At 36.5% G+C, this 72089-nt stretch overlaps 5 protein-coding genes across 10 annotated transcripts in view; 1 reads left to right on the top strand and 4 right to left on the bottom strand.

Annotated features, from left to right (window-relative positions):
* Nucleotides 1–9810, bottom strand: part of LOC110455730 (echinoderm microtubule-associated protein-like 6) — a 32169-nt gene extending 22359 nt beyond the window's left edge. Inside the window, exons 1-10 of the mRNA XM_021506057.1 lie at nucleotides 9535–9810; nucleotides 7448–7607; nucleotides 6951–7049; nucleotides 5987–6244; nucleotides 4660–4795; nucleotides 3541–3742; nucleotides 2787–2924; nucleotides 2172–2428; nucleotides 1428–1640; nucleotides 525–695 (exon numbers count right to left, since the gene is read on the bottom strand). Coding sequence (XP_021361732.1) covers nucleotides 525–695; nucleotides 1428–1640; nucleotides 2172–2428; nucleotides 2787–2924; nucleotides 3541–3742; nucleotides 4660–4795; nucleotides 5987–6244; nucleotides 6951–7049; nucleotides 7448–7607; nucleotides 9535–9731 — 1831 coding nt within the window. The 5' untranslated portion in view covers nucleotides 9732–9810. The remainder of the gene's footprint in view (nucleotides 1–524; nucleotides 696–1427; nucleotides 1641–2171; nucleotides 2429–2786; nucleotides 2925–3540; nucleotides 3743–4659; nucleotides 4796–5986; nucleotides 6245–6950; nucleotides 7050–7447; nucleotides 7608–9534) is intronic.
* A 5291-nt stretch (nucleotides 9811–15101) lies between these two features.
* LOC110455750 (speedy protein 1-A-like) lies at nucleotides 15102–19465 on the bottom strand. 2 transcript variants are annotated; one of them, XM_021506094.1, is made up of 6 exons: nucleotides 18953–19465; nucleotides 18782–18840; nucleotides 17864–17949; nucleotides 17434–17605; nucleotides 15919–16177; nucleotides 15102–15314 (listed from the first exon to the last, which is right to left on the bottom strand). In XM_021506094.1, exons 1-6 carry the CDS (start codon nucleotides 19389–19391, stop codon nucleotides 15262–15264), a joined length of 1068 nt encoding a protein of 355 aa, XP_021361769.1. In that variant the 5' UTR covers nucleotides 19392–19465; the 3' UTR covers nucleotides 15102–15261. The 2 variants fall into 2 exon arrangements, with proteins under 2 accessions (XP_021361769.1, XP_021361770.1); XM_021506095.1 differs by having other exon boundaries at nucleotides 16021–16177.
* A 1418-nt stretch (nucleotides 19466–20883) lies between these two features.
* Nucleotides 20884–46845, bottom strand: LOC110455735 (zinc finger protein 106-like). 2 transcript variants are annotated; one of them, XM_021506069.1, is made up of 19 exons: nucleotides 46766–46845; nucleotides 43953–44081; nucleotides 43284–43342; nucleotides 41688–41858; nucleotides 35688–38797; nucleotides 35268–35533; nucleotides 34963–35014; nucleotides 31269–32929; nucleotides 29963–30123; nucleotides 29548–29746; nucleotides 28663–28794; nucleotides 28081–28197; nucleotides 27258–27446; nucleotides 26423–26485; nucleotides 25685–25807; nucleotides 24525–24599; nucleotides 23874–23942; nucleotides 22792–22935; nucleotides 20884–22540 (listed from the first exon to the last, which is right to left on the bottom strand). In XM_021506069.1, exons 2-19 carry the CDS (start codon nucleotides 44052–44054, stop codon nucleotides 22505–22507), a joined length of 6729 nt encoding a protein of 2242 aa, XP_021361744.1. In that variant the 5' UTR covers nucleotides 44055–44081; nucleotides 46766–46845; the 3' UTR covers nucleotides 20884–22504. The 2 variants fall into 2 exon arrangements, with proteins under 2 accessions (XP_021361744.1, XP_021361745.1); XM_021506070.1 differs by lacking the exon at nucleotides 46766–46845 and adding an exon at nucleotides 46571–46732.
* Nucleotides 46846–47096: 251 nt separating this feature from the next.
* On the top strand, nucleotides 47097–56286 carry LOC110455739 (ataxin-3-like). 2 transcript variants are annotated; one of them, XM_021506074.1, is made up of 7 exons: nucleotides 47097–47356; nucleotides 48522–48686; nucleotides 49362–49498; nucleotides 50398–50552; nucleotides 52314–52559; nucleotides 53516–53842; nucleotides 55779–56286. In XM_021506074.1, exons 1-7 carry the CDS (start codon nucleotides 47333–47335, stop codon nucleotides 55844–55846), a joined length of 1122 nt encoding a protein of 373 aa, XP_021361749.1. In that variant the 5' UTR covers nucleotides 47097–47332; the 3' UTR covers nucleotides 55847–56286. The 2 variants fall into 2 exon arrangements, with proteins under 2 accessions (XP_021361749.1, XP_021361750.1); XM_021506075.1 differs by lacking the exon at nucleotides 55779–56286 and adding an exon at nucleotides 55159–55258.
* Nucleotides 56287–67416: 11130 nt separating this feature from the next.
* LOC110455747 overlaps nucleotides 67417–72089 on the bottom strand; it is a 5462-nt gene continuing 789 nt past the window's right edge. Inside the window, exons 1-2 of one of the 3 annotated variants that reach the window (XM_021506086.1) lie at nucleotides 68686–68914; nucleotides 67417–68427 (exon numbers count right to left, since the gene is read on the bottom strand). In XM_021506086.1, the coding sequence (XP_021361761.1) occupies nucleotides 67677–68427; nucleotides 68686–68744 (810 nt within the window). In that variant the 5' untranslated portion in view covers nucleotides 68745–68914 and the 3' untranslated portion in view covers nucleotides 67417–67676. Of the gene's footprint in view, nucleotides 68428–68513; nucleotides 68621–68685; nucleotides 68915–72089 lie in introns of those variants that run through there. The other 2 variants (XM_021506087.1, XM_021506088.1) reach the window with 2 other exon arrangements.

The following is a 72089-nucleotide window of genomic DNA, read 5'->3' as shown; positions in this document are numbered from 1 at the left end:
AAGCTACTAGGTTAACATCATGACAGTAAGACATTTTCTTTTTCATTTAACCTTGAATAAAGGTTAAAGTTATTTTTGTTTGCAAAATTATTTGTATTCCATACCGGCAAGTTCCTGCCCAAATATAACAACTCTAGGCCTTTTGATTCTAGAAAAGAAGATATTCGAGAATTTTAATATTGTTGACCCTTATGACTTTAAATATAAATCAATTTCTGGACCATCTCAACCTCACCTGGACCTCAATTAGAATTTTATTTTAGGTTCTGTGACTTGTTGAAGAAAACCTTCACTAGTATTAAGATGATTATGGGTTGGTTGTGGGATTGTGCAGCATAATGCAATCGACTTTTGAAGCAACAGTGTTAAAAAGTTTAAAAATGTCCTTCTAATTAGAAAATTGTACCGACAATATATAATTTCTGACAATAAGATTGCAACAACGGATATTTGTCATAATGTTTTAGTATCAGAAAGTTGATATCTTGTTGGTTGTTAGAAGAGTGTTTAGGACTTCCACTCACCACTCTGTGGATCCACCAGATCTCCAGTATCGGCTCCGTCGGCTCCGATGAATCGCCACTGAAACACGCTGTGGTCAGCCCCTCCCGTGGATATCACTCTGCTCTTGTCCTGTGAGAACCGCACGTTGGTAACATGAGCTGAGTGACCAATGTATTTCCTGAATTTGGCACCTGGAATAAGAATTATTCTTATACATCATTTTTATAACATCTTGTCTGATTGGCTGATACTGGTTAACACGACGGGGCAATAAAACATTATGTCTCCCTCAAGCGCCCAAGTTACCCCAATCAAACTCCCTTATTCGTGACTTCTCTAGACATAGCTCCCTGATCATCTCTTCAATCATGTTAATGTTTTTGATGGATTGATGGATTTTTCGGCATATACAAATATTTATTGCCCTTACTGAAGGGGAATCATCCCTCATGAAACATGATTAACCTCGTAGATACAAAGAATAGTGTTTCCCTTTAGTAAGGGCAATAAATGTATATTGTCACCAAAATACTGATATTCTACCTCTGTAGCTCACAAATTTGGAAATATGGAAGACATACTCATCTGTATTTTAACCATTGACTTTGGATTAAGCTTATAAATATAAATATAAACATTATTCATTTTACAACAATTATGAAACAAGTTATTTCAACTTATATAAATCACTCCTGTTGGCCCGGATGTTAGCGCGTGTGGGAGGAAACCGGAGTACCCGGAGAAAACCAACGTAGTCGGGCAGGTGACCCCAACCTTTTCACGTCCGATCGGGGAATCAAACCGCGACGGCCTTGGTGAAAGGCAAGTGCGCTATCCACTGCACCACCCGACCACCCTTGGATTAAGCTTCCGTTCTGTGTTTTAAGATCACACAAATGTTTAGAAATATATAAAATACAAACCTTTCCGAAGGCAAGGAAATTTGAACAGTTTGACGAGACCAAAGTCATCGCCAGTGACAATAGTCTCCGCAGGAAAGTTGGCGTCCACAGCGTTGACATCGTTGGTGTCCGTGTACTTCTCCCAGATGCCATTGACCTCTGACCCCAAAACACCAGTGAATGTATGCCACCTGATGTTGACAATTTCCTCTCTGTTGGTGACCTGTTTTCCAACTATACGAAAAAATATAAGGGTCAATTTGCAGAACACGTTTACAAGAATTCTATGAAAAGTGAAATAGAAAATCTGCCCATGCCAAGCTTTTGTTCAAACTCTGTTTTGGTTCACAATTCTATTAATATACTAATAAGAGATCATTAGCCTGGATATCTTCGGCTATTTCTGAAATATATTTCAAATCAACACTAACTGATCAGAAACTAAAAACATGACAAACACTAAAAAAAAAAGTAAAAAACATGCATATTCCATATAAACACAAAAAGGCCATATAACTTGAACTGACTTGACTATGTGACAATTCATTTGAACAAACTTGATAGCACTTCATCCCATCATGCTATAAGCATCACTCTAGGCATTATGGTTCTTGTTTGTAGTTGTTTTTTAACACATCTGATCTTACATTTACGCATTTATAGACTTCAACATAAAAAATAGTCCCTATTTTTGTCTTGTACCTTAGCCCTAAGGAAAGCTACACTTTTCCTTCGTAAAATTGATTCCAAGGTCATAAGGCTTACCTGGCATTTTATAGAAGAGTCTTTCAGCAGCACCGCTGTTTGTCTGGAGAAACTTGCTGTCCTCTGACCAGTCGATGTGGGTGATGAAGCTGGAACTCCCTTTACATAGCCCCACCTGTTTGTATCGCTGCTCCACCGAGTACACATCCACAAAGTTATCATTGGAAGCAACAGCCAGGAATTTACCGCAAGGTGAAAACTTCATCTCGTGAATCACCTCCTTTCTATCTTTGATGTGAACAACCTCAGCAAAATCTCTGTAAAAGTCAAGAAATTTTCCTCTTCTGAATTAAAACTTTTTTTCATAAATATGATCAATGGATTTTACGCATTAGATAATCATACTTTAAAACATAATAATGATACTACTTCATCTACAGAAGGTAACCCCCAAGTTTTAACCCTTTCACAATTGTAGACCAAAATGGACTCACCAAGATAATTGTATGGTAGAGTCTACTAAAGTTACTTAGGGGTGAAAGGGTTAAAGAAACGAAGTTTCACTTTCATTCAATATATGATAGTATTTCAGAAATATAAATTTTATGATTGGGGAAATGCTAAACCCCTTATTCATCTCGAGATGTTAACAGGCTTATTATCAAACACACTCACCCAGCCTTCAATACCAAAAAGGAGCCATCCATGAGCCCAACAGCAATGTGATTCCCCTCATTATCAAAAGCACATGATCTAATCTTCTGATCAAGGGAGGTCCTTGAAAGTATTTCAAAGTTGTTCATATTCCACAATCTGCAAAGAAAAATGTATAGGTCTATTTAACATAATCATAATTTATTCTTTATTTCTGTACAGAAATTAAAACAGTATCAAACCATCATTATTATGTTTAACATGGTACCTGATCTTTTCCTCCATCATCCTTGTTTTGTAATTCCCCATATACAATGTACTTGTTTTATAATTCCCCATATACAATGTACTTGTTTTATAATTCCCCATATACAATGTACTTGTTTTATCATTCCCCATATACAATGTACTTGTTTTATAATTTCCCATATACAATGTCCTTGTTTTATAATTCCCCATATACAATGTACTTGTTTTGTAATTCCCCATATACAATGTACTTGTTTTTAGTGTTGCAACCCACTTTTACCACTAAAGATGGTTCCAACATCCGAGGTCATAATCAATCACAGTTGTTTTATCCCAGGACATGAAGCCTCCCTTTTTGGACAGGGAAGCTTCCTCTTAATTCAATTAAATTTAGTGGCTTTTTGGAGAGAGAAAAAAATCGAAAAATGAGATTTGTGTACCGATGGATGTCGCACGAAAAAAATAAACCGAAATGAAAGTAATGTTGCATTGTGTTGTAAATGGGAACAAAAATATTTAAAAGTACCTGAGTGTCTGATCATCACTTCCTGTGGCAAATATGGGTTTGCGTGGATGTATTGCAAGAGCCCAGAGTTCCCCTTCCGCATGGCCCTGTACAAGACATTTGGGCTTGTCGCGCTCCCGTACCGACAGTTCAAATATTTCACTGTCCTGTGTCCCACACAGAACACTTTCTCCTCTCCAACACACACTTCGCACACATAAACCTGCACATCAAAACAAAATTCATCATCAAAAATATTATATTTAAACTATCTCAAATAAACCAAATATGTATTTGGAAGATTTTCTTTGCATCCCATTTGTAAACATGAAGCCCATGGGCCTTATTAGTCACCTGTGATGCACAAATTATTCATTGTTTATGAGACTTTAAGTGGAAGCAATCATGTACGACAACCAAGTTTAAGTTGTATTCCCTTTATCAGGACCATAACTAAATCATCCACACCGAGGTTAAGTTTTATCAGCCCATAAGAATTTAAATTTATGCTTTATAAAGATTTTAAAAATGGAACCACCATGGCGACCCTTGTGTTTGTATAGATACATAACACTCACCATGGCGACCCTTGTGTTTGTATAGATACATAGCACTCACCATGGCGACCCTTGTGTTTGTATAGATACATAACACTCACCATGGCGACCCTTGTGTTTGTATAGATACATAACACTCACCATGGCGACCCTTGTGTTTGTATAGATACATAGCACTCACCATGGCGACCCTTGTGTTTGTATAGATACATAACACTCACCATGGCGACCCTTGTGTTTGTATAGATACATAACACTCACCATGGCGACCCTTGTGTTTGTATAGATACATAGCACTCACCATGGCGACCCTTGTGTTTGTATAGATACATAACACTCACCATGGCGACCCTTGTGTTTGTATAGATACATAACACTCACCATGGCGACCCTTGTGTTTGTATAGATACATAACACTCACCATGGCGACCCTTGTGTTTGTATAGATACATAGCACTCACCATGGCGACCCTTGTGTTTGTATAGATACATAACACTTAAAATGGTGACCATTGTGTTTGTATAGACACATGACACTCACAATGGCAACCTTGTGTTTTATTGGTATGTATATGCTACATACCTTTATATCCTAGGTGCGTATTGACCAGACTTATCGTAGTTATAGGCTTAAAGTCTGAGTCCCACAGCCGTACACAGCCATCCTTACCACCTGTGGCAAAGCCCTCATCTGCATGGTCAATAGCATAGATAGCAGCCTGTAATATTAATATCAGGGCTTGTTTAGTCAATTGCATTAATATCAGGGTTTATTTAGTCAATTACATTAATATCAGGGTTTGTTCAGTCCATTACATTAATATCAGGGTTTGTTCAGTCAATTGCATTGATATCAGGGCTTGTTCAGTCAATTGCATTAATATCAGGGTTTGTTTAGTCAATTGCATTGATATCAGGGTTTGTTCAGTCAATTGCATTAATATCAGGGTTTGTTTAGTCAATTACATTAATATCAGGGTTTGTTTAGTCAATTGCATTAATATCAGGGTTTGTTCAGTCAATTGCATTAATATCAGGGCTTGTTCAGTCAATTGCATTAATATCAGGGTTTGTTAAGTCAATTGCATTGATATCAGGGCTTGTTCAGTCAATTGCATTAATATCAGGGTTTGTTCAGTCAATTGCATTAATATCAGGGTTTGTTCAGCCAATTGCATTAATATCAAGGTTTGTTCAGTCAACTGCATTAATGTCAGGGTTTGTTCAGCCAATTAGGTTCATATCAGGGTTTGTTCAGTCAGTTACATTCATATCAGGGTTTGTTCAATCAATTGAATTATTATCAGGGTTTGTTCAGCCAATTGTATCAATAACAGGGTTTGTTCAGTCAATTACATTATTATCAGGGTTTATTCAGTCAGTAACATTAATATCAGGGTTTGTTCAATCAATTGCATTATTATCAGGGTTTGTTTAGTCAATTGTATCAATATCAGGGTTTGTTCAGCCAATTGCATTAATATCAGGGGTTGTTTCCATTCAGCCATTCAGTTTTACTGTAACGTTCAAGATGGATCAAACTAGTCTTCTTCATCTCATCCACAAGGTAGTGCACACTGAGCCTTTGTCATGACATATTTGAGGGGTGGACAGGAGTAAATGAGTGTAACCCCTGGAGTATCGAGAATGGGAAAAGGTATGATCTTATGCAGAATTAAGAAAAAACCTCTTCAGGGAAAAGGTATGATCTTATGCAGAATTAAGAAAAAAACTCTTCAGCCTCTTCAGCCATTCTGAACTTTATCTAGTAGTCTTTTAAAGGAAAAGTTGACAATAGGATGAAAGATACCATACCTTGGGGCCAGGGGACCTAATTATTCTCTTAGAATTACTGCCCCCTTGTCTATCACTACCAAATCATGTATTGTACCAGTACACATTGGCTTTACCTTGTGTGCCTCTTGTACGACACTATCAAGGTTGTTTCCTTTCCAGATATAGATGTCTCCGCTCATTGTGCCGGAGTAGGTTACGTTGTCGCTGGTGCTGAATGCCATACACATTATGGTCTGTATCTCACCAGTCTTGCCGAACACGCCCTTTTTGGAGGTCAGAGAATTTCCACATAGCGTCCAGAACTTGATGTGTTTCACACCGCAGCTTACAATGGTGTTGTTATTGAAGGGTTGGAACTGTACATCAAATACCTGGAAAAAAAACAGATATCAAGGCACTGAAAGTACAGAGCGAGAAAAGTTTATGCTATTTAAATATAATTGTAGGTCAGCCGTTGAATAAAGACGTGTAGCACATGTTATACTGAACAAGAAGCAAAATTGGCCTGTAATACTCGTAAGTTTTTTAGCGTTGTACATTTCTTACATATCTGTGACCTTATAATAAGTTTGATTCAATTTCAACAAACTTATTTCACTTTCAATATATCAAAGGGAATCAAACTTAGCCTATTTAGTTCTTTAGGAAACAAGAGACCCAGAGGAGCTCAACTGTTTCCATGTAAAGACCCAGGTATTAAGTCACCACAGACTGGGCTGAACACTAAAGCTAATCCTGGTAGTATGATTTTAGCAAGGGAATCTGAACTGTTTCCATGTTATCACCTTGGGGCTACATCAACAGGGGCATGCCTGACCCAGGGACCAGTTCTGGTAGTATGATAATGTTTGTTGCTTTATGCTTAGCAAATATAAAACCTCCAGAACTTATTGTCACAAAATCCAAGTTTTTTATGCAGGGTTGATCGACCATGTATTAATGAGCACTCTATTACGAGTTTTCAGTTATCAAGTTTTTTTTATCACTAATTGGATTCACAAGAGGCCCAATGGAAGATAATATACTATTCAAGTAAGTAACACTACACCTGTTAGTTAAATGCATACATATACATACCCTGTCAGAGTGGCCACGGACAGTAGCCAGTATTTTTCCTCTTTTCCAGTCCCATACATTAATGGTTGACTGCTGGTCAAGCCCGACAGATACCAGACGCTGTTAAAGAAAAATCAATATTGCATATATCAAAATAATATAATAACAAACATCCTATATTTAAAATAAAAATATTGAAAAAAAAAAGAAAAAGAAAAAAAGAATGAAAAAAAGGGAAAAGAATAATTCTAAAACATTAAAAGAAAATGTGATCAAAAGATAGACCTTCATCCCAGTTTGATATTGGTAAATGGCAAATATGATCATGCCTAGGCAACTTGGTTATTCAGAAGAAATTGTTTATAAAGAATGTAACCGATAGGACCCCTAGCTGTGACTTTTACTTACATACATACGTACAGTTATAATTACCGAGTTCTGTCTAATTAGACATCAACATATACATACAGTTATAATTACTAAGTTCTGTCTAATTAGTGTTCTTTGTAAGCACTTACCGTTCCCTCTCTGTCAAATGCCACTGCAGCAACCCCGTTTTGGTGTCCATCCTTCAGTATGGAGACAGTTTCCATGGTGTTCGAGTCCCATACACAGATGAATGGACTCTTTCCTGTCTGACCGGTTGCCACCATTGATCTATCAGGGTGCAGATTGAGGCTGCAAAGAAAAACAACACCAATTAAGTAGCTTTTGCAATAGGGTTAGGGTAACTCAGCCAAACAATTACCAAATGACAGGATTCCAAGTACCCTATAAATTATCAATATTCAAAAATAAATATGTTGCAATGTGTTACTTAAATGACACTTTTCTGAATCAATAACAGCATGATAAATTTTCTGCTGGACTAATTCTTTGGAAAGCGTATTTTTATGATGTTGAAATTGTCAAAAATTGGGTTTGCTTCCTACCACATAGCACTATCAGGCCAAGTGAAATTTAATGTTGGTTTCCCCTAACCCAACAGACCCTCTAAAAACACCCAAGTGACTGTTTTCAGTGGTTCATTTTCATAGTATCACGCATAATCAATTAACCTTTTGTTGTGTTTAGAGGTATATATCAAGCATGTAAGTGATCAGACAACTATAAAATGGTGGCTCTTTCTTCAAGAGAGACATTCTACGTATACATGTACAACAAGTCTAGTAAGGGTGCTCATATGATAATCAACAAGTGACCTTGCACAGAGCATACTTGAAGCACGGTTAATATTTAAAAATAATAATTCTTGTTTGAAATCTTCATACTTTAAAAACAGTTTGATTCCAAATTTTAACATAATGCTACATAAGTCTGTGGTTTGACTACACATGTAGGGCATCATTTTTTCTTCCAAATCAAAATGAAGCTGGTTAATTATTACCTGTGCTGTACCATCGGAAGTCATACTATAGCTGTTTGATGCCCCCACTCCCTGACCTATATGTGGTTGACATTGTGGCCTCCCCTTTGCCCGAAACATGTCAGCACTTAAGATGTAAATCAAACATTACATTTTGTACCGGATTCAGTGGTGTTGTTGCTCATCATTTTTATTTTTCATTTTCATTGCCGGAATATGTAAGATTTGACCCTTTATATGTTACTTTAAGAGAAAAAAATGTTGTCATTGAAAATGAAGTGGATACACCACAGCAATGGAGTTCTCCCCCTTGTATGAAATGACCTGTCAAGGAATAATGGAATGTGCTTGGGGAATCATTTCAGTGGCTTTTTCTTCTTTTTTTCATGGATGATTTTTTTTTTACCTAACCTTATTATAACAACCCCAAAAATATTGAGCATGTTATATTCTGGGGAAACCAACAATCGACTTTGTTTGGCATGATGATAACTATTTTAACTGACTTAATTGTTAGATACATGATACTGGTGTACAGGTCACATCACCTTAAGGTACACTTTGTTCGGTGTACATGTCACATCACCTTTATAAGGTACACTTTGTTTGGTGTACATAGCAATGATGTAAAATAGCATGCACAGTACGGGAACTAAATATAGACCAAAGTGATCAGGGTATCAGACCGTCATGCTTTGATGCACAAACATATATAAGAGGTGGACAATATACATAAGTGAAATCACACCAGTGTTCTAGCTATAAATTAAACCCCATGGTGAAACTAAAATATAAATAATGTTACATGACTGACTACGTATATGCTGTCATGAATTTTGTCAATGAATGTTATTGAGAGCTATCACCTCCATCCATCAGATTCTCACTATCAAAAGATTTTAAGATGCTTAATATACTTTGCTAACTACCTAAGTATAGTTAGCATAGTGTTATAATAAAATGAATATCAACTCGTTCCCGTTCCATCTACTGATGTTTTTCATAAAAAACATCTCCCTTTATTATATTTTTTTAAAACAAACAGTAATTGGAATTCGTTGCTTTCAGTCGATGCATGTCATAACATGACTTTGCTACTGAATGTTATATATAGAACACAGTACAGAATGTATACAACAAGTGGTCATGTTGACAAACTAAACCAACTGACAAACACCAAATGATAGGTGTTGATGCACTGGAAACAACAAAAATGATGCTTGATATATATATAATTACCACAAGATGTCATCGTCATGGCCGAGATAGAAGCGCTGTTTATGGTTTCTGTCGTTATAAACAATCCCAATACCGGCAGCGAAATAGATGATATTCTTACTGGCATTGTAAAACAAGTTGTTTCTGCATTGATGTCCTCTGTATCCATATACCCACTCCAACCGGAGTTGACTCGTTGGTGCTGTTTTAGTCGCCATTTCTCAAAGTAAAGTACTTGCACTGGGGTTTAATATTGACGACATGCACAAACCAGTCTTCATGCGGCCATATTTATTATTGCCGCTATGTTACTGGGGAGAGGGTAGTGTCAGGAATGTTATCCTGGCCGTTTTCGTTTAAGCGGTTGAACCGGTCGGACCACAGTTGTTCGTTTATTAAATCAGGTCGGACCTAGTAATCTAAAGCTACTTTCAGGCGAGCCTTGACAAAGCCTTGTAAGGTCTGGATAAACATTTGCAGGTCCTCCAGGATTGATACCCGAAATTGTTCCATTTAAAAATGGAAAAACCGGTTGTTCCGCATAAACGAACAGACCCCCATGGGAAAGGATGGTGTGACTTAAGATTTAAGTTGAAGACTAATATTCCCCTTAATTCTGAGTCAATATTTGTGCAGAAACAATCATATTAAAGATTATTTTCTTGTTTATCACATAGTATCATTTAATTAAATACATACAAAAAAATACATTACAAAAGCATGACAGGAATAACCGCTAACGGAATAGAAATGTCGACTGTGGCGGAACTGGACTGGGTCGATCATCGGCGACCAGGGGCTTGTTAGTTAATTAAATGTAACATTTTCGGGTCCGCCAGGGTTTAAGCAGACCTTGCAGGCGTTGTCAAGGCTCGTCTGAAAGCAGCATAAGATACTTAGGACAAGTTAGGTCCGACCTTACTTGACGTTACGCGCGATGTTGGTGACACCTTGTGTAACGTAAAATGACGCCGTTTTTATCATATGTGACGTCACTTTCAGATGTTTTATCATATTATGCATTATTTTGTATGACCCCTTGTACGCTACCATGCGGACGAAGAAAAATGATCAACATGACATGATAAACTTTTTCCCGTTATTGTTGTGAAATAAATACAGTTTTAAAATTGGCCGGAATTAGGAGGGGAAGATATAGATGTGGTTGTGGGGACAGGGCTACATTCTCAAACTCGTTACCATTGTTTCAGAACGAGCCGGTTGCCCCAGTTTTAGATTTTATTTTTGCTGTAAAAACCAACAGAGAATAAGTATCTGTTATTTTTACTATATTTCTACAATTCTATTTACATGTAAGTATTGACTTTATCCACGTATAGTCTTTCAAAAATGGTAATGATGTATTAAATTCAATGCGAAATAATAAAATGGCCTCATGATTTCTACTTATGTTTGGCACTCTAAATGTTGCGCAACGTTATTCCCGGGCCGTTACGTCGCCTAAGTGGGACATTTTACGGAAACTGAAAAGTGTAATGCGATTTTTTTCATTCACAAAAACGAAGTGTTTTATTCTATTAAGTGAATAAAATATATAATTTAAGGACAAAATTATTTCATTTCATGTTTAGTAATTAATTTGATATTATACGTCATCATAGTTTTAATTTAGGCAAAATATACGTCAAAACTTTTTATTTGTTCTGTTTTACAAGAAAACGTTCTTTCAGATCGATAGTTTTCTTTGTATGATAATTTCGACAAAGACACATTACAAATATAACTTTATCTCAAATATCTGACAATATCCTCCCGTCAACACGATAGATTCATGCCGACCTTCCTGCTGAGTAAGCGTTACAATATGTTAGTAGCGGTTTGGAGAAGATTTTGGTAAATATGCCGATCACTGACCCCAATGAAACTTTTGACGTCATTTGTGATGTCATTTCTGCTTCCGTAAATCTAGTTCTGAAATCTCTGCATACTTTTGGCGCGAATTTATGGAAATTCTTTAAAAACGTCTGACCCCGTAGAAGAAGCGCGTTACACGAGTTATTGTGACGTTTTCGAGGTTGTTATTGTGAAACAGAATTCTTCATGTTGTGTTATACTATCCATAATTAGCATCAGATGAATGAGGTTGAAAAATCGTTTTCTGTGATATATATAATATGACATCAAGTTCTGAAAACTTAATAATACAGAGATACTTTTAGCAGGCCCCATGCATGTTTTGAAGCGGTGTCACCAACATTTACTTCATAAACGAACAGCTCTGGTCAAACCGCTCAACAGTTTGGATGGCGATAAACGAAAATGGCCAAGGTATAGAGCGTCCGTCTAGAATTTAGAGGGTCCTTGGTTCGAACACCGATGTGACCGTGCATTTTGCCATCTCCTGTTACTTGACAATATATATATATATATCAATTCAACAAACTTAAGATAATTTGTTCTGAACCCTTCTAGATAAGAAAACTTTACGATATAATCTTTAGTACAATATCAATGATATTAATTAGCATCATAATTTTACTATAGTGCTTCCTTAAGGCGAAAGCTTGAGGAGATTATACTCTAATTAGATTTAACATCGACCACTAGGCCTAGATCTGGATTATTTTTAAATTTTGAAACAGGTAATGCCTGGAAAGAGCTTGCATTCATGTAACTTTTAAATTAAAATATTACCAATATCGATATTGCTAATTTGTCCCTGTGCATCAGATGGAGCAGTGACGTCATCTACAGTGTGAATCCATATCAACTTCATTCATTTTACAACAATTTCACCAACTTGTTCAATATTAAGCATTATAATATGACGTTTGCTACAGTGAAACTAAATTTTGTAAAGCAATAATGGCCAAACTAACATTCACCATGCTTAACCCTTTGACTTCAGTTAGTGTCGCGATCAAATCGATAGTGTCGATATCTGTTTGAGCTACGAATGTTTTAGCATAACTTTATTTGCCTACGTTTGTCGATAAACAACCAGGAGATCGACGAATTACATTTTTCAAAATAATAGTAGTTCTTTTCATTATATTATATTGCCGGTTATTGAGATTTCATTTGTGGGTATGTAAATGTTAACAATCAAATCCAAACCAGAGGATATCGACAGTTAATGACACGGAGAAAGTTATTATTACTACCGCGTTAGTTTGAACATATTCCACACGTCATAACACTTTCTACCCAGAAAAGTACATGACTATCCGTGAAGAAACAGAAATAATGATATTCACTTAGATAATTTACTTTCATTTGCACCTTATTGCATAAGTTTATCAAATTGGATTTTTTTTTATCCCTTCCATATCAGAATTCAAATATGTTATTTTAAAGATGGACGTATGTAAGAAATTTGTTTATGAATACAATATGCCAAAAATGAATTACATTGCATCATACAGCTGTTTCGTCCTTCTTGGACTCCTCATCGGTGATGGTAGGGGCCAAAAGGTAGCAATCCTAATAGGTCTAAACTACTGTTGAAACAGAAAATAATCTATGAGATTTGTATATTGTACATTTGATCTTATTCATGTTTCCTTTGAATCATCTAAATTAACAGTCATCAATATTTTCTACTTTGCCGCCATATGTATATTTTATCATTATTGTTTGTATAACTTTTGTATTTTTGCAAATAAAATATGTTTAAATCAAAACCCCCAAGTTAAGAAATTATTTTACAGATGTAGCTCATTGACAGCTGGGCTTGTATTACATGTACATGGGATCTATCTACGTTTGAATATTAATTATTGATTCAGTCTACAAAATGAGCTACTAGGCCATCTGACCAAATGGTTTAATTACTCATAAAGTAAAAGACTAACGCTTACGAAAAGTCCTATACCGTCCCGCAGCGCAAGGTTTCCAGAGATGCAGGCTCACGTGTGCCATAAATGCTTTGAGGTCTTGGCGTTTCTTTGATTTTACCTAAATTTATATGGCGGGTGTTGATGATGAAGCAGAAAGAAAAATACATTTTCGAAACACTTTGTCTTATTTCTTCGAAATCCAAATACTATAGAAGAATTAAAAAGATCGTTTAATTGATCTTTAACATCCTCTTCTCAAAAATGTTTCTCCTATCAAAACTTTTGCCTTTTTGACACTCTCATTCCTAATACCTAACTGATTATATTTGTAAATTATTTTGGAGCTTATTTCGTTAGAAGTACAACGAAGGCCAAAATAAAATACACTGAGGATGGTATTGTGAGAATGATTGATTTCCTGGTTAATTTAATCTATGTTGAGATCGGCGGCAAGATTTTCCAGCAGGCTGTAGGCATTCTCGTGGGAACAAACTGTACCCCTCTTCTGGCCGATTTGTTTCTGCTTTCAAACAAAGCTGAATTCAATGACGACTTTATTAGGACCGGTAACAAAATCCTAACCAAGTTCTTCAATTTCACATTCAGATATATCGACTATGTGCTATCGTTGAACAACAAGAGATTCATTGACCACATCGATCGTATATACCCTCCAGAACTTGAAATCAAGGACACCATTTAACTTCATCCGCTTTAGTCGATCTTTACGTACAACACGACTAATGGGGACGGCTTACTTCTAAGATGTATGACAAGCGGGACGATTTCGACTTTCCTATCGTGGACTTTTCCTTTCTTGATAGCAACATCCAGGCTCCCCCTCGTGTTTTTGGTCGTCATCAGGATCCTCCTGGGAAGCATGCAACTTTTTTGTTGACATTATGGTTCTGGCTTTGAGGATGTGACATTTCTTAGAATTGACTTGGATTTATATGGCGGGTGTCATCAATCTTTTTCAAATGTAAAGCTTTCCTCGTTCATATTTTGTCAGTTTTCATCAATTTTGCGTTCAAATTATAGTTTCGATGACATCCCTCTTCAATTATTACACTGTTTAATATTATAAAATCACACAAATTTGCTCCCCCTTTTTTTATGTTATGATAATGAAAACAAAATTGTTTAAATAATCATCTCTAAAAACTCATGTTCCTGTGTAAAATTATTTCAATTCAGGGGCGTAGCTGGCCCTTGTTCGGAGTGGATTAATTTTGGAGGCGGGTCCAGTACAGGGCCTTGGTAGGGGGACATGGGGTGTAACAAGCAATGTTTTGGTTCTGCCTTTTTACTGTTTGAAAATTTGGTGGATTCACCTGCTGGGTACCAGCGTATAGGCAGTTAGGCGCCAGGTCATGCACAGATGCTTGACACACTAATATGAAATGTATATACTATAATATTATTATTATAGTATATATACAATTCATGTTAGTGTTTCCAGCACCTGTGACTTCATGCAAACATTTCTTTTCATAAAACTGTTGGAACTTCAAAAGCATGTACTAATTAGATATACAGTTATTATCAAAAAATATTATCTGCAAATGAACCCTACTGATCAGAGAAGTTTACGCAATCAGTCTATTACGTAATAATACGTAATAAATATAACTTGTCTTCCATTTTAAATCAAGTTCATTAAAACTTTTAAAAGTAGATGGAACTGATGTCAAAAATTTGCAACTACCAAACACCCATTACATATCATCAGGTATACATTTATGTAAGACACTAACAAACAAATATGTATGAAAAACAACATCTGTTGCATTGCAATTAATTTTAATATGTAAGCAGATGACAAAACAATGATAAATTATTAAGCTGCCAGCAGTTAAATTGATTCCGAAGAAACAAAATTTTATCACAAAATTTGATAGCTGAAGATTTCCAGATGATTGTTTTCTTTCCTCTTCACCAACAATCATCATTCCTCTAAACTTGGCCAAGCATCATCTTGTGGCAGAGTTTTCTTTAGGGCTAAAAATGTAACAAAGAATAAAAAGTACTGAAAATATTAAGATGGAGGAAAAACTGGATGTAACTAAAGGTTTGCCAGCAATTGCACAAAGAAGTATGTACATTAAACTTCACAAGAGAGGTTTTTTACCATTCACTCGCTATAGGCTGCCTAATCCCTCCCATGGTATTGGAATTTAGGGGAAAACTATTGGCTAGCTGATTCTTTCTTCACTTGGTATTGGATTTTAGGGGTAGGGTGGGGTAAATATGGAAACTTTTGGCTGTTACAGCGGATTCTTTCCCACCTTGATATTGATTATTGATATTGCTCGAGGGCGTTACCTAAAAATGAATTATTAAGAAGGGAAAGAGTACATATGTAAGGCTTTTGATTTAGAATTGAAAATGCAGATGCGATAAAATTATATTGATTACATTATTTTTATTGAACTGATGATTGCAATTGACTAATATCATGCACGGACACTGTAGATCATCTGAATACTTCAATGATTGCAGTAAGAAAGATTTAGGAAATTAATAAAAATTTCAGCCTAATTATATTTAATTAAACCAGAACATATCCCATTTTACTACATAAGAAGCTGTTAATTTAACTTACGTTTCATATCAAAAGATGATTTTTTCCCATCAAAAATTATAGGGGAGTGTTCCTCAGAAGATAGATTACATGATGGAGGACTAGCAGTAGAATGGTACTGACTGTCATTGTTGCAGTCTTGGCAGAACCTTGGAGATGCCTCTGGTCCCCTTGGGTAGCCATCATCATCGGGATCTTTATTGCAGCTCCTCACAGCCCCAGCATGGTGAAGTGGGCGATTTCTCCTCCACAATGGAGATCCTCTTTCTATGTCCATGATCTGCAATACAAATATTCTTCTTAAGGTCACCCCCTTCATCTTCACTTATAACATATATACCTCCCTTTCCATTTCAGTTGTACCATATGACGATAAACCCCTTCTATCCCCACTGTATCAATCCACTTCCATTCTCTCCGACACCATTTGAATATAATGTTGCTCCTCCTATCCCAAAAAGCCATATCTAATCAATGATATAAGGTGTCATCCAAAACAAAATGTTCAGTTGATTGTCGATAGATCGTTAAATGAGTACCAGTTGAGTTGACGGATATGACATCACTTGTGGACACTTGTGTTTAAGTTTGGGCGCTAAGATGAACCAACATGGATTTTAACAGTTGGAAGATGACAGGCTGAAGAGGCAAAATAAAGAGATGTATTATGGGGAAGCCAGAAGTTTGAGTTGACTGGCATGCAATTTGTATTTTTGTGAATGTAACCAAATCTTACGAGTCATAAAAGACATCCAGAGTAAACAGGCAGGTAATGCACACTCTTGACATTCAGTAGTTCATATAACAGTGCGATTAAGTGCTATTCAGTCCAGCAATAGTCCAATTACTTCTATGGTAGCAGTATACAGTAGAAATGGCCCGACTCTGATAAACAAGCCACATGTCGAGGAAATGTAAACACAGCGGATTTACCCTACACAACACATGTATACATGTATATATATTTGTAAACTGCATTATATTTACAATACATATAAAGTACTGTGAAGTGTATAAACCTCTTTTTTCTATGTATGTCACTCGTGTGAAAACCATGGTTACCACATCAAAAATTACCAAAAAATGCAAAAAATTGCTATTTTTAACCCAAAACTTGACCCCCGCAACTAGTATTTTTTTCCCTAAGCTCTGTCTGAAATTAAAGATTACCTACCTGGTTGCAGAATTATCCAAGTCCCAGTAAAGTTGTAAAACTTGATTTTTTGCAATTTTGCGTTGTGTGCTGTTGTCAAAATTTTACCTCCTGTAAAGCTAGCTTTTCATGTGTACGCACCCTTTCGGATTATGGCCAAAATTTTATTCTAGCACCAAAAAAATCTTCTTTCTTTTTTACAAATGTGAAGCTCACATAGGCCACTTCATCATGCTTATACCAATTTTAGTAGAGTTTTATTTTTATGTTTCTTTTACATATCATTATACAGGGGTTAGCCATTTAACAAAAATATCACCCATGGCAACAACCCTCTACTGTATACTGCTACCTATGCACTTCAAATTTCAAATATTACCTACCTCTTCACAACAGCGCTTGCTTACAACAGCTTTATATCCAATCTTAGCCCAGAACAAGTCTCTTCTTCTGAGGAATCTAGGAAATCTGTCTCTCCACTTGTGACCAAGAGCCCAAGGAAAAATTTCATATTTAGCCTCTTCTTCATCTTCTTCCATATCATTTGCCAAGTACCTAAAAGGAATTTTAATACATATGGATGAATTAGGTCAATATCGCTATTTCATTTTGAGCTGTTATAAGGGAACGGTAAGAAGTCCATGAGTCACCCAAGTTTTAGCTATTCTTTTGGGTTAATTCCTGAAGTGGAAATAATACTCTCAGAAACAAAACATGTGAAAACCATTCAAATTAATTACATTACTAATAAGAAATAACAGTTTTTCTTTTTTTCCCTTCAAAATGCCTAGAGCTCTATTTTTGATCACTTACAATCCAATGAAGAAGTTCATCCGGGTAAACTCTCTGGTCTTCAACTGTGCTCTTTTAAAAAAGGCAAACACCATGGCAAGCAAATACTGAAATCAAAAGAACACTAATCTATTATGAAAAAACCCATCACTTATCTATTATGATCAAGACAGAATGATCGCCCATATTGATCATGCATTAAGAGACAAGCATTGGGAAGTCCAAAAATTGGTCTCTTAACACTGGTGGTCTCTTAACTCAGTATCAGTTTACAATGAAATCACTACCAAGGGAGATATCAAAAGTGGTCTCCTAACACAGGTAGCCACATGAGCAGGTTTCACAACTTTTATTGGCAAATATATATCCAAAGCTGAACTGCTCATCAGCCAATAATTATCAATAGGTGAAACTATTTAGTCATAATTGGATTTTCTAGGCCTTGTAGTTTTTACCATGTGACCTTGAATATGGTTCAATATTATTTAATTTGAATGACTACAGTACCTTTGCAAATGTAATAGTGTATTATCATGTTTTATTAAATTACCAACCATTGTTTGACCATTGTCAACATACTTGACAATGTATCTGCCTTTCGGGCAGGTGAGATAAAAAAAAAAAGGCTTGACATGATTGATTTTTAATCAATTTATGTATGACTCATCATTTACTAACCGAAATCACATGACTGTTGCATAGTAGCACCAACAAATGAAAATGTTTAAAAAATATATTTGTGAATTTTCAGCATTAAACTTATTAAATGTACTGTTAATATCCTATGCAATAAATATTTTTTGTCATCGATAAAACGTCAGAATAATTCGGCTAGTTTGCCCTGTCATCATCATTAAACATGACGTGCCTAGTTTCCCCAGGTAGAAACTATACCAGAACCAGAAGCAGAATTACTGGCAAAAAATGCGTTTGTGTTACCTTGTCAGAAATTCTCATGCACTTGTCCATATAAAGGAAGTCTTGCACATGCTCATCATCTGGAACATTTGGAAAAGAATGAAAATCATTTTGTTAGAAAATGGAAACTCAAAACTGAGGGAAACTATCTAAAATATATCACATAAATTGAAACTGAATTACGATGCTTACTCAAAAGTTTGAAAAATGCAGTCATTTCCTTTTCTTTCACAACGAAACATTGCTGATTTTTTTCAAAGATTGGTGTAGGTCTGCTAGCAGATTTCTTTCCTATCCCCGCGAAAATCCTATACGACGATCGTGGTTCTTGCAATTCCATTGCATGGTCCACAACATAAAATCGTCGAGGTCTTTTTGCTTGAGCATTCTCCTCTAATTTTTGTTGTTCATCAATTTTCACCTGACTTGAGAAATGGTAATCATTATGTATGTCATTGTTCGGCATTTCTAGCACTTTCACTTTCTCCCAGACTTTCGAAAATGGTCTTTTGATGGCCAATTTCCTAGTCTTGTACAAATCGTCGTAATTATCGTTGGTTCGTTCATTCAATGGGCACTTAATGATATCGATTGACGGCTTCAGAAAAGCGTCATAAAAGTTTGGAAGCATCTCTCCTTGTACTCTTCAGTACCGTAGGTCTAGCCTACCAGCTGTTGTTGTCGTCTGCACTTCGTCACGCGCACTTATTGCACTTTCTCTACCTCCAATAAAAAGAGTTCCCACTAATTAGGGTCTGATCGATTTGCACCAAGTGGGCACGTCGCTCGATTTGTTATGTTTCTCATTATTACCTATACATTTTTTCAGTAAATATACACCTTTATTAACATTTTTGAAATTATCAAGTGGTTACAGATGGATTTATACAGTATTAAAACAGAAAATAGAAATATGACTTATCATAATTGGATATAAAAATCTCCTGTTTTGCTCTAAAAAGGTCTAAACGTTTCTAAGATAAAACCAAAGGACTAAGGTCGCAGGAGTATTTATAACCCGGGATGAAGTTGCCAGGGGTGGGGTTGGACCTTGGAGCTAATCCTGGTAGCAAATGTGTATTTTTCTCTTCATACTCAGCAATTGTATGTATAGGATCGAAATTAAAACCATTTCAATTTTATGATATAGTGCTACATTCGCCTATCCTGGTTGAAACGGTATGTGTGGTGCAGAAATTTTCCACGATAAACGAACGCACTTGGACCGTTCTATAAGCAGAGCTAAAAATGCACAGTTTCGGAGAATAAAAAACAATGTTTCAGGAATATTATGTCCTTCTTTCATGCGTCAACTGAATTACATAACGTATCTTAAAAACTGCATGTGGCTTGAATTAAGAAAGAAATAACGCAAACTGGCAATAGTCAGCATTTTAGTTTTGTTTCGGCCATGTACGTCTGGACCCCTCAATTTAAACGTGGCGAATTTTCCTGAAGTCAGCCTCGGTCCAGATCTGTGCCTGTCGTTTTCTTTACAGGTTCAACCTGTTCAACCGTTTCAACCGGTAATGCGAATGTACCCCAGGAATAAGTTTCCAAGGCGATACACACCAAGAAGTTTTCTCCAGTTAAATGTAAGGCCAATTTCTATGTATATCCCGGGATGAAGTCACCAGGGTGGGGTTGGACCTTGGAGGTTATCCTGGTAGCAAACGTGTATTTTTCTGATGTGTATTATCACTTCCTGCCCAATAGCCATTCATGAACTGCTGTGGTATTTGTGTTTTTAAATAAAATAAAAAATGTCAAAATACTTTCATTTTTTTTTTTTAGAAATATTTGTTATCGAAACAATAAAAAAATATCAAGCATTTATATGAGTTCATATACACCTGCCTGGCTACTGTATGTGACTTTGAGTTGGGCCGCGGTGGCCAAGTGGTTAAGGCGTCTGACATTCTGCTACCACTAGCCCTCTACCACTGGGTCACGGGTTCGAGGCCTACATGGGGCAGTTGCCAGGAACTGGCCATAGATCGGTGGTTTTTCCCTCGGAACTCCGGCTTTCCTCCACCACCAAAACCTTGCACGTCCTTAATGTATGTGACTTTGAGTAATCATCACAACTAACATTTACCAATTAAAGTATTTTATTAATGAGAGAATGTTTTACACAATTAAATGAACTTTGTTCAACAATGCCATATAATTCACAGTAAAACAATAACTATTTTTGTACCAGCATAGAAACAATTAGAATTTTCTAAAGTAAATTTCAAAATTATTTATTACATATACTGTAACAATTACATGGGTAAATGCAAACAAATAATAAAATATACAAAATTTCTAACAAAAGGTATAACACTGGTTTATCCACACCAGACTCTGTAAAATGTAATATTTAACCCAACATTTATCAGTATAAAAGGAAATTAAGCATATATATTATATATATACACACACACACACACACACACACACAATAAAGTACATTGTGTATATACAATAAATCATGGTTTACAAACTGAAAAATAACGACATCTAGATTTCTTGGATAACAATTTATAAACGTTTCCGAGATATTTGAAGAAAATTCTGTTTTATGTTTTACAACAAGAAACTGAAACATAATTTTTATGGAAGGGGTTGCAGGTAAATAAATCAGCATACAAACAATTCCAACCTATACTTCACAAACTATTATTTCACATCTTAATACAACAAGAAGCTCACTGGCCTGAATAGGTCTCCTAAAAGCCTTAAACAGAGGTAAATGGGTCTAAAATGCCAACATGGTTTAGAACAAATTTTGAATGTACAGTAGGTCTAAAAGAGCATTATTTGTCCATCCTATATAAGAAATAACAGCAAAATAATAAATTCATTAAAATTAATGCAATGAACCTGAATTTAATTGATGTTGCAGCAATAAAAAAAGCTGTCATTCTCTTATTAAACAATAATATTTTAATGCCACTGAGATCCAACTCTTTTAAACCCAATATGATCTCTGAATTGTATTACTCTAGTATGGCCCTGTTTTTGGTCCCTGATGTTCTCGTGTGATTAGATAGGCAATATGTTCTCGTGTGATTAGATAGGCAATATGAGATATGACCTATGAAGTCTCTTTTTAAAAGATTTCCTGAGAAATCTAGAATAAAGTCAAAGATACATCAGAGACCAGAGTCCCGGGCCACATTTAGATATTTCTGCAGCAATATGGATACAACTTATATCCACCATTTACCAGGTAATAAGAAAACAAATGTCTTATCTTACATCAGACAATTCAGACATAAGCTTGAATGAAGGCACTGGAAGACGCCTGGATTTATCCTTTTTGAATTATCATCAACTGAGAATGCTACCCATCAAATATGGTTGATATCTATCACATTTTTCCAGGTCAGAAGTTACTTTAGGCAATATGGCCAAAAGATCGTTTTTGGCCGGGACTTTCAGCTATCCAATGTAGTCCATCCTTCCATTGGTCGAATTCTGAATCCCTATCACCAAAGGTGGATGAAAGTCCAATATGGTGGCCATCCGTCCAGCGGTTCAGGAGTCATTTGAGGATGGATGACACAGTATGTCATAAGCTCACCTTAGTCCTATAATCCATGCTCACCTTAGTCCTATAATCCATGCCAGAACAGAGTTAACCCAGTATAAAAGGTAACAACCTATTTTAGTGTTGTGACGATCAATTGATCCGACACAATGATGTTTGACAGGCCATTCAGTGATCTGTACGTCGGTTTTGTAAATCTGTTACTGTCACTGGATATGTTCCTTTAAATGTTCTTCAGCTTCCTGTAAAAACACAAACACAGTTTTTAAGAAGCAGTCACAACAAAAGAGAGAAACAGAGCTAAACTAACAAGAGATGATGGTGGGCTAAAAATAAGTTACATTGATGATGAAGCTGACAAAGTAGCAGGCGGGACATAAAAGGTGGAGTGTGTAGACTTCTACAGAAAACAATCATTAGCTGAAACAATAACTTAACAATTGTGTCCCAACTGGTTGTGTTACACCAACCTCGAGTATGAATAGGGACATACCTTACTATCATGAAGCGTTGAGAGCCGGTTAGTACAACCCTTCCATGGACAGTTGAAGAGACGCGAGTTACGTGCAAGGTGGTCTGATAGCATATGATGGTAGAGGTGCCCCTTCAGTCCGAACAAGTAAGAACAATCTCCACACTACAAAAACACGAAAAGAAGCATGTTCAAATCGCACTGGCAGCTGCAGTTATTGTTTTCTTTTTTGGGTAAAAGTTATTGAAGATATGAATATGTGGGATGTGAGGCTGTTTGTTGGTCTGTTTGTGTTTTACGTCCTATTAACAGCTATGGTCATTTAAGGACGTGCCAGGTTTTGGTGGTGGAGGAAAGCTTGGGTACCCGGAGAAAAACCACCGACCTACGGCCAGTACCTAGCGACTGCCCCACGTGGACCTCAAACCCGCTACCCAGTGGTTGAGGGCTACCTCATATCCCAGTGACCGTGGTGGCTGAGTGGTTATAAGGCATTTGACATTCTGCTACCACTAGCCCTCAACCACTGGGTAGCGGGTTTGAGGCCTAGTGGTAGCAGGATGTCAAACGCCTTAACCACTCAGCCACCACAGTCACTGGGATATGAGGTACACATGGAACTAATTATGCATGCATGATGATATTCTGATATAAAATATTTGAATGTAAATAGATAAATTCAACTGATAAGATTAGAAGAACAACTGCCCTACAACATTATGCCATGAGGCCATGAAAGAATCTTTCTACTTCAAAACACAAATCTCCTATATTGTGTTCTAAAGTTGTCTTACGTATGAAACAGAGCCAGACATCTCTTAGTCAGGTAATAAAAGTCTGGAACATTGTGTTAATGATCAAATACACTTATTTTTTATTTTTATTAAGTTGACAGTGCATGGCATGGCTGCAGATTATATGATAGAATTGTTTTTAGGGAAATTCATGAAAATACAGCTGAATCAGATCCCCCAAGAGTCTTAACTGATTCACCCATGAAATTTCATAATGAACTTTTCCAACCATTGAACTGGAGGAGTTCAAATGTGTCTTCAGGGGTAAATGAGTTAAAGAAGCTTAGGGATATTGGTATTGTGTCTCACCCGACATCTGTGTGGAGTACTCTCCAAGGTCACCACTTCCACGACACCATCTTTGTTACCATACAGAATCTGTAATCAAACCAAAAAACATCTTTGCTAATAAACAGAATCTTTAAACAAAATCATGGAGTGAATGTCCCCTGCTGTGATGTTCTTGTACAGGTAGAATTAATATCTAATTGTATCAGTTGCAAGTGTCTGTATTGCATTTTTTTGAAATTTGCTTTTGCTGGCTAGATCACCAGCAATATTATAATTTGCAGAAGGGGACACATTAGGTGTAGTGGAGTGAATATCAGGGCAGCAATTTTGGAGAGGTTAGAGGAACAGATGGAGGCACAGTAGTCTAGCGGTAGGATGCCAGGCTCGTGACCGCAGGGTCGCGGGTTCAATCAGGACATGGTACTGTGTTGTATCTTTGAAGAAGAAGCTTTATTCTGCTTGTTCCAGTCTACTCAGCTGTTAATGAGTACGTGGTTAGGCAGTACTAGAACTGTTGAATGCAAGCTGTGAGCACCGAAATGGCAGCACCGGCTGTATGCTTCCCAGGGAGTATATAAGAACCTCAAATTATTATTATTATAACTTTAGGTTAGAGAGGTGATGAGTTAAGGGAAAGCAGAGCTATGTTGTTGCTATTGGTCGCCTTACCTTGTCCTTTTGTATGACAATATTAGACGCCACTGGAGATTTCCCCACATAGAACAGACAGTGGAGCTTGTGATTCTGAAAAAATAACAAAAACATGTTTTTAGAAACACTGATGCAGTAGTTGTTGTTTGAAGAGTCGTTGATGAAACACCTATTTTTCTAGGTTTTGTCACCTTAGTCCTATAATCCATGCTCACCTTAGTCCTATAATCCATGCCAGAACAGAGTTAACCCAGTATAAAAGGTAACAACCTATTTTAGTGTTGTGACGATCAATTGATCCGACACAATGATGTTTGACAGGCCATTCAGTGATCTGTCATCATCCCCCAGCAAGGTAGTGTCAGTTCAATAAATAGTCATCAACTGGGAAATCAAATGCTTTGCTTAATTGGAACTTGCATAAATTAATGACCTGAAGTTTTAACCATCAGAAATATATTTTAATCATGTGTTGACGATGTTGATGATGTTGATGAATATTTAAAATCATAATCGACAAATGGTTAGCAATCGGAATTTCAATATAGTAACCTGATTGATGATGGATTGCGTGATAGGTTTATAATGGGACTGAATACCCTGTCTATTGATGTTATGGTAGTGATCTCGGGTGTTCTCTATACACCAGGTTTCGTTCTTTTATAATGGATGGATTTCAAGCAATTTTTATGTAGTTTTATCAATCATATAGTAAAAATCCTAAGAATATATGACTTTCAATACACATTATACATTGAAAAACATTTAACACTTTGATCTTGATGAAGAACCGATTATAATGATAATGGAGTTTGTAATCGGAAAGGAAAAATCGATCGATTTTCTATTATAATCCATCATCAGCCCATCACTAATATCAACTTGGTATGGAAAGCTATTTTGGAGAGTTTCCTGTGACCCAGAAGCTTTCTGAACTGAAATAAGATATTTTAGTTTCTTAGGTTGTAATTTTGGCAAAGATATATCTATACTACGATATATTCCCAAAACATTTCATCTGTGACAATTGTAGCATTGTGTCACTCTGTCACCTTGACTTTCAGTTCTCACATTTGAAAATATATGTTAAGAATTTCATCTGGGTACCTCTGTCATGTTTCGAAATTTCTGAGGAATCTTACATCATCTAACTGTTGAAACACCTGGTGTAGCCTTACCTTTCTGTTGTAACACCTGAGGTACTGGTCATGTCCCCCAAAAAACAAACGACCCTGTTTATCTGTGGCGACACCTCGAATCAAACCCTCACTGTCGTCATAAGTCCATGAAACTTCACTGGTCTGCAATCAAATTTTAGAAATAATTTTCATTTGACTACATTTTTTACACTGTGTATATTTTTATCTATGTAAAATTTCGTTTAATGAAAAAAGTCTACCTCACAGGGCTTTGAGGAGAAATGAGTTTGGTATATGGACATAGTAACACAATGCCGATGTGAATCTAACAAATGAACATTAAAGTTTCTTGAAAAAAATACTTGGGATCTTCTGTACAAATTTATTAAATTTTAAGTGTTATAAAACAGAAATTGAACTGTTCATAAAAAATCCATATACAACCTATTTGAAAGTGTTAAGAAATGATGACAGACAAAAGTTGGATACATTTATAACATGACTGTTGTAAAGTCTCCACAACAGAGTATTACACCAGTGAACAGTAAACTCCCACCTGACATTATTTCGAGCCCCACAACGGAATTATTCAAATCAGCCCTCTACCGTCCTTTTTCAAACGCAAATTAGACCATCTCGTATCTTTTAAAAGCAATCTCTTTCCATGTTTCACTCCTTGTCTGGCATTTTATCTTCAAATTGTTGAAGTTGGTCAGTACCATTTAGAAGTAGAAGTAGAACAGTATGGCTGCCTGCTCACTTTAGGTCGTGACTTACCACCAGATTGTGTTCCATGACCTTTCTGTCCCCTGAACCACTGTACACCATGTGACCAGTCACCTACAGACAATAAATCATAACTAATGACTCACAAATTTACTTGAGTGGTCTTACCTCCACTTTACTATAAAGTATATTCAGTTATCCAGCAGACGACATGGTTAAAAAAGTTATCAGGGCTTTATAGGACCCCACCAGGATTCAGTTAAATGACCTTTCTCACCAGACAAGAGGACTAGAGGGCATGTACTGCTCACCTGGATTTTTAAGCAATCAAAGAAAAAATTATACATTTCATAGCCTGGTTCCTAGATAGGACACTTCAGAGCAAGCTTTTGTTGAAATATACTCAACTGTTTTCTTGAAAGTAGGTCAAGGTCATTTATTTGAACAACATTGACAGCCTTTTATCAAAGCATGCTACAGGCCAAATATCATCACCCTAGGTGTCTTGCTTATTTCAAGAAGTTTTAACAAATTTGATCCTTATGACCTTGAAAGTGGGTCAAGGTAATTCATTTGAACAAATTAAGAGCTCTTATTTCTGTATGGATAGACAGATGGCGGATGGACTATGCATCATGACATAATCTCATTTGGCACTTTGGGCCAGGTGAGCTATACTTAATCTTTCATATTTTTTATGAAGTCCCTGTTCATACATATTTTGGAATGAGCCTCGGCTATTCTCTTAGAATTTAAGCAGGTATTGTTTTTCAGACTGAGAAATAATCAACTTTCATACAGATAAGGTTTAAGTTAATCAGATTGACCTTTGCCTTATCTGCGAGTAGAACTAGAAGAGGATTAATCACATTGACCTTTCACTTACCTGCATACAGAAGACAGTCTTGCTGTGGCCTTCCAGCATACGAAGCAGTAGACCAGATATGGCGTCACACACATAGATGGGGGAGGTGTAGGCAGCCACTAAGAGGATCTTTCGGACACCCTCGATCCCAGACGAGATACAGGTCACAGACCGGTCACAGCACTGGAAACTTTCAAATGTCTTCCCCGTCTACAGCATCACAAACAAGTTTGGTTTTAGTTCAAAACAGATGAACAAGACTAGGTATAATTACACTACACTTTATAGATCTTTGTTCAAAGATTTTATTTCTCTACACCTGATAAATCCTAGCTTGAAGATTTTAATGAATTTTACTGAGTATGTCCTTTAGAGTTGGTCTTGATCATAGAACTTCACACCATTAAGCTAGTGGTCAAACCCTTGACCTCATTTGACCCTTCTTACTTTGGAAATGGTTCAACGTCATCCATTCCTTCAAATTTAATGGCCATCAAACCTTGCGTGCTTGCTACTAGACATATATTGTCATCCACCACCTCTTAGTTATTCAGAATAAGTTATTTTAACAAATTTGACCCCTGTGACTTTGAAGGTGGGTCAAAGACATTCATTTGAAACAAAAAACCTAATTCAAGGATCGATGCTATTGATCTTCTGAATGAAGTTATGATAGATGCTATACATGTAGTTCTTGTATTCTACAAACCCCATAACCTCACAAATTTGTGCTAACTGCTTTGATATCTTAATCTTATTAAACTGACATAGATAATCATCAACCTGACAATCCAACATCATTTTTAGTAATCCCATCTTTTCATCATGTATATATGTGCCATACTTTTGCATCCTTTCCGATGACAGCGCCGTAGTCTGTGCCGAGATACAGCCGACCCCAGGATTCGTGCATACACTGTACTTGATATATCAACTCCATATCCTTAATTATTGCAAATGTCTGTAAAAAGAATGATGTTGGAGTTTAATAAAAATGATAACACTGGAGAAAAGTAAAAGTATCGAAATGTTACTAATATGTGTATAAGATCATGGCTGTTGCCTGGTCCAGCTGATAAGTGGTGCAAATCAAAATTAGGTTCCAGGGTTGAAGCCCTGGGTAGGAGATATGGGGGGCAAAAATAGGTCAGTCAGCTGCTGAAAGATGTCTGAAAAACATCTGGGGGTTGGAAAGGGGGGATTGCATTCGCTTTTGCAGGCTTTGGCCATGAAGTTAGGTATGATTGTGTGTATGTAAATGTCATTTCAGTGGTGTGTTAGTTACTAATATGTGTGTATTGTTTTTTGTGTATTCAATTCACTATCATGCATGTACATTGGTTATCATGTTCTGTATATACAAGTAAAATATTAAGCTTATTCTCAATTATCCACCTTAGATAAATTACCAGAAAATTGTATGTACCTCACAATCAAACAAAAACAATCTCTCAGAAGGTCCACATGCATACAGGCAAAGTTTATCCTCAATGGTAACTACGGCAAGACTTCGCACACAGCACGGACTGCAGTCATACTGACCCAAGAGAGTTCCACTCTGAAAAATAACAAAACCAACACATTACTGGAATCAAAATCCTGACAGCACTAGAAAATGTCTTAAACCCTTTCACCCCTGTGTAGCTTAAGTAGACTCTATCATGCATTGATATGGATGAGTCCATTATGGTCTACAGTGTTGAAAGGGTTAAGAGAGGAATGAATTTTCCCATACCATTGCTTGAAAATTTCTGTAAATAGTAACAGTGGCCTTTGCCTTGACATTGGAACTCTGAAATACAAAAGCATTCCAGGTATTGCCATACATGACCTTTGGATGAAGTTTCATCACAATCTGTCAAAAGATGGAGTGTCTAGAATGATAATGCTGAATCGGGATGTGATGGGGAAAGATTTTCATATCTTTTTTATTCTTTATAGCTCCTGTTAACCTTTGACCCTGGCATGGGCTCAAAGTTAACTTTTACTTTAAAATCAACACATTAGAAAAGATTTGCTCAAGTACCATGGCTATAGGCATTATAGCTCTTTAGAAAACACTTGTATTTGCATTTGGCCAATTGTTTTGCTTTCCATTTGTGTTTGACAGTCAACGTCAAATGTTTCAGGGTTGTTTGATCAAGATTTAAATGAAAATGTTACAGACAAAAAGACAACTGAGGCTGCGCCCAGCTCAAATCATGCTCACATGGCACTTTGGGCTTGTAAGCTAAAGAGTTACTGTTTGTGAGAGTCTAAAAAGGTGAAATACAGCTACTTTCAAGCAAAAAACCTGTTCCGGGGATCTTACCTCCAAATTGAAACGGCAAGGATTGGATTTCTGGTAGGCCACAAACACACTCTGTCCGGTCACTTGTATTTGAGTGACTGAGTCTGCCGGTCCCACCAGCTGTTTGATGGAGTCATCTGTACGACCCTTGTCTGAGCGATGTATCGTACTCTTTACAGCTGCACGTACAGATGCCAACGTCTCAGGCCCTAGTTTGAATCTATAAATACAAAGTATAGCCATATATCAGAACTATGCAGATACAATGTATATATGTACATCAATAACATATTTCAATCTGTCATTACTATGTACTGTATGAATTTTACTTCTGCTAATGTACAAGTATATGCAAATTTGTTGTTGCTACCTTGGATCTCTGATCTTGGGTATGTGACCTTTGAACTCTGACCCTGTGTACAAAATAATCTCTCACCTTTGACTCCTGACTGGGTTGGGGTTTTCCTCGGATTCGTTGGGACTGTCCAGCTGGACCTCCTCCAGTAGACTGCGCCTCGGTTCAGTTCCCCGCGCTGAGCAATCATCGGAACCAGTCTCCACCATACAGACATCCGCGGCGTTATTTGGTCCGGCCTGCTGTACAAAACATACTACACTTTACATAACTGTTACAGCACTGCAGTAGTTTGATGGCAAATCATGTCTATTTCTATACGAAATGTGATTGAGGTTCAGACCTCCATTAGTAGATGACTTTCAAATCATCTTTATACAAAGTGAAGTTACACCATGCATTCTTTGAACCCTGGACCTTGTGTAACATCCATGAACTTTTCATCTATAATTTTCAATGGTTCACAAAGTGTTCTGGGAAAAGCAGAAGAGATTTGACCATTTACCCTTGGTGTATAGTGCCTTAGACTTTGAGGGTACTTGTATGGACCTATATGTGGTTAATAAGCCCCAAGTTATTGTCATCATCATACACTGTGTAATTTACCATCTTGTCATAATATGCAACTGACACACATGTGCACAATCAAAACTAGCAATTTGATTTTTGTGAACAAAAATGTAAAAGTAGTTTGCCACTAATTAGCTAATAGCATGATTTCTTTGCACTTTGCCACTAATTAGCTAACACGCATGATTTCTTTGCACTTTGCCACTAATTAGCTTACACGTATGATTTCTTTGCACTTTGCCACTAATTAGCTTACACGCATGATTTCTTTGCACTTTGCCACTAATTAGCTAACACGCATGATTTCTTTGCACTTTGCCACTAATTAGCTTACACGCATGATTCCTTTGCACTTTGCCACTAATTAGCTAACACTCATGATTTCTTTGCACTTATCTTATCTTTTTACATACCAGCAGAAAAAAAAGTTATAGAGACTTACAAACAGTGCAGTGAATGCCTTTTGTCTGGGATGCAGATATACTTCAAGTTATGTCAAGATATCTTCAACAGTTGAAATGTTATAGCCCAAACAAAACATTTTGCAATTATTTGACCTTTGACCGTGAGGTCAAGATCCCTGGGACCTAATTACGGTACAATGGACACCTTCTGTATGTGATGCAGGTATACTTGTGATCTCATCAAGAAGTTATGAAAGGTTTAAAAGTTACTGCTTTTTTGTTTGAAAATTTTGCACTTGACTGAACTTTGACCTTGAGGTTAATGTCACAGTGACCTACATACACCTTCTTATTTGAGAATCACCAAGATGACTACAAAGCATGTCCACATGTACACTCTGGCTGTCACTAACCTGGAAAAGGATTCTCTGTCTGAGTTCTGTCAGAGGAATGTTGTCATCATCCTGCCCGCTACACTCTGAACTACTGTTGATCACATACTCTTCCTTCTGTTTTCGTTTTGACGATTGATCTCGCTCTTTCTTGGTTTTCCTGCGTTTCCGCGACGGTGACAAGTTCCGGTCGTCCGAGACAGATGGAGATACAGGAGGTTTGCTCTGCTGTCTGACGGGTGTGTTAGCTTCACTATTGGAGCCTTTAAGCGTGTGATCGCTGCCAGAGTCTCCCTGGGTTGAGCCTCGCCTGTTTCCTTTGCAGTATTGCTGTATTTTTGCACCAAGAGACGCATTACTAGCAACACTCTCCTGATTGGAGTCGGTATCTAACACAATTTCATCACTCTTTAAACTTGATTCACTTTTGTAGCCATGTTCTGATTTGGTTTTTAGGAAAGACTGAAGTTTTTCAAACATGTTTTCTTTCTGTCCTGTAAACAAATTGCCAGGTAAATGACCCATGTACTGGACATTGACCTTTGGCTTTGTTGTTTCCGTGACCTGGGGTTGTGTTAATTCAGGTGTGGTGCTTGACACTGCAGGGCTAGATGACTGGTCATCAGTGGTCAGTGGCGATACAGATTTCTTGTTGTCTTCAGCAATCAGCATTTCCTGCTCCTTCCCTTGCCATGACGGTGTCCCTTCTTGTGGTTTGGCACGCAACAATGATTTTAGAGTAACAAATCCTGCTTCATTTAGCTCTGCACTTCCTACCAATGATATAGACTGATCTACCTCAGCTTGACCTTTAGTGTCTCCAATTGTGTCCTTGGTCACTTCCAATGACCCAGTACTGTCTCTGGTGGACTCGAGTGACTTCATGCTGTCTTTGATTGGCCTAACTGACCATGCAGCCCTTCTGTTAGGACTACTTTCTCTCTTAGAATTAAATGCCCTAACAGTATCTTTACTAACCACAACTGGACTTTCAGTTTCTTTACTAACCACACCTGAACTTTCAGTTTCTTTACTAAGCTCAACTGACCTTATGCCGGTAATGCCTCTGCTAGGGTCAGCTGACCTTTTGCTGGGGTCAACTGACTTTACACTATCTCTGCTTGGGTCAGCTGACCTTACACTGTCTCTGCTAGGGCTAATTGGCCTTACAGTATCTCTGTTAGAATCAGCTGAACTTGAAGGGTCTCTTTTGAGGTCAAGCAACCTCGCAGCTTCTTTACTGGTCTCGAATGTCTTTAATGTGTGTTTGTTTGGTTCTAGGAACCCCTCACTGTCGCGGCTGGGTTCGAGGGGTTGTGGACGAGTCTGGAAGACTCTCTGGTCTATTCTTTTAGTCTTCAGTGCCTGTGGTGACGAGACACCACGCATATCACTCCGGTTACGATGTGAGTCTGACGAATCACTCAAAACAAGAAGGCTGTCTGAAGCATTGCCATCTTTAAAAGTTACTCTCTGGTGGTCATGCGAGAATGACGACAGCAGCGAAACCTTGGTAAAGTTGGAGTCCCGGCTAGAGTCAAGGTCACTAGATTCTGCCATCAAATCCTGACTCAAAGGCTTTTCTGGCACACCTGAGGGACCACCATCATGCGTAGATGCAAACAGTCTGTCTACAGACTTAGCCGAAATCTCACTGGATAGGCTTTGGAGACTTTTGGCTTCTGAAAAGGTATACATATAAGGCAATAATTATATTATATTTCTATTAAACCAAAGGCCAATGGCCCAATGTGGCTGAACAGAGTTGTAATACAATCATTTTATAGTGTTGTAAAGTGACAAAGCAAAATTATGCCTATGTATTGTAAATATTTCATTTTAACTGTTCAGTCAATGACAAAATGATGCTTGAGAGTGACAAATTCATTCACCCCTGAAGACATATTTGGACTCTTCCAATTCAAAGGTTAGAATAGTTCATTATGAAATTTCAGGGGTGAATGAGTTGATTGTCATAAAACATACCAAGCCTATATAATTCCTGTACAATCTCTGGTAATAATAAAATGTGTTGATTACCACAACATGTCTCAGACCATATGATCCTTTTTTTTTTTTAAATTAATTGTTTGTTCAACATATTCCATCTCTTTTTGTTAGGGTCAAAATGTAAGTATCCTTAAACTACCAGCCCATGACAAAAATTTGAATTCTTCCTTTGAAAATCAACAAATTAGCCCAAAAGTGTTATATTCTGTTTAAATATTCACTCTGCTAGTACAATTTATGTTGTCCTCACTTGGGAACAAGTGACCTGGAATAATAGAATTCACAATTTTGATAAAGATCATTTAGTACCTTTCCATCAATGGAGAGTACTCTCTCAGTATATGTATATTTTTATTTCTCAGAGCGATATTTGAAGGTCGTTTTTTCATTAGACTCATTACTGTTGCTTGCTGTTTAATTACCACTACCCCGTTTTTTACTTTGAACACATGGCATTATTTCATTTTGATCTAGATCTTCCATCGTCATTGAAGCAGAAGAAGCTCACCCTTCTGGAACACCTGGTCTTATCCTGTTTCTTCTGTCCATGTAAATCTTTCCTTTCTTTATATTTTGCCCTAGTTTTATCGATTTGAATTCAAATTCAAATTTTCTAGATATTCTGGATACTTCAGTTTTCTCTTGTTTATTTTGCTATCTCTCAGTATATATAAGTGATACTTTACTAATTTATCAATACGTGAAAACAATGTGTACACACTAACCTCTCAATACGTGTAAACAATGTGTACACACTAACCTCTCAGTACGTGTAACCAATGTGTACACACTAACCTCTCAGTACGTGAAAACAATGTGTACACACTAACCTCTCAGTACGTGAAAACAATGTGTACACCCTAACCTCTCAGTACGTGTAAACAAGGTGTACACACTAACCTCTCAATATGTGTAAACAATGTGTACACACTAACATCTCAGTACGTGAAAACAATGTGTACACACTAACCTCTCAGTACGTGTAAACAAGGTGTACGCACTAACCTCTCAATACGTGTAAACAATGTGTAAACACTAACCTCTCAGTACGTGTAAACAAGGTGTACACTCTAACCTCTCAGTACGTGTAAACAAGGTGTACACACCAACCTCTCAATATGTGTAAACAATGTGTACACACTAACATCTCAATACGTGTAAACAATGAGTTCACACTAACCTCTCAGTACGTGTAAACAAGGTGTTCACACTAACCTCTCAATACGTGTAAACAATGTGTAAACACTAACCTCTCAGTACGTGTAAACAAGGTGTACAGACTAACCTCTCAATACGTGTAAACAATGTGTACCCACTAACCTCTCAATACGTGTAAACAAGGTGTACACGCTAACCTCTCAATATGTGTAAACAATGTGTACACACTAACCTCTCAGTACGTGTAACCAATGTGTACACACTAACCTCTCAGTACGTGAAAACAAGGTGTACACACTAACCTCTCAATACGTGTAAAGAATGTGTACACACTAACCTCTCAGTACGTGTAATCAAGGTGTACACACTAACCTCTCAGTACGTGTAAACGATGTGTACACACTAACCTCTCAGTACGTGTAAATAAGGTGTACACACTAACCTCTCAGTACGAGTAAACAATGTGTACACACTAACCTCTCAATACGTGTAAACAATGAGTTCACACTAACCTCTCAGTACGTGTAAACAAGGTGTACACACTAACCTCTCAGTACGTGTAAACGGCGACTTCGTAGTGACTGCTCCTTCTGGGACAGCTAATAAAGTGAAAATGGAAATTAATGAGCTAAACAAAAGCACAAATCATTCATTAAGAATCGTTTTCATTAAATGCTTGAAATTAAGCTAATGTTTTATTGAGGGTAAAATATGAAAAAATCAATACAAGTTACATAGCTATATGATGTACAAATAATGTGTATACAGTTTTGTTGAATTTAGTTAAGAAAATTGGGGGAAATTATCAGACAAGTTTTCATCTACTTCCTCATAACCCAAAAGGGCAGTTACCTTTTGGTGGTGTTCCCGTTGTGTGGTGAGCTGCTCTGTAGCTGTCTGTATCAGAGAAGTCAGACGCATGATCTCAGACTCCGTGGAGGACATCTCCTCCCTCAGACCGTCCTCCTCCACGCTAAGATCATACACAAGATCGAATACACTCTCCGATGTAGAGCTTGATCTAGAGGCAACAGATGCAGCATCTCCGGTAGGAACAGTAGGATCTACCAATCTAAGGACAGGCTTGTAGCTGTCAATATTTCCTATTGCTAGACTGTCTGAAGAGAAGTTAAAAATAAATCTTGAAGTTAAACTCTGGTGGTTCTCAAATATGATATTTTCACTAAAGAAAATCTGCAACAAAAAATTAAATGTGAAATCAAAATGAGAGTACAAATGTATCTAAATATCAATATAATCATTTCTTCTTACCTTCACATAGAGGAGGTCCTGTCTCTGTATTTCTGGCTATCCAGGAACTAACATTGCCCTCTAAACTTGCAGCTGTCTCTCTTCCTGTATCCAGTGAAGGCAATGTACAGTACGGTGTGTAGGAGTTTTTGGACTTGAGGGAAGTCTCCACTGCATGCTGAGAGGAGGTATGTTCCTGCGATGAAGGAAACTCTTGTTTTACAGTGACTGGTTTGTTGGAAGGATTTGCTCTACCAGTTTCTGACAACTGTCTGTCCCGAACTGGTTCTCGTTTGTCATGGGACCACCCTTGTGCAGGAATATTCCTAGATTGTACAGGTTCAAGTTTGTTTCTAGAAGATAAGGGTTCAATTTGATCTTTGGACCACGTGGGATTTGATCCTTTTGTAGAAGGTTCAGAGTCAGCTTGAGATTTGGAGTTCACATGTTTAGAATTGTCCCTGAACCGAAGTAAATCTTGTGTGTCTCTTGAACAAGTTGGTTCAGAACTATCTTGGACAGATCTGGATTCCAATGGAGTTGGTGACTTACTCTGAGGCATAGAATAGGGACTAGACACAGGTAAGTCTTCACTTTTGTTCTCGAGCAAACATGGTTCAGAATCACCAATGCAATGCATAGATGCATCAGTATCTCTTTTAGGTTTTGGTTTAGATTTGTTTGCAGACAGAACTAAATTAGATGTGCCCAAATTAGATAGAGGTGTAATTCCCGACCGCACTGTCACCGACTGAGATGGTGAAGTGTCCTGTTCGGGCTCATTTAATTCCTCCGTTTTAATGTGCAAAGATAAGTTGAATTTCGGTCCTTCATCGGTTGTTGACTTTTTGTTTAAGTTTTTGTGATAATTTGTTCCTTCATGTAAATAACTGTAATTTCCTGATTTTGCGCTTGGTAAACTCTCAGGGTTGTGTATGTGTGGTGTAGTTCCTGTGTCTCGGGTTGGCACATTTTCGGCACTTGATTGTAATTCCATGAGGGCCTTGTTAACATCCGGTGAAATTGACGGCTCTCTGTCTCCACTGGCAGACTTTTGTGATTCAAGCAAGAGAGAATCCAGACTACTAAGATCAGGCTTAATGTCTGCTTCTATCAACTCCGCAATTTGAAGTTGTACATCTGCGGATAAATCCTCAAGTCGCAACTCTGTTGCAACACCGTCCAAATCAGTAGTGAGGTCAGAAAGTTGTAGATTAAACCTTGGAAAAGATAATTTATTTTGAGAGAATGCATACGAACGGAGCATTTTGGCCAGTCGTTCTCTTTCCTTGCGAGAACGTGGGGAATTCACCATCTTTAATAAGGAATCTTTGGTGCTGGATTCAGGATCCAAATCGGATGACAAGTCTGAACTTGCTCTACTGCTCTGGCGACTTAGACTTTCCTGATGTGATGGTGAGAATGTTCCTGCTCTACTGCTCTGGCGACTTAGACTTTCCTGATGTGATGGTGAGGATGTTCCTATGTTCAGACGAGTTTTACCTTCCTGCTCAGACACGGGTGTCTTTGTTGTTGGGGAGTCAGATTGATCAGCTACAATTTCATCTGTGTCTCGCTTTCTTAAATCTGTTTTACCAACAGCACTTTCAGATTTAGATTTGGTAGACTTCTTCTTTTTCTTTTTAAGATTGGGACTGGAAGACTTCATTTCTGAATCTGAATCTTTTTCTGCAGATTTTTGTTTCTTTGAATCAACTGCAGACTCGATGCCTTTCCGAATATCATCAATGTCATGTTCTTTCGGAGTCCTCGTCCTGACGTTGCTCTTTGACGACGTCGGTTTAGAGGATTGGTCACTATCTGCAGTATCTGTAGATATCTGATCTGCACAGCCTGCAATATGACCCCTCAGGTAACTTTGATTTATCTTGGATAAATTCTTGATTTGAGAATTGATTTCTTCTGCCTTTTCCATTTTCTTTTTTCGTTCTTTCTTTTCTCTTTCCTTCTTGACCATTTCTCGTTTTTCCCTGAGGTCCTTACAAAGCTGTTCTGCCTTCTCAAGGACGCTGTTATCTGCCTGATGAAACAGGTCAGTAACTTCGCCCACTGACTTAACACTATCGCTTTTCTTTTTCTTTGACTTGTCTTTTTTCTTACCTTTGCTTGTTTTTTTATCAAGGTTAGTTTCTTCTGTTGTACTATCAGGCTCTAAAACACGTTTGCCATCACTGACACTAGTTTTGTACCGCTTGTCTTGATGTAAGTCACCAGACTTTTCGTTGTCTCTGGTTGGAAAACTATCCGAATCCATTTGAACTGAATCTTTCTGCTGCTGAGAATGAATGTCAAAATTAACCGTTTTTTTCCTTGACTTTGATTGGTCCCGTTGATCACTGGTGCGTCTGCGTTTGAGACCTGTCATGTCACTCTCTGTTGAAATATCAAGCTGTGCTTCAGTCAGATGATCTGGAACACCACCTGTTATTGGATGTTCAAAATGATTGTCTGCTGGATGTTCCTCTGCTGTATTATCCCATCTGTTCCCAGCTCTGTTCCTGAAATACCCGTCGGAGTTAGAGCCTCGATTCCAGTAGGAATCGTCTTCCTGGTTACTGCGATCGTATCTCTCATTTGAATTGTCACGTCTGTTCCAGCGGTATTGCTTACCCCCTTTAAGTTGTTTATTTCTCCCGCGTTGGCTCACCGGGAGCTGTTCCTGCGAGTGATGTGTTCGGTACCTGGGGTAGTAGGAAAACTCGTCTTGATGTGGGTTCCTGTTGTTTCTATCCCACCATGAAGTTTCCCAATTGGACTGACCGTGGAAATCTCGATCAGACTGCGGAATAAATCCTCTACTTTCCCAGTTTACATCATATTCATTTTCCCAAAATCGATCCTTTTGATTATCGTCATGGAAAACTGTATTTCTGTCCCTGGGGTGAAATCTAGGTATGTCATTTGATGGATAATGATGAGCATTATCATCTAACCTATTTCCTTTTCCTTTAGGAGCCTTCTTTTTGCCCTTGCCCTTGCCTTTGATATAGGGCTGGGAGAAGGAACGCTGGTGGGATTTTTCATGATGTGATGTTTTGTAATGATGAGGTATTTCTGGGTCAGAGAAGGGTCCCTCATGTTCTAGTTGTCCAGGTAACATACTGTCATCTCTGTAAAAAAAGAAATGAAGTATGAGTTTAAACCTGGAAATGCCTTTCAATAACAAGAATCACATGCACCTTGTAGGTGTGGGTACATTATACATCAGAGGGTGGAACTTCCATACAGTTACAACCCAAAGAGCTGGCCATTTTTGTATCAGGAGAAAGAGACATGCTATGGCTAGACCAGGGTTCAAACTCAGAACCCTCTGAACTCTAGATGGATGCCCTACCAATGGAACTATCTGGTTGCTGACAATCAACCCAGTCTAGTTCCGCTACACTTTAAAGCATTAGAGAGTACACATTCTCTTACCCTGGACAGGTGTATCTGCATTTTTACCGGTGTATTTTTTCCTTTTCTCTTACCCTGGACAGGTGTATCCGCACTTTTACCGGTGTGAGATTTCCTTGTCTCACCCTAGAGTTGAGACGGGGGGATTCTCCTATTCATAACAATGGTATGATATCACTTCAACAATACAATGACGTCACGTCAACAATCCATCAACGTCACGTCAACCCTGAATTTAGCATGTAACGTTATCATTACATTGTGTATATGATACACAATAGGAGAACAGGGCCAGAGAAAAATAATTCACCCCCTTGTTGGTGAGATAGGGGAATCTCAACCCAAAGGGAAAGATTTTTAAGTTGCCAAACACGAGTGTTTGGCAACGACATTTACACTGGAGGTCAAGATTACAGTGACCTCATGATAGTGCATATCTTTAACAATTTAAAAGTTAATACCCAGACAAGAAATTACAAGAAGAACCTGAATAAGAACCTGCACTTACACAATATATATCCCTTCATTCAAAGGGGAGACATGATAACATTACTACTTATCTAATAAAAATGAATTACAACATAATAATATTTACAATACAACAAAATAATATAATTTGAACCAAAGTCTCTGATGAATATATACCTTACCTTGATTGTCTGTCAGGCCATATCAAAGAAGAAGATTTTTTTTTAAAGATCTTTCCTCTGTTTTAATGGCCCCCACAATTCTACCATTGTGGATTTGTTTATTTTTCATATGTACAAATTTCCAAATCACACCAGCAAGTCACATATAAGATGAAAATACTTTACTTTAAACAGTACTCACCTATAAATACTTTACTATAAACAGTACACACCAATAAATACTTTACTATAAACAGTACTCACCTATAAATACTTTACTATAAACAGTACACAACAATAAATACTTAACTATAAACAGTACTCACCTATAAATACTTTACTATAAACAGTACTCACCTATGAATACTTAACTATAAACAGTACTAACCTATGAATACTTTACTATAAACAGTACTCACCTATAAATACTTTACTATAAACAGTACTCACCTATGAATACTTTCCTATAAACAGTACTAACCTGTAAATACTTAACTGTAAACAGTACTAACCTATAAATATTTAACTATAAACAGTACTCACCTATAACTACTTAACTATAAACAGTACTAACCTACACCTATGAATACTTTACTATAAACAGTACTAACCGAGGAATACTTAACTATAAACAGTACTTACCTATAAATACTAAACTATAAACAGTACTAACCTATTAATACTTAACTATAAACAGTACTCAACTATAAATACTAAACTATAAACAGTACTCACCTATAACTACTTAACTATAAACAGTACTAACCTATGAATACTGAACAATAAACAGTACTAACCTATGAATACTGAACAATAAACAGTACTAACCTATGAATTCTTAACTATAAACAGTACTCACCTGTAAATACTTAACTATAAACAGTAGTAACCTATGAATACTTAACTATAAACAGTACTCAACTATAAATACTAAACTATAAACAGTACTAACCTATGAATACTTAACTATAAACAGTCCTCACCTATAAATACTAAACTATAAACAGTACTAACCTATGAATACTGAACAATAAACAGTACTAACCTATGAATACTTAACTAGAAACAGTACTCACCTATAAATACTTTACTATAACCAGTACTAACCTATGAATACTTTACTATAAACAGTACTCACCTATGAATACTTAATTATAAACAGTACTCACCTATAAACACTTAACTATAAACAGTACTCACGTATAAATACTAAACTATAAACAGTACTAACCTATGAATACTGAACAATAAACAGTACTAACCTATGAATACTTTACTATAAACAGTACTCACCTATGAATACTTAATTATAAACAGTACTAACCTATGAATACTGAACAATAAACAGTACTAACCTATGAATACTGAACAATAAACAGTACTAACCTATGAATACTTTACTATAAACAGTACTAACCTATGAATACTTTACTATAAACAGTACTAACCCATAAATACTTAACTATAAACAGTAGTAACCTATGAATACTTAACTATAAACAGTCCTAACCTATGAACACTTAACTATAAACAGTACTCACGTATAAATACTAAACTATAAACAGTCCTCACCTATAAATACTTTACTATAAACAGTACTAACCTATGAATACTTAACTATAAACAGTCCTCACCTATAAATACTTTACTATAAACAGTACTCACCTATGAATACTTAATTATAAACAGTACTAACCTATGAATACTGAACAATAAACAGTACTAACCTATGAATACTGAACAATAAACAGTACTAACCTATGAATACTTTACTATAAACAGTCCTCACCTATAAATACTTTACTATAACCAGTACTAACCTATGAATACTTTACTATAAACAGTACTCACCTATAACTACTTAACTATAAACAGTACTAACCTATGAATACTGAACAATAAACAGTACTAACCTATGAATACATAACTATAAACAGTACTCACCTATGAATACTTTACTATAAACAGTACTCACTGGACACGTTTGTTGAGTAGAGCCTCTTTCTGAAAAGTCATAGTTTCTTTGTCCTTCTGACGTCTTTGTCCTTCTATTGCTCTCTTGTGCTTGTCTCCGATCAAATGTTTCCCATACTCGATAATATTGAGACAGGATGCAAAGCACAGCGTACAGTTATGGGCGGAGCCTCTGTAGGAGTAGAAGTAAAATGTTGAGTATATATATATAAAATCAGAAAAACATTCAAAGTCCTTGTGATGGTTAAAGATGAAAAAATAAGACAAGAGTTTCTTCGACTTCCCTATCGCTTTCACCTCTTTAGAGGTTTATCAGGGGAATAAAACAGGGGATTCCCCTGATGAACCTCTAAAGAGGAGAAAGCTATAGGGAAGTCGAAGAAACTCTTGTCTTTTATTTTTACATATATATAAGTATATGTATGGGTCAAAGAAGTAATATAGACGGTAAAATCCCATATAACACTGGATCCTAATGGAGGTGTGTCCGTAGGATACAAATTATTTAAAATAGTATATGGGGCAAAGAAGCAATTCCAACAGTGTGGACAAGTTTAGGTTGTCAAATTTTCCGAGCAATTCGCTCCTTTATCAAGACACAGTGAAACAGAACACATTGGGCGAGTCGTCTTAGTGCACTTTCGCTATAGAGCAGAGCCAGCGAGCGTTCTGATATTTAGACTATCAGCGTTCCTTGTCCGCGATTCTCTCAGCTTAATTGCTGCCTTCGGCTGTCTTTAGCCGAGGGGACTATTGGTTTTATGTAATAACTATATTTTCTATTATAGTATATCAGTTCTATCTTCTTATAATATGATGTATATGTACATGTAACTGTTCTGTTTCACTGTGTCTTGATAAATGAGCGGATCGCTTCGAAAATTTGACAACCTAACTTGTCCACACTGTTGGAATTACTTCTTTGCCCTAAAAACATATAAGTAGGTATAGTCTACAGTTATACAGTTATGGGTGGAGCAAATGTACTTGTAAGCAAAATGAAAATGGTTGGTCAGGTTGTGAGGTGAGAGCTCTAGTTGATGGGAGCAGGGTCACACATGATGTTGAGTCCCCTTGGCCTAAGGTGCTCCAGACCATATTTATTTAAAATCCACCATCAGTACTGAAGGAATATAATTTTAAAGATTTACCATTATTTTTCATAGTGGCCATGGGCTCAGCCCTCCAGATCTTTCCCCAGTAGGGACCTCACCCTCGTTTAACACAACATTAAGTACTGTTTGCCTAAGGCTGCTCCTGCCTTGGTTGAAATTCTTAGTGCTAAACGTGAAGGTGGATTTTGATTTTTTTTCTTTATTTCCCCTATATGTCCCCACCTTTCTGTCTCCAGGTTTGCCACACCGGGTCCCACTGACTCCATTGGCCCCTTAAATGGCTCCCAAATATTCAAAATTAAATTCCTAATGTAAGGACTATAGATTCTGCACCACAGCATAAGCTCACTGGGCCCTCAAGGCTGAATGAGCTAATGAATCTATATCTAACACTACATAATGTAGGCAAATTACCTTATCAAACAGTATTTGAGTTTTATGTCAAGGTTTGATAACGAGCTTAAAAGATAAAACATTCTTACTTTTTCTTCTTCTCAATCTTGATATGGTGTATGAGTGACCAGGCATGATCCCGGAATTCCTAATAAAACATAAAACAAACATTGATTATGGTAGTACACTCTGACCATGGTCCCCATTACACATGGCCCTTATTAGCTATCAATGCAAACATTACCATGGCCCAGTCTTTTATTCTCTGAAAAAACATATACCCGGACAAACTTCTTTATACATGCAATATACTTTTTTTTTCCATTTAAGCTTTGTTGTCAAAGGCAAAGTCTCCAAACATAAGATGAAAATATATTGCTCAGACTGGGGTTGCCTTAGTGACATTCTCTTTTAGTTTTATCCCCAAAAAAGCAGGCTTGCTAGACAATAAGCTACCCATTGTACTCATAACACTATGGAATCTAACACACACCATATATTATAATGTAGTAGGAGTGCAAAAATGCACGGCCAGACCAGGGTTCGAGCCCAGGACCCTCCAAACTCTAGATGTTTCCTCTAACAATTTAGCTGCCTGGTCGCCAATGATTGACCCAGACCAGTTCTGCTACAAATTTACAACCCACTCTCCTCATGAGAATAATCTTACACAGACTTAAATCTCATGCAAGGGAAAACTCACCTCTTCATGACAATAATCTTACACAGATCTCGATCTCACACAAGGGAAAACTCACCTGCTCATCAGAATATGAGATTTTACACAAATCACATTCCAAATCATCTTTCTCAGTTCCCCCCTGACCAAATGATTGCTTAGCCACAATGTCCAGATCCATGGTAGTTAATTGTCAACAATGAATCATCTGGAAACAACAGAATTTACAAGTAAATATTAGATATACCTCATCATATCGGTATGACAACCATAACATTTTACAGATCATAAGAGTATTTATCTGCATTTCAGATGAAACATCTAACTATCTATCACATAAAAGGTTATTTGTTTTCAAGACAAACTTGTCACTTTACATATTTAAATAATTAACTACCTGTGAGCTAGATTGCAAGATTACAAAACATTTACATAGTGAAATCAGAAGCCTCAACTCTTTTGATAATTTTCAGTTTAGCTCGTTTGGTAGATAAGTAAACCAGATTTCCAAGGTTCAGTTCCTTGTACACATCTATGGCATTGGCTCTCTCACAAGTATTGATGTTCCCTCCGAAATGTTTTCAATACCTCAGCTAGGTGTCAAGCCCAGGATTGTTGGTTTACTAATTTTTAGATATATATTTAGAAAGTAGCTAATCTTTAACCAGGTAGGCATACTCTCCTGCAGAGAATATTTATATCAATGTTTCCCAGTTGACCTTTGCACCATTATGTAACAAAAGTCATTGTGCTTTTTCAATGTCTTTAGCTGCTGGGATCGAACCTGGGACCTTTCAATTTCAAAAGTATTTTATTGACAATACATATATAATACAAACATATAAGTTAACATTAAAGAAGATATAAGAACAGTTTTGACAAAAGAATAAGACAACAGGCTTTGCCTATATCAGTCTTCTTCTAATTCTGGTAGCTATGTACAATGCTTAAATAAATAAAATGTTGTGATTCGTTTTCCTCTCACACTCTTGCACAACCACACCCACACCAGCTTATGTCTAATACTCGTTATTTAAGGGATAAAACTTGCCTGAATAACAATAATTATAACAATACATGAATATTCATTTGGAATTTATCTAGCACGTATAAGTAACGAAACGTTTTGATGATTTAATATAAGAGTCAACATGTATAAGAATAGTTTTATTTAATTGGTTGGATGCATTACTAATACCATATACTAAACAGTGCAGATTTAAATATCCTACTAGATTATAAATAGTGGTAATATGATGCCTAATATTAGAATACAGAGGACATTGAAAGAAAAAATGTATTAGATCTTCCCTCTGTACACCACATACACAGGAAGCATCATCAATCAGATGGTCTTGTAACTTATCACAGTTAAGATCACTTTTAAAATTTCTTAGCTGACATAAAATTATGTTAAGTTTCCTCGGAACACAGTTAATAAAAGTTTCTGAGACGGATGTATCAAAGGTTTTTTTAAGTTTCTTTTTAAAAGATGAAATTGAGATGGAGTCTCGTACAGTGCTATCAAGTGCATTCCATTTTACCATTGTAGAAGGGAAGAAGCTATTCATATAAGTAGTAGTTCTTGTCTGTGGTATATTAAAGAATCTGTTATTTCTGAAGGTATAGTTATTATTTACATTTAGAAATGGTTGAATGATATTATCGAGATAAGTTGGAGTGTAATTATTAAGAATCTTATACATTAATGTTAGTTTATGATTTTGTCTTCGTGTGTGTAATGTTTCAAGTTGTGTTTCAGTATACAGAATGTGATGAGATGTACCTCGTCTGAGGCCAGTAATTAAACGTATAGCTTCTAGTTGAATTGATTCTAAAAGATCTGATTCCGATTTGGTACAATTATCCCATACTATATCAGAATATTCTAGCACAGGTCTTATATAAGAGACATATAATGTTTTTAATGTATTCCTATCAACTGTAGTTTTTAAAATTCTAAGAATACTTAGTCTAGAGTTCGCTTTCCTGGGACCTTAGGTTATTACTGGTCTGACACTCTACTAGTACTAAATAAAAATTATCTGTAGCTGAGTCATTAGAAAGTAGCTAGTATTTTACCAGATTGACAATAAATCGGATGATTCCTACACTGATGGGGGAAATATTACCACAATTAAATACTTGGTAGAATTTTTCTTCTTCTCATTCTGTAGAGCATCAGACTAGTAAAGAAGAGGCCATGCGAGTCACTTTTGTTTATTGCAATCCAAACAGTTGTTTGTTTATGACAAACTTATAGGTCAGACCTAGTAATTTGATGCTGCTTTGAGGCAAGCCTTCACAAAGCCTTACAAGGTGTGGATAAATATTGATTTGCAGGTCAGCTTGGATTTATACCAAAAAACGTAAAATTCAAAAACAGCTAGGGACAAACCGGTTGTTCTTACTTCTGCATCAACGAACAGTTCCCAATGGTTTGATCTCTAGTGAGGCCATTGAAAAAATAATGGCCCCTGTTACATACACAATCGAATGGTATTTAGTATGATAGACAATGATACATAAACAACAAATCTAATTCTTCTCCTTCGATCTTATAATTTAATAGTTATCGAAATGCAACAAAAGAAAATGAAACAACCTGTTATCATAATTCTAGTACCTCGATTTACTAAAGTAAGGATTCTCAGAGAATTAAAGAAATAATGCTTTTTGAAAATCAGGATATCTTACATTATGCTTCCGTTGTTTACGATCATATATGCATCTGTTGAACATGTTTACACCTGTAGGTAACTTTTTGTGTTACCTGGATTTGGAGAAATATTTAAAGGGCACATCAACGACAACAATGTTTTTGAGTATGTCAATCTGTCCCCAATGTCGTAAATTATAAAGTGCGCTAACTGTTTTCCAGTGTCAACCTACACAGAAGTGCTGAAGACGTCCAGCAACATTGTATCTGGCATGGATGTTCAATTAGCAGCCATCTTGTTTTCAGGCGCGTTCGATGGGTTTACAATGATATCAGAACAACCAAAATGATAATTTTCCAAATAAGGAGAAATTGAAACAAGCACAAGTGTTGAACGTTCAAAAAATCAGAAATTTCAAAAATATTCTATTCAAATAAACCTCCATACAAATGAGATAAAAACGGATGTGGCATTAATACGAAATAATGGTATGCTACCTTGTCGATTAGTCAAAAACATAGTTATTTCCCTTGACGAGAACCTCATAAATTCACGTCATTCGATTCCTCAATAAGGGAGTGGGTAGATAACAACTACATTTATTGGGTTAGCAATGCACGAGATGGAGAGAAGGATGAAATATAATCATTGAAAAAAACTCGAGATAAGACATAATACGCGATGAAGTTGATACTGTTTATAAGACCAGTATTTAGAGACTAGCTAAACGAAACTTTACAAACGCTTTGACACGCACGGTAAACCAAAGGGAAACGTTTGATAACAAAATAAGAGAACCATGGAGACAATTTTTCACGAGCAGGTAACAACAATCAAAAGCTCTCATTTTCTGTTTTAAAAGTTTAGAGTTTCTCTTTAAACGTAGATCATAAAACAAAATCTCATTATAAGCAACATCATTTTTCTAAAGATCATGATCGCCTGTCAATAGATTAGTTAGATAAAAGGCCAGACATAAAAATATGTTTCATGTAAGTTGTAACATGTTGGAAAAATTAGGGTAACACATTTTATTTTAGCAAATAATTCTATATGGTTTATATAAGGAGAGTGATATTGACTTTAACAGTGCTTTAAAAATTGTGTTAAAAAATAAGGGTAGAAACAAAAAAATAGGCCTTATCAGGACCTTGTCTGAATCACAGGCATCTGCATCTGGTACTCTGGTCAATATGTGAAAATACAAAAAAACGCCTCACCATCCTACTATATTGATAGAAGGGTAGGGAAGGGTTTTTATATTTATGTACCTTTATGTTCAGTTGATCGTGAACAGGAAGTCCTAGGTAGGTTATAACTGTTATAACCTACCTAGGACTTCCTGTTCACGATCAACTAGCCTCTTAAAAGGCTATTTAGTCTGGAACAGCAGACCGAGTAAAGGTTAATTTTCAATGACTATAACACCACTCCGTATTAAATACCAAAGTTTAAACTAGAATGATTTTTCTACGTTATTGAGCCATAAACATAAAAAGAGGAGTGTACTCTTTTCATAAACTGCTTCCAGAGTAGTCACCCCCTTTTATATGTTATGGCTCAATAACGTAGAAAAATAATTCAAGTTTATACTTATACATAATTTAATTCTGATATAAATAAAAAAAGATTAAATATTTTCAAACATTTGATTGGATAAATCATGCATCAAATGATGCAATACTCAAAATTAATTAAAAAAACAATACACTGACATCATAACGAGACTGTTTCCATCATCCAATCAAAACGCTTGTTACGGTTCTTTCGTCGGGAAGTATGTTATGAGCTGATCACATAAAAAATAAACCAATAGAAATGCTTGTTTTAAACAGAATTATAGAATAACTTGAGAATCTAATATATATAAATATATATTTATTTAAATTAAGAATGTTTTGGTCTGTTAGTATTTCCATGTAGTCTTTATACTACTGTTGAGTTGTATTAGGTGTTAAACTTGGTCTATAATAACTTTACCATGACAGCAAGAAGGGTCCCTGTGTGCCCAGCACTGCCTGAATGCCCTGCTCCAAGCTCAGTACTTCAGTCCTGTCGATCTTGCTGACCTCGCCAAACAACTAGATGAGAGTGAGCGAGAGCAGATGGCCATCGCGGGAGAACAGTCGGAGGAATACAAAAAGTTCCTTAAGGTTGACTATTCTTTGTTATATAAAGTGACTAGAATCATTGTGTTTTGAAAAACATGGCAATATTCAACTCATTCACCCCTGAAGAAACATTTGAACTCCTCCAGTTCAAAGGTTGGAATAGTTCATTATGAAATTTCTGGGGTGAATGAGTTAAACCGAGTAATAACAGTAATATTTTTTCCATCACAAGACTGTTTATCTCTTTATTACTGATTAGAAAACACACTGTAGACTATATCATTACCTGACCATGCAAGTCCCTAGAAAAATATTTTCTCCACAATTAGTGAATTACACCAAAATGAATTGATAAGCATCCCAGTTAAGACAAGATATCAAAAGCTTCAATATACCTGAAAAAATGAAAAAAATGTATCATGAAATTGAAGAGCTATCAACTTTGCTCAGGTAAATGAGTGGTCAGTTGTATACAAAATAAATGCTATTGGCTTCTACAGAACTGGGAGACCTAGAGTTATATTTCAAATGCAGCTTTCTAAGGTATCAAATTTGTCTAATGATTGACCTTTAATTATATAACCACTCTGTCACATGTTAAAAAGAAAAGAAATAAAACTGTTAATCGGCTAATTAAGCGGTGCCCTTTTAATGTTTTCTCAAGATTCATGTTTAATTGTTTTAGTCAATTGGGTTCAATATTTTGGTACGTTTCAGGAGCCATCAAGCAACTTAGATGACAGTGGTTTCTTCTCCATACAAGTGATTGACCGTGCCTTGTCTGTGTGGGGGCTGGGACTTATCCTATACAACTCGCCTAACCCTGTTGCCATTGCTGCCAGGATCAATCCTGTGTAAGTGCATGGGAACACTAGTAGAGAAATATTTTTCTGAATTTGTAGTTGCTTATAAATATCAATAATATTGAGTTCACCTGCTTTGCAAGTGTATTTATTTAGCACATTGACAACATATGGGGTCAATTGAAAAAATCTAATTTGAGCCTACCATTATTTCATTATTTCTTAATATAAGTACTAGATGGATCTTTCTCAATTATAAATGAAGGTTCCCATTGACCCTTAGTTATGCATGTATCATATTAAGACTGGTCAAAAAACAATATGGCTGCCATTCAGCTATCTTTGATTCGGCAGTTGAGGTTAGTTATTTCTATTTCTTCGGAAGTACCGAAACAATCTTTCAAAATCCCTTTAGGCTTCTCTTGGCTTTATTCTTAGTTGTACATGTTTCATTTTGAACCTAATTTGAAAAATAGATGGGCTACCAGTTGAATTTGATGGTTGAAGTTTGTTACCATTATTAAAATTTATTTTTCAAAAAATTTCCTTATATAAATCAAGTATTTCAGTTGGATCTTGACATTTAGCAATTGTAGATTTCAAAGAACATTTTCCCTGAAATTTGAAGTGTCAAAACATAAAGAAGGCATGTCCTATCAAGCCCAAGAATAAAGCTCATTTTGGGAGTCAAATACTAACATTCTCTCAAGGATCTACTTTAAGCCCAAGTATGTAACTGTTATATCAAGAAAGGGTGTCATTTTGGATGATGAGTCCAAAATGGGGTAATACATGCAATATGACTTTTAATGAGAATTTGTCCATGATTGCTTTAATAGTTTAGTGCTACAGGCCCTCTGTGCCTCTTGTTCTTTTAAGTTCCCTATGCAAAGTGACTAGATCGTAGTGAAATGTCTCCAGCTGATATTTTTTAATGTTGTTGATTTCAGAGAAGAGAAGGCATACATATGTAACTTCCGCGGTCATTGGTTGACCATTCGCAAGATTGGACATCAGTGGTTTAACCTCAACTCCTTGCTGACCGGTCCAGAGCTCATATCAAACACCTACCTGTCACTATTCCTCAAACAGCTACTAGAGGAAGGTCTGTATACATGTGTGAGAAAATCGCAGAAAGTATGTAAATTATCATGAAGTCAAAATCAAATGAAAAAGGTCTTTACAACATACTACATAAAAAGTAATCTTACGGATACAAGATTAATTCCTGTTCCTCTTCTTGTTTATACAATTTATTCCCTCTTAGGTTATTCTATATCCATAGAGGGTAATTTGAAGTTCCCATGTGTATACCCCCATAGGTTACTCTATATTTGTTGAGGGTTAAGGAAAGATTTGTATGCCCTGTATAAGTAACTTTTTATGTATTGAGGGTAATTTTAAGTTTCTGTATTTATTCCCCCATAGGTTACTCTATATTTGTTGAGGGTTAAGGAAAGATTTGTATGCCCTGTATAAGTAACTTTTTATGTATTGAGGGTAATTTTAAGTTTCTGTATTTATTCCCCCATAGGTTACTCTATATTTGTTGAGGGTTAAGGAAAGATTTGTATGCCCTGTATAAGTAACTTTTTATGTATTGAGGGTAATTTTAAGTTTCTGTATTTATTCCCCCATAGGTTACTCTATATTTGTTGAGGGTTAAGGAAAGATTCGTATGCCCTGTATAAGTAACTTTTTATGTATTGAGGGTAATTTTAAGTTTCTGTATTTATTCCCCCATAGGTTACTCTATATTTGTTGAGGGTTAAGGAAAGATTTGTATGCCCTGTCAGGATAAGTAACTTTTTAGGTCACCGGAGACAAAGTCTCAAGTGACCTATTGCGATCGCCTTTTGTCCGGTGTCCATCGTGCGTCCTTAAACAATTTACATTTTCGAATTCTTCTCCAAAACCCCTGAACCAATTTCAATGAAATTTTGCAGGGACCTTCCATGGACAAAGGTCAATTTGTATGCCCTGTCAGGATAAGTACCTTTTTAGGTCACCTGAGACAAAGTCTCAAGTGGCCTATTGCGATCGCCTTTTGTCCGTTGTCCATCGTGCGTCCTTAAACAATTTACATTTTCGAATTCTTCTCCAAAACCCCTGAACCAATTTCAATGAAATTTTGCAGGGACCTTCCATGGACAAAGGTCAACAAAAATAGTTGCCGGTTTAGTCCTAAGCCCCCAGGGGCCTGAGGGGCGGGGCCAAAAAGGGTCAAATTTCAAAAATCTTCTTCTCAAGACCCAGATATGGTAGAATCAAATACTCTTCATAGATGGAAGAGTCTTAAGGTTTATGACCCTAGGGTCTCACGTTTACCCCCTGGGGAAGGAGGGGGTGGCAAAATTTATTATGGTTTATAATGGCAAATGATACTTTGAATATTACATGTTAATAACTTGATTGGAATTAAAACCTTGAATTGACAGTTTGATACTTTGAAAATTTTGAGCCAGCCCTACCCCCAAGGGCTGTAGGGCGGGGCTCGGAGAAGTCAGTGTGCTAAAATTTCTTCATTTTCCTTGTTAAGAATCAGAGGTGCTAGTTTCAAATCCTTTTTAGTCTGAAATCTGTATGCTAGATATTGAGTAAGGTGGTTTTATTGTTTTTTGTCACTTTGAATAATATTTCTGTTCATGTTAAAAACAAAATCAACTCTCTGTATAAATATATCAGGTGACCGTTAAGGCCCATGGGCCTCTTTGTTATGTATTGAGGGTAATTATAAGTTTCTGTATTTATCCCCTATAGGTTATTCAATATTTGTTGAGGGTTAATGAAAGATTTGTATGCCCTGTATAAGTAACTTTTTATGTATTGAGGGTAATTATAAGTTTCTGTATTTATCCCCACATAGGTTACTCTATATTCATTGTGGGCGGTAACCTGCCAGAATGTGAGGCAGACATGCTTCTAAAAATAGCACCAGTCAAACAGCAAGTGAAGCCTAAGCTGATCAACGAGAACCTGTCTGTGTCGAGTAACCAGCCAATGGAGGAGGAGGAGGACGATCAACAGCTACAGAAGGTGTTAGCCGAGAGTCGACATGCAGACGAGCACGACGACCAGGCACTGCAGAAGGCTTTACAGCTCAGCATGGAAGGTAGGTTACCGGGACAGTCAAACACTGTTACATGGAGAAAATCACTGCCCTGTATCCAGCCAATCATGTTTACGAGACAGATTTCCACAACAACGTTTGTACTACTACTAGTTATTCAAAAATGGTATTTCTGTGACATTGTTAATCTTCCTTTATGGTCTGTCATGAAATGTCAAATTCTGACCAAAGATTCTATTGAAAGTTGCACAAGTAATATTTAACTTCAAAATATTCCAACAATGATTTATAAGGTTTAAATAGAGTAATGATATCATGGCCATAAGGTGTTGACTTCCATGCTATCAAGTTTGTTTTCTTCAGCCGTAATGTGAACAGGGATACGATGATGCCGTCTGTCCGAGGCGGTGTCCGGAGCATATCTCCCACATTATTTAACCTGGGATCATCAAAGTTTGTATACTGGTACATCGTGAGGAGGCGAAATCTGAATGTTGGGTAGAAAAATAGGTCACTGTGACCTACATTTTGACCTTCGTCTTTAATCAAGGGTGCAAAATATGTGAGATACCACTTTGTTAGGATCATATCTCCCCATTATTTCACCTGCAATCATCAAAGTTGGTATGCTGATATATCTTGGGAAGGCAAAGTGTCACGTGAAAAATAGGTCAATCATTAGGCAGGTTATGAGCATAACTTCCTGCAAGTCTATATGAATCAAGTCCATAGTTTAGGGGGGGGGGGGGGGGGGTGTATTGGTAAAATGTTGCATCCTGGTTTAAAAACATTTAAAATTGAGATGCGAGAGGTATTTGCCAACGACATTGAATTACTAATGAGTGGTACGGACCCAATTGGCCTCCTGTAGTTACCTAACAGAAAATACTCTGCATAGAACACAACCATGACAATCATCAAATTGCCATTCATGTGTGATTGATGAGGTGCTTTACTATACAACAGGAGTGATCATTTTGGTCTGATTTTTTTTTCAGGCTATGCTTGGGAACCTTTGCCAGGTCCCTCAGTTAAGTCATCAAGCCTAGGTGCAAGTGCTGCCGCAGGGTCTGAAACAAGACAATCATCTTCCCCTCCACCTGAAAGTCCCGATCCTGAAAATGTGCGACAAAAACGTTTGGCCTACCTCAGTAGACTCGAGTCTCCAAAAACATGTGATAAATCAGAACAAAATTCTCTAGAGAATGATACCACGCCATCAAACAACCAAAAAGACATTTCTGAATTGGAAGAGTCCAAGAAAAAAGAATCATCTAAGCCTGAATTGACCAAAGATGAAGAGAATACGTCACAATCTGTTACAAGTAAGGAGCTTTGCTAAACTACTCAAAAGACTTTACAGACAATAAATAATGTCAGTACATACAATTGAAAAATTACTGAAGGATCCTTAAATTTCTCATTTTTGAACCATTAAGTTTCGTTTTAGTCACCAGAGCCTAATGCTTATGTGATCCATCAAATGTATTAAGGTATTTAAAGGAAGACATTGTTCTTATAACACCTGTTGTTTGTTCAAATATTTTACCTTGACCGATTATAAGGCCTCAGGGGTCAAATTTGTTAAACCTGTAACAGCTTCTGTACAGAATAATCCAGAGGCTATGGGTTATGACCGGTAGCATGAGAACAACTAAAGGATGTCACACACTTTCAGAGTCTTAGGGATCAAATTTGTGAAAAAATCTTAAATGACTTAATCTGAATAACTGAGAGGCCTGATATAAGATGATGATATTTGGCCTGTAGATATGATGGGGCAGGGGTAATCTTGGAGGGCCATAAGATGATGATATTTGGCCAGTAGATATGATGGGGCAGAGGTAATCTTGGAGGGCCATAAGATGATGATATTTGGTCTGTAGATATGATAGGACAGGGGTAATCTTGGAGGGCCATAAGGTGATGATATTTGGCCTGTAGATATGATGGGGCAGGGGTAATCTTGGAGGGCCAGAAGATGATGATATTTGGCCAGTAGATATGATGGGGCAGGGGTAATCTTGGAGGGCCAGAAGATGATGATATTTGGCCAGTAGATATGATGGGGCAGAGGTAATCTTGGAGGACCATAAGATGATGATATTTGGCCTGTAGATATGATGGGACAGGGGTAATCTTGGAGGGCGATAAGATGATGATATTTGGCCTGTAGATATGATGGGACAGGGGTAATCTTGGAGGACCATGGGGCCATTGACCTCGCAAAACTGAAAAAGACCCCTCCATTTTTTAATTTAATTTTTATTTTACATATAATAGCCCCTCTTAATTTTGAAATTGACTAAAATTTGCTGAAAATGGCTCACTGCTCTCAAATTCCAGGATATTTCGTGTGGGGTAAAGACTCATCAACAAACCTGTAAGAAATCAAACAAGCACTGCAGGGCTGTACAATAAGGGTAGCCCCGTAGTCTGAGACAAGTGAAATCTCCAGCTGGCTTGGTGGTTCTATAAACCGCCAGCCTGATTGACAAGTCAAAATTTGATATTGCTTATCTTGTTGAATGATATTAGGTTAGTGGAATTTACACATCGACTAAACAAATTAAAAACTAATACCCCAATTGACTAGTGGTATTCAAAATTAGTTTCTAGCCCTGCACTGGTTTTATTTTAGGACAGACATACAGAAATACTTAGCTCCATTGTGAGGGGTATGACGAGATATTTTCAAATCAATGGATATTTTTACAGACAGGTATGCAATAAGACATCTATTTAAATTTCTTTGAAATTGAAGGGTTCTGCTTTCCATACACATATCTTCTGTACATCCCATACACATATCTTCTGTACACCCCATACACATATCTTCTGTAAACCTCATACACATATCTTCTGTACACCCCATACACATATCTTCTGTACACCTCATACACATATCTTCTGTACACCCCATACACATATTTTCTGTACACCCCTGGAACATATCTTCTGTACACCCCATACACATATCTTCTGTACACCCCATACACATGTCTTCTGTACACCCCTGGAACATGTCATGGCAGAACTGAAGACACATGATAAACTATTCGATTGGTTTTAAGTATAAACAATAGCGGTCGTGGGATTCTTTTGATGTACATCAAAGTATCAAACTCTAGTCTACTTCTGCAAATTGGTACTTACCAAGATTCTTTCATGACATATTCCAGAGAGGCAAGAGTGGTACCCTTGGGTTTTGAAGATGCTATTTATAGAACTGTTGACTGATTGCAGATGTTTATTTTACAGGTGAGATGAGTGAGGAGGAAATGTTACAGAGAGCCATTAGCATGTCTATGCAGGCGGGAGATAAGTGAGACACAGAGTGTTATTTTTTTAACAGTTGAGAAGAGTAAGGAGGAAATGTTACAGGGAGCCATTAGCATGTCCATGCAGGCAGGAAATAAGTGACACAAACTTCGTGTGTATGATTGTGTCCCGAACTGGACGTTGGTCAGATGTGGGCAAACGTGGTCAACTCCAGTAAATGCTGAATTGTCCAGATTCAGGTACTTGAAAACTGCCTCATGCAATTTTCATTAACACCATCCCAAAAAATGGGGCTAAATGTCCGGGTGTCTGTGATGTTGTTCAGCTTTGGGTTGGGATGTGATGATAACTGACGTGGCATTTGTGAATGACGGGAGATTTTAGAGTTTGGGAATGATTCATGGAAACTTGCTAAAGACTGACACATTTTCAACGCTATGTACACATGCTGATTTTATTTAATGATTAAAACCTTTTTAAAAGGAAATCAAAGTTGTATATTCTTGTATGTCTGCAACCATTTTTGATGGCCATGTGTATGTGTCTGGGAGCTAGTTTGACACTTATGTAAGTACGGGAGCAAGTTTGATGGGTCTGCTATGTCTGACATCAAGATGATCATGTCCTACAGTAAACGTCTGAAAACCAGAATGGTAATCATGTACATCTGACAGTCATGATCAGCTGTTTGATGGTTGATATGTTTGACAGCCAGTTTACTGATCAATTAAGTTTGACAGCAAGTTTAATGGTCATGTATGTTAGACAGCAAGTTTAATGGTCATGCATGTTTGACATGTTTAATGAATCATTTGTGGTGGAAAGTTTGGGTAAGATTCAAATATACATGTATTTCATTTTGTCAACAAATATATCTATCTGTGTATCACACTGTCCAATGGCACCTTCCAGGGTCTGGTTTTTCCACCATTGAAGTTACAAAGGAAATGGCATGTTCGGTACATTGCTATTGGTATATTAAATAATAGCCTTAGAAGATGTTAGCCAATGCACATTCATTTGTTTAAATGGTGTGTTTGTTCAGTTTGGGATACTTATGTTTTCAACCCTAGGAAACTTTAGTAAACTCTACCATACATTTATCTGGATGAGTCCATTATCGTCTACAGTGGTGAAAGGACTAAGCATGCCAAGTATGATGTTGTTGTTCTTTGTATTTATGAGCAGAAATAGATGTGGACTTTTGATGTTATTCATATTCCAACATCTCATTTGCTACCCGTAGAAAAAACCTTAGCACAGGTGGGTACACCAGTCTATTGAAATACATAGTACATACTGTCGGCATAAAGAAACACTAGTTTATTTTCGGTAGTAAACAGTTTAAGTATTTGATGGATGATGACCATTCGTCATATTTTTAATGTATTTTCTCATTTGTGATACACTTCTGATGAATTTCTTAATATTGCCACAGACAGCACTTGCTTAATTTCCTAATAACTCTGTCTCCTAAGCATTGATCTCACCAATAGAGCCCCATCTAAAGCAGGGCCTGCCAGATTTAGATTTGGGCAAAGTTTTGGATGAGGTAATCACACAAGTCATCAAAATGTTACCCTGCTGCATACTTAGATTACACTGAGATCCTAGATTACACTGAGATCCTAAATTACACTGAGATCCTAGACAAGCAACATTACCATAGTTAAAACAACCTTGTGAAAAAAGGGGATGAGGGAAGGTGGGAAATTTTCTAACGTTATGTATGCTTATGCATTTTTTTTTTTTTTCGTCAGCCAAACCTTGATTCTGCTCATAGAAACAGCAACTTAAATGATGGAAAAAGCACAACCTCAGATTTGCCATGGGACAGAGTGAAAATTTAGTAATTTACAAATTAAAAAGATAGCTTATTTAATTTTGGAGATCACCTGATTGTATGCATGTAGCAAACTATAAGAGTTTGTATAAACACTCTTGTATTTGACGAGGAGTTAATTTAACTGATAGTTAAGACTATACATGTAACCGAGTTATAAATAGCTACACTACTTACCGTCCACATTGTATCTACTAATAACGATCCACTGCCAGGTGTTTTCTAACAGGTGAACAACTTGTTCTGTTGTGTAATGGAATGGAGGATGAGGAATTTACACTAAGAGAAGGTTATACATGAGGCCAAAAAAAATGAGGCAAAAGATGTATGTTTCAGGTAATATGACTAAATAAAATAGGGTGGTTCGGTTAGGATTTATTTCAATTTTTTTTTTTTTTTTTTTTTTTTTTTTTTTTGACGGTGTGGTGCTAAATTTAAGAAAGTACAAAAATAACCAAACATAAGTTTAGGTCTTTTAATTAAGGTAATAGGTTTGTGTCACCATTTCTCAGTAGAGTTTCTTCAAATTTTTTAGTTATATTGCTTTGAAGTAAAGAAAATGTTCTGCCACAAAAAAAGTAGAGGTTGTCATAATTTTAAGGATTTTAAATGGAAATTTGTGTAAAAAGGAGTGAATTTTGAAAAAAAATGAAAGACACAGTTTTTTGCAAAATAATGTCATTAAAAATGATACTGCCATAAATTATAATAAAACCATATACACATAGTATAATTGCATGTAAGAGTTATCTTTCTTGAAAAACTTCACAGTAGTGAAATAGGTAGCCGGTTTCCTGAAGTAAAGAAAAATGGACACATGTGACTCTTTGATAAAAAGCAACTGAATTAATGCCTGGATTGCTTTGAAATACTTTAATATTGAGAGTACACACTGTTCTGTTAATAATAAACATGCAATAGTCATCAGTTTAAGATTAAACATTAATTGTGATACTGTCTCGAGCTCCCTACATTGGATTTTCAACTAGGGATGTACTTCCTATTTCCGTTTATCAATACGTTCATTCTACCATAGACCTACATTAGCATTAGGTCTCTGATTCTACCTAAATAATATGGGATTTAAATTTGATTTTGATACCTGCCTATGAAGTAGAAAAGGTATATATATAGATGTCTTGTTTATTCATCCATCAATTTGTTTGCATCCGGTGGACAAGTTATCCCAATACTGGATGGAGTGCTTTCCAAATTGTAAGAGTTGGAGGTAAACACTAGGTTTGGTCGTGGTACCTGAAACATACATTTTTTTAACGAAAAGTGAAATTCCTTAATACTCATAATCCCAAATTATCTTCATCTCCATTATTTGGTAAGAAGGATGTTTTGTATCATGCCTTTTCAGGAGATACAGAGTAAAACATTGTTGTCATATGGCATGTACTGGCAAACCCAATAAAATTATTCAGAATTGAGAAAGTCTGTGGAGTTGTCTATGATTGCTTTAATACCAAAGTGAGGGAAACAGGCCTATTGGACCTCTTTTTATAAAGTCACATATGCATCGAAGCATCAAACTTTGATCAGACTTGGGTTAGAGATTTATATATGGTGACAAGGTTTAGAGAGTATGGTCTCTAGTATAGGATTTAGAGATTTATATATGGTCACAAGGTTTAGAGAATATGGTCTCTTGTATAGGATTTAGAGATTTATATATGGTCACAAGGTTTAGAGAGTATGGTCTCTAGTATAGGATTTAGAGATTTATATATGGTCACAAGGTTTAGAGAATATTGTCTCTTAGTATAGGATTTAGAGATTTATATATATGGTCTCAAGGTTTAGAGATTTTGTTCACACTTTGATGTTGGTTGTTCCTTAAAACTAGAACAATGTAAGGCATTAAAATCAGCAAAGAAATAAATGTGGAGCTGAAGTACATTCCAACATCTCTGACAGACAGACATGCCCAAATTCTTCTTCTTCTGGGAAACCTGGAAAGAAAGCTAAGAAATCAAACAAAACATATTAAAGGCCTATTTTGCATATTTTCTTTTTCAAATTATTCATCGTGAAGAAATTAGAAATTAGAATATTTTCTTGTGTTTTCTCAACATTGCTTGAAACTGTTGTTTAATCATAGTACTGCAGTTTCAAATCAAGCTAGAACTAGGTGGACCACTGAAGCTGGATCATCAGTTCAGAATGGGCCACACCCAGTTACTGAACATATAGGGACGACCAGGTGACTAGGGGGTGTCTTGCCTAATGACATATTTGCCTAAATTCATGAATAAATAGCGTCTGACTTACTAAACCAGTTATCAAATGTCTGAATTTGTGAACGAGTTAACAAATATTGTCTAAATTTGTGAACCAGTTAACGAACCGTTTAACAAATGCTGTCTTAATTTGTGAACCAGTTAATAAATATTGCATTTGTATGCAAAACAACCAAGGAGTCTAATTTTAATTAGAATGGATACTGAGTAATTCAAATTCAAATTCAACTTCATTAAGATCAAAACATCTGGGCTATTGGCTGCTGTGTAGTGTCTTAAAGGTAAATCCATAAGCATCACATGTTGAACTTTAACCCCTGCCAAAATCTGAACGTTTACTTTTGACGTTTAATAATGAAAAATTTAAAAGGTGCAGCATACGAGCCACAATAACATATGTACCAAAAGACATAGCGGTTCGAAAATTCACCAACCAGGAACCATGACGGCCATCCTGGATATTGAGGTATGTAATTACTTTCTATAATTTGAAGCCTAACATCAGACCAAATATCAAAACTTTTTACCACTTTGTGGTTTGAGGATATCATCATTTTGTTTTTGGATGGAAAAATAACAAATTTGAAAGGGCTCTATGTCCTTCATTTTTGATGCTTTGACCTTTAAACTTTACAAAACTCTAAATTCAAGGTCATAATCACATGTGTATCAATGTAATTGTGAGATTTTCAGTTTCCACCTATATGTAACGAGGAAGAGTTAGCCAAGGACCTATGAACTATGTTATGTACAATAAATTGTTTCGGATTTATGTGGTTGTGAAACAAGTTTTATTCTGGAGATAGAATGTCTGTAAGATCTCCGAAAATAACAACAAAGAGAAGAATAAACGTAACGAAAATGGAATCCCTAATGAAGGAGCATCATTTCGTTTACATGTGGAAAGCTACGAGAGTCGAAATTCGGAGCACACTGTTACACAAAATAGCCAAGTCTTAGGTATTTGCTGGGACGCTAGAGTCTTAAATGGTATGTATTTTGGGAATATACTATTTTAGCAAAAGTAAATGCATGCTACAAAAACTCAAAAAGAACTGTACGGTGACGTTACCACCCCTGATGTAGGCGGTAGGTAATATGTCGGCGTCTTCAGTTGTGTAGAGTATTTAATAGCCTTATATTTTACGTCTGTGAACTTCATTCGAATCCGTCTAATCTTCTCCCGTTTCCCTTTATGTAGAGTATTAATAGCCTTACGTCTGTGAACTTCATTCGACTCCGTCTAATCTTCTCCCGTTTCCCTTTATGTAGAGTATTTAATAGCCTTATATTTTACGTCTGTGAACTTCATTCGAATCCGTCTAATCTTCTTCCTTTTCCCTTTACTTGGATTGAGTTCCTAATGAATGTTCTCAGTATCAGAATATTGATACCATTTGTCAAATTATGGGCCCGTATTCTTGAAACCGTTCTCATGCTCAAGCATGGGTTTTATGCTCAAGGCTTATTTCTTGTTCCGTTTATAAATTAATAATTAAATCTTATTTTTTCAACGATTTGGAAAAACATTGAAGAGACTTCAAGCCAAATATTGTTTTCAATGTTTTCATTTGATTTTTTGATCGTTTGACAAGATTTAAGTTAGTAACAAGAAAGTTGGTTTGAACACAAACTCCGTGCTTGAGCATGACAGCGGCTTCATGAAGACGGGCCCTGGTCCTTCACATTTGTCAAATTGCGGTTCTTTATACAATCATGACAATGCTGAACTACAAACATGGATTTACTGGCATTACAGAATCTGCTCTACACAAAGTTGTCATACCCGAAAATCATTTTGGCAACAAAGCGTAGGGCAGTCTCTGTATCACGACTCCATCGGGAAGTCGTCGTACGCATGGATATCCAGAGAAAATGTTTTTTTCTCCTGTCCACATAGCTCCAACAACCCAGGTGGAATATAAAATGGTCTGGGGTGGATGTTGCGGTATCTGTGCCGTAGCGATGCCGTTGGAAGCATGGTCTCACTACAAACAGAACACATTACATTTCCAGCACACACACACATAGGGAGATATTAGCCAAGTGGCATAGGACTAGTAATAAGCGCCTGGTAAGGCAGCTCCTGCGAGTTCCTCAAAATTAAATTGATCAATGTATATATGTTAATTGTATTAATTGTATATCTATATACTGTAAAGCGCTTTAGAGTTACTTATGTTAGCTAGATAGGGCGCTATATCAAATGGTTTTTTTTGTATATTTTTTTTATTAAAACATGAACATTGTGACTGATGGTAATATCTATGACTTCTATACAATACATATGTCACGTTATCTTATCGTATCATTATCATACATTACGACATAAACTTTTGAAGTATGGTCGAAGTTTAGGCGATAATCAGTCTTAATTAAGATTGACGACTCATTTACACATATTTTCAAAGCATTTTAAAACTCAATACACAATTGATTTAAATTCTGCTATCAAAATATATTTAAACATTTTTTGGAAATCTATTGATTCATGAAATTTAAAACTTAATATCTGTTTCGCTTAATACAACGTCACTCTGTACAAAATGTATGGCTGAACCTAAGGTTACTCCGTACAAACTGTATGTCTTAACACAACGTCACTCTGTGAAAACTGTATGTCTGAATATAAGGTTGCTCCGTGCAAACTGCATGTCTTCACATAACGTCACTCTGTGCAAACTGTATGCCTGAACATAACGTTACTCCGTACAAATTGTATGTCTGAACACAACGTCTCTCTGTACCAACTGTATGCCCGAAAATAAGGTTTAAAATACAGAGTGACGTTGCGTTCAGACATACAGTTTTTACAGGGTGAGGTTGTGTTCAGACATTCAGTTTGTACAGAGTGCTACGTGTATGGACAAACTGGATGTCTGAACATAAGGTTAGTCCGTACTGTATGTGTCAACACAACGTCACTGTCCAAACTATATGTCTGAACACAAGGTCACTCTGTACAAGCTGTATGTCTGAACATAAGGTTAGTCCGTACTGTATGTGTCAACACAACGTCACTGTGTACAAACTGTATGCCTACACATAATGTCACTCCGTACAAACTGAATGCCTAAACATAATGTCGCTCCGTACAAACTGTATGCCTTAACATAATGTCACTCCGTACAAACTGTAGGCCTAAACATAATGTCGCTCCGTACAAACTGGATGTCTGAACACAACTTCACTCTGTACAAACAAACAGTATGTCTGAACACAAGGTCACTCTGTACAAAATGTATGGCCGAACCTAAGGTTACTCCGTACTGTATGTGTCAACACAACGTCACTGTACAATCTGTATGTCTGAACATGATCTCTCTCCGTACAAACTGTATGCCTACACATAATGTCACTCCGTACAAACTGAATGTCTGAATACAACGTCACTCTGTGCAAACTGTATGCCTGAATACAACGTCTCGCTGTACAAACTGTATGGCTGAATATAAGGTTACTCCGTACAAATTGTATGTCTGAACACAAGGTCACTCTGTACAAGCTGTATGTCTGAACAAAACGTCACTCTGTGCCAACTGTATGTCTGAAGACAACGTCACTCTTTACAAACTGTATGTCCGAACACAACGTCACTCGGTACAAACTGTATGCCTAAGCATAATGTCACTCCGTACAACCTGTATGTCTGAACAAAACGTCACTCTGTGCAAACTGTATGCCTGAACATGACGTTACTCCGTACAATCTGTATGTCTAAACATGATCTCTCTCCGTACAACCGGTATGTCTGAACAGTACGTCACTCTGTACACACTGTATGTCTGAACAAAACGTCAGTCTGTAAAAACTGTACGCCTGAACATAACGTTACTCTGTACAAACTGGATGTCTGAACATAAGGTTTCTCCGTACTGTATGTGTCAACACAACGTCACTGTACAATCTGTATGTCTGAACATACAGTTTGTACAGACTGACGTTGTGTTCAGGCATACAGTTTGCACAGAGTGACGTTGTATTAAGTATGTCTGAACACAATGTCACTCTGTACAAAATGTATGTATGAACACAACGTCACAGTCCAAACTGTATGTCTGAATATAAGGTTACTACGTACAAACTGTATGCCTAAACATGATCCCTCTCCGTACAACCTTTATGTCTGAACACAACGTCTCTCTGTACAAACTGTCTGCCTAAACATGATCCCTCTCCGTACAACCTTTATGTCTGAACACAAGGTCACTCTGTACAAGCTGTATGTCTGAACATACAGTTTGTACAGCGTGCCGTTGTGTTCAGACATTCAGTTTGTACAGAGTGCTACGTGTATGGACAAACTGGATGTCTTAACACAACGTCACTCGGTACAAACTGTATGTCCGAACACAACGTCACTGTGTACAAACTGTATGCCTGAACACAACGTCAGTCTGTACAAACTGTATGCCTAAGCATAATGTCACTCCGTACAACCTGTATGTCTGAACATGCTCTCTCTCCGTACAACCGGTATGTCTGAACACACCGTCACTCTGTACCAACTGTATGCCCGAAAATAAGGTTTAAAATACAGAGTGACGTTGTATTCAGACATTCAGTTTGTACAGTGACATTGTGTTCAGACATAAAGGTTGTACGGAGAGGGATCATGTTTAGGCAGACAGTTTGTACAGAGGGACGTTGTTTTCAGACATACAGTTTTTACGGAGTAACCTTATTTTCGGGCATACAGTTTTTACAGGGTGAGGTTGTGTTCAGACATATAGTTTGGACAGTGACGTTGTGTTCAGACATACAGTTTGTACAGTGACGTTGTGTTCACACATACAGTACGGAGTAACCTTATGTTCAGACATACAGTTTGTACATACACGTAGTGAAGTTATGATTGTGCAGTGTGATAAAGTAAAAATATTACTGTAGATACTTGGTAAAGTAAAACAAATCACTTATGCAGATATTTTACACAATTCATATGGTATTAGTATTATTGTATTTCGTTTGATATATCTGATATCCTTAATCTGCGTATATACTAAACATTTGACTCATCAGTGTATCGAAAAACTTGTTTGATCACACGTATGATATATGTAATCATGTATTATATCGGTATCTTGGAACCGCAATGAATGCATTCCGCTGCTTCGAATAAACAAAACAACAACACGCCGACGACAAATCAAAGTAAACATGTTTTTATATCAGTCAGATGGATGAGAAAATTGCATGAAAAAAAGACAATTGCGTATATATTTCGACATTAAAGGCCACGAGATATATTTAAAAACAATTATGGGACCGTGTTTGGATTGAAAAGACCTGGGGTTAGATCAGTGCACACCTGTACAGGGTACACGTATTGACGGAACACGTGTCCATTTCACGGTAGACACGATACAGTAACACATTGTAAACGTTAAAATAAATAGATAGCCCTCTCTCTAGTGATCCATGTTATACATAGCATAGGGACCTGATCATTTGTCACGGCTATAGTTTGAACCTAAACTAAAGTGTTCCGAGTAACGTCACACGTTTTATGTGTTAAGATCAACTTTTGGTAAAGAAGCCACCCCCAATGATTTCGGATATATCATCATTGGGGGTGGCATTGTTGATCAAAACCCCTTAAATATGTAAAGGTAATCTGAACACCTTAGTTTAGGTAGCTGTAACAAATGCTCAGGTCCCTGTGATACATAGGTATAACATAGGTTACACTGTTGTAACTACTAGTTAACAATATCGAAACAGGAGATTATTGAGAGAAAAGTGTCGTTTTATTTTAAATAAAGTTGGAAGATTTCCAAAAAGCATATCTCAACGTATTTTGAATAATCATAATAAAAAAACAGTATGTAATTGCAAAAAGAAAATCTGCTTCTAGTGCATCATTTGTTCCTCAGCCATCTTACCGGTAGTTCATCAACACTTTCATAATCAGTTTATCGATCATCTCTCGTGAGTTGTTCCTCGTCATTATGCCGGTCTGGTAAAAATCACATGTTCCTGCTTACGAATCTACACTGTACATATTTTTTTTTAATTTGCAGTTCTAAAATATAATGTTATCTTGTTTGGATGAAAAATGCAATAGAGTTGAATTGGTTTGAATATTGAATTGCTTGGTGTTTTTTTCGTCTGTGGTCCGATAAAATGTGTGCATCAGTTTAGGTGGGAAGATGACTGAAGTTTTTTTCTTTACACACGGCAGAATAAAGTGCGATAGATTGGCTGGTGTATCATTTGATCCGATCCCAACAAACCCATTAACTATTTATGAATTCGGCAGAGAATCGAGCTTAAAAGTGGGGCTTAGGTTGTAAGTGTGAACCTATCTAGTCAAATTTCATTACACGTGAATGTTTTCCAATTTGAAGCTGTTCTGATCATTCGGGAACCAGAAATGCCCTAACGTCAAATTCAAATTTTGACGGAACTCTCTGAATGGTTTAAGATTGGTTTTGTCGCCTGACGAAATTGGAAACCACAGATTTTTTTTTCCACACAAACGGGTATTCCACGTAAAATAATTTGCTTCCGTCATGAAACAAAAAGATAGAAAGACAAACATAAATGTTCTTTGTTTTTGTTTAAGTGTTTTAGCTTAAGGATCCCGGCCCCACTTCACTGCCGTTTTTCTTATATACAGTAACCTCCCCTAACTTCCGTTTGGATATTTGGGCTCTTACACTCCCGCAATAGGGAACCGTCGGCACTTTCCGTAAACGAGAAAATAATTTTACGGAAAGTGCCGACGGTACCCGATTGACACTTCCGAGTCCAGTAAGATCATTCGGTTCCAGCGATCATGCCGGAAAAACTTATTTTTTTTTGGCAGAGAATTGAAATGTATCTTCTTTACCTTTATGATGAAAACCTTCTGCTTACGAACATATTCTCCAAGGTGCGATGCAGCTACATCGAGCAATATGTTTGTAAGAAGCTGTGTTTCAAAACATAATAAATAATATGGTAAACATTACTGCGATGATGATGATTACAGCGATGAGAACGAAAGTGACTCTCACCTATAGTTTCAAGTTTCATTTTTTCAATACAGTATATAGGCTAAATGTGTACATAGCACACAAAACATATTTCAATTTTCAAGATGACGGAGGACAATTCCATATTAGCATTTATCACACATAAATGAATACATATTCAGAAATAATACTGAACGAGGATTTTTCTTTTGGCGGTATATAGCATACCGTAAATGATTACCCAATCTACGTAATGTACACATCCCTAGTACTAAAATACTTCGAGAAATCATATAGGAACACGCATCAAATGACTCGGAATTTGGTAGCAGGTTTTTTTTTGAATGTTTAATTGAATGTTTAAGACGTTTTTCAGATTTACAGATGACTGTTTTGAAATTTGANCCCCCCCCCCCCCCCCCCCCCGATAAAGACCTTGAGTAATTTCCAAAAAATGCTGAAGAATACACATCCTAATACCAAAGGTACCATCGTACGTGTGAAGTGGATAAAACGTACTTTCAATGAAATTATCTGCCATCAACGTTCATAAAATAGGACAAAGTACAAGCGATAAACATACCTTTATAATTTACTGTGACAACTGCTCGACATACATTAATAGAGAAAAATAATATTGAGGTTGGTTTTCCTCAACGTCTAGCGTCACATTGTTTATTACAACAGAAAGGTAGTAAGCGATAGTTATACATCTGACGCACTTCCTGTTTCCTAAGATCTTCCTGTTAGCATACCCAGGTGATCTACTAATAGTCATTATCCTCTTAGCGCTGTTGTATCACAGACAGGGAAAACTGTTTATTGTAGTCTAAAAAACCACATTGGAGGAAAGTAGAATAGGTTTGAGGATAGTCCGACGAGGGAGCGGCTTGCCATAATTTACGGCCCATTCTCGTGGCTTGTTTTTCACATTTTTCTCTCGCATCTCCTTTACAAGCTGTCGGAGACCACGTTCCCGATCCTCCACGGAAACACGCGGTGTTTTGTGTTTGTTTACAACTTCATGTTCTTGTTCAGGCGTTATACGGGTCTGTTTAGCTCGCGTAGGCGGACGTAGTCCCTGGCTGTATCCCAACATTTCTTTATAGTTCGGGAGTGACGAGTAGGACCGTGACGTCATCTGATAGCCAATACTTGTGTACGTTTTTGGCAAAAAACATGGAAAATTCTTACACCTTCTCTTGGATATTCCAAATCTACACTCATCGCATTTTAATACAGGGATAACAAACTCGTCCGATTCTGAACGAGCCACTGGACTCATTGGCAAATCACTTTCCGGATCTTGATTTCGAATTGGTGGTAACTTCCGGTCGACTTTGATCAATGTCAGTTCTTCCTCTATGGCGCGTTTTTCCTTGACCATCTGCCTTTCCCTTTTAGCGAAGCTTGTTTTCATAGTATTGAGCTGACATTCCAGGTTGGTTCTAGCAACCTTGTTGATTTGCTTGAGTTTGTTAACAGCTGTGTGCTTCCGTTTCGTAAGGTTATACTTCCGGTCCATTTCTTCCCAAATTTTGTCCTTTGAAATTTGCTTTCCCTTCGAACGGAATGGCAGACTACAACAAAAAAGGAGAACACGAATGACCAAGTTTCTATCGCTAAATACTAAAACGACAACTTTAACTTAAACATATGATCGTACCTAAAACTCAACATCTTACGACTTTGCCTTTGGCGGTTTCCCCAATCCCCTACCCAACTATTTAGCAATACTCGCTCTTCGTATGAATCTTTGTTTACGTCATTAAAGATAAACGGCTGACGTTTCATGCTGTGTCACAATTTCGCGCCGAAAACGAAATGGCGGTACTTACCTTTTACCATCTGAAATGGAGTCTGTAGAAGATCGCCGGGAGGGGATAATTACATCCATATTAAGGGGTGATATCGGTTCGTGAGAAAAACGTGTGTCTGGATATTGGTTCCTGAGAGAGGAGTGTGTCTAGATGGTTGTCGGTCTCCGAATGTCTGATATGGACGAGTATATCGAATAGGTAGGTCTGCTTATCGACTTGGCGTGACATTACATTGTGTGCAAACAAAACACCCAACAAGTTTTAATTAAACAAGTATCTACTATGAAAAAAACCGTTAGGCGACTCTTTGACCCTTATACATTGTGTGAAATCAACTGCTCTTTGACGCGCGAGAAACCGTATAAAGCTCGACATTCAGACTGTCTATATAACTGGTATTTACACACATGAGACTCGTCATTTACGATTTTCTCTGTGTATTGAGTTCAATGTTATATTAGTTCGTTATCTCAGTTCCTCTTTAGTTTGTAGTACTAGGTTGACTGACTAATCACAATGTCGACGCTTATTACACCCCGACAATTACACCATTGTGTAGCATAATAGGCAATAAACATCAAATTACTCCAAATATAACACCCCAAATATATACCTATAGTACAATGTATGTGGCAGTGCTAGGGTGGTATAGCTGTAACCGACTTTTTCATCTCACTGTCTTACTTCAATATATAATGTGTGTGACTTTAAACAACATTCTTAACAACTTTGTTATTCCTTATACAATCTTTTTATCCAAACTTAAATTTATAACTTTGTATTAAAAAAATCTATGGTTTTATGTTTACAGTTTTAATTAATTTTAACGTTGGGTACCTATGATCATGTCTGGAAATTGGCTGTCCTTTTATGAATGATACATATACTTAACAAAGCTGAATTTTAAATAAATTCAATTACAATGTATCTATGAAATTAAAATATTGTAATAATTTATTACATTGAATTTTAATGGTATTTTAAGTAGGTAAATCATAATTATCATTTTTTGAAATGATAATTATGATTTACCTATACTTAAAATACCATTATAAATTATTACAATACGGGCAATATCGACAGTTATTCCAACTGACATCACTAGTTTTCCGGCTTTATCTGCCTACATCCAAGTCTTAAACTAGTTAAATCAAATGTTCAGTCCGGGTCCGCTTCGAATTTGAAATTTGTTTTGAACGTCTACTGGAATTAGAAGCATGACCGGGGATAGGTCTATCATGCTGGAATAAGTAGCGAGCGCGTTTGTTTACCTGTAATGTGCAATGAGGCAACATGGACCAGATGATTATCGTGAAAGGCTGGTAATTGCCTTTAAAATCTTAACAAACCTTTTTGACACGAGTGCTATATATATCTCTTTCCTTTTACAAAATATATATCGGCAAGTACCTTATATGCCCCCGCCCCCCAAACACACACACGCACTCGAGTGATTCTAAACATGATTTTAAATAGAAATATGGTAGATCATTATATGTTTTATATAAATTAAACGGTAATATCAATTATATACAAGTATTTGTTTATTAAATAAGAATTACGACATTGTGATGATATATATTTTTATGTAAGAAATACGGCATTTAACGTTGATAAGGATAATTCGACATCGTCACGCAAAACCTCTACCCAGGCTTACTTTTACCTCTATTGATCTAAACAGATGACAGCCTTCATTAAAATAAATGTTTTTCGCTTCTTTCTTAAAGATTGCGGTTTGGGAGGTAATGGTGACCCCGTGTCGGCAAATAATTTAAAGAAAGCCAGTTATAAGCTGGAATGCGCTGTTTACTGTTGACTTTTTGAATAGAACAAAATTACGTCCTCTTATCCACTTCATGGCCAAACATTCATCAGGCAAAGATTTAGTTGATAAATGAAGAAAATAATCACGCGATATCAACATTAAATTAAAAAAGAAATCAGGAGTTCTGCCTCGAGACTCACTATTACACATCAGTATAGCTAACTATATACACGTGCACGATATTATAGATTATATGCAATATATCTAAAGTATAAAACAAAATAAAGTATAAAGTTTTAGTATAACTGGCTATATACATTATAAGTATAGCTAAATATATACATGCTGTATAAGTACAGCTGGCTATATACCAGCTAATAATTTAATCTTGCTTGTAACAAGCATTTTCTTTGGATTAAAAATTTATGTTATCAGTCCATAACTTAAAAAATGACGTCGCCGTTTGTAACGTTGGTTTTGATTGGCTGATACTGCAGCGCAATAATTTCTTAAGAGAAAAGAATCCCTCAATAAAAGTGGATTTCCAAAGGGATTGTGTATAGTAGATTAAATTATAAGGATTAAGTTGAATATAATTTTCATGTTATGGAGCTATAACACAAAAAACCGGAGTGTTCTCTCATCATAAACCGTTTCGCGGTTTATTAAGAGTACACTCAGGTTTTTTGTGTTATATCTCCATAACATGAAAAATATATTCAACTTAATCCTTAATTATAAATTATATATCATTATATAAAGTTTAGGATTACTGGCTATATACATTATAAGTATAGCTAGTTATATATACATATGTAGTATAAGTACAGCTGGCTATATGCAAACTATTATAAATAATATACTCACTATATAAAGTTAATATTACTGGCTATATACATTATAAATATAGCTATAGTTATATATACATGTAGTATAAGTATAGCTGGCTATATACAAACTATTATAAATGATATACTCACTATATAAAGTTACTAATACTGGCTATATACATTATAAGTATAGCTAGTTATATATACATATGTAGTATAGGTCAAAGAAGTAATATAGACGGTAAAATCCCATATAACACTGGATCCTAATGGAGGTATGTCCGTAGGATACGAATCACTTAAGATATTATATGGGGCAAAGAAGTAATTCCAACAGTGTGGACAAGTTTAAGTTGTAAATATATTGGAGCGGTCCGCTCCTTTTTCAAGACACAGTGAAACAGAACAGTTACATGTACATACACGTCATATTACAAGTAGATAGATACATATTACATATGTAGTATAAGTATAGCTGTCTATATACAAACTATTATAAATAATAATCTCACTAAGGTTTTAGTATTACGGGCTATATACCTTTCACGCCATATACTTATATGGCAGCTAGTTATTTAGTATAAGTATAGCTCACTTTATATGGCATAAGCATAGCTGGCTATATAACGATATTGTAGATTATAAACTCGTTATTTGAAGTATAAATATAGCTGACTATATACAGTTAATATATAGTAATGAGTATAAAGCTAGCTATATATAGTAAAAGTAAATGTAAAGCTAGCAATATATAGTAAAAGTAAATGTATAGCTTGCTATATATACTATAAGTTAATGTATAGCTTGCTATATATAGTGTAATT

This window comes from Mizuhopecten yessoensis, unplaced genomic scaffold (assembly GCF_002113885.1).
Source record: "Mizuhopecten yessoensis strain PY_sf001 unplaced genomic scaffold, ASM211388v2 scaffold8365, whole genome shotgun sequence".
Classification (NCBI taxonomy): Eukaryota; Metazoa; Mollusca; class Bivalvia; order Pectinida; family Pectinidae; genus Mizuhopecten; species Mizuhopecten yessoensis.
This window is presented reverse-complemented; position numbering and strand designations above follow the sequence as displayed.

Excerpts from the sequence above, each read along its gene's own strand:
- LOC110455750 (XM_021506094.1), bottom strand. The coding sequence starts at position 19,391 with ATGCTTCCAAACTTTTATGACGCTTTTCTGAAGCCGTCAATCGATATC. Across the intron at positions 17,606-17,863 it reads ATGAACTTCTTCATTGGATT|GTACTTGGCAAATGATATGG; the intron begins GTAAGTGATCAA and ends AATTCCTTTTAG. Across the intron at positions 15,315-15,918 it reads ATCATCTTTTGATATGAAAC|CCCTAAAGAAAACTCTGCCA; the intron begins GTAAGTTAAATT and ends TTACATTTTTAG.
- LOC110455735 (XM_021506069.1), bottom strand. The coding sequence starts at position 44,054 with ATGGATCTGGACATTGTGGCTAAGCAATCATTTGGTCAGGGGGGAACT. Across the intron at positions 38,798-41,687 it reads CTACTCAACAAACGTGTCCA|AGATGACAGTATGTTACCTG; the intron begins GTGAGTACTGTT and ends CTTTTTTTACAG. Across the intron at positions 32,930-34,962 it reads CCGTTTACACGTACTGAGAG|AAGCCAAAAGTCTCCAAAGC; the intron begins GTTAGTGTGTAC and ends ATACCTTTTCAG.
- LOC110455739 (XM_021506074.1), top strand. The coding sequence starts at position 47,333 with ATGGAGACAATTTTTCACGAGCAG. Across the intron at positions 48,687-49,361 it reads AATACAAAAAGTTCCTTAAG|GAGCCATCAAGCAACTTAGA; the intron begins GTTGACTATTCT and ends GGTACGTTTCAG. Across the intron at positions 50,553-52,313 it reads CAAACAGCTACTAGAGGAAG|GTTACTCTATATTCATTGTG; the intron begins GTCTGTATACAT and ends ATCCCCACATAG.